General features: G+C 39.9%; 2 protein-coding genes and 1 long non-coding RNA gene across 3 annotated transcripts; 2 read left to right on the top strand and 1 right to left on the bottom strand.

Moving 5' to 3' along the window:
• Positions 1 to 2,338: 2,338 nt before the first annotated feature.
• LOC122043439 (subtilisin-like protease SBT4.3) lies at positions 2,339 to 5,897 on the bottom strand. The gene is made up of 11 exons (XM_042604043.1): positions 5,796 to 5,897; positions 5,590 to 5,681; positions 5,424 to 5,515; positions 4,972 to 5,209; positions 4,360 to 4,870; positions 4,024 to 4,106; positions 3,692 to 3,898; positions 3,548 to 3,559; positions 3,372 to 3,483; positions 3,017 to 3,230; positions 2,339 to 2,877 (listed from the first exon to the last, which is right to left on the bottom strand). The coding sequence occupies exons 1-11, from the start codon at positions 5,895 to 5,897 to the stop codon at positions 2,339 to 2,341; spliced, it is 2,202 nt and encodes a 733-aa protein (XP_042459977.1).
• Positions 5,898 to 30,913: 25,016 nt separating this feature from the next.
• On the top strand, positions 30,914 to 32,529 carry LOC122043429 (zinc finger BED domain-containing protein RICESLEEPER 2-like). Its single transcript, XM_042604032.1, has 2 exons — positions 30,914 to 31,528; positions 31,624 to 32,529. Exons 1-2 carry the CDS (start codon positions 30,914 to 30,916, stop codon positions 32,527 to 32,529), a joined length of 1,521 nt encoding a protein of 506 aa, XP_042459966.1.
• Positions 32,530 to 32,627: 98 nt separating this feature from the next.
• On the top strand, positions 32,628 to 33,080 carry LOC122009702. Its single transcript, XR_006119642.1, has 3 exons — positions 32,628 to 32,674; positions 32,741 to 32,844; positions 32,934 to 33,080. It is a non-coding gene; the product is annotated as an uncharacterized LOC122009702 (long non-coding RNA).
• Positions 33,081 to 72,089: the final 39,009 nt, after the last annotated feature.

Here is a 72,089-nt window from a genome sequence, read left to right as displayed (position 1 = left end):
ACGAATCTTGGATTCATTCCAGATTTTGGGGCGAGTCTTGGATTCGTCCCAGATTTAGGGACGAATCCAAGATTCGTCCCAGATTTAAAAAAATAAAAAAAATAATCGGAGGCACTAAATATGAACCTAGAGATGTTGGAATTTCATTAAACAAGTTTCTATGGGTTTCTAATTTTGTACAGATCGTAAATATGTCTTCATCCATAATTTTAACCTAATGTATTTAGTGTAGTGATTTTTTAACCCAAATTACGTCAAATTCAGGTTAAAAAATTACCACACTCAATATATTATTTTAAAATTAAGGATGAGGTATATTTATGATCAAGAGAAAATTAGAAACTCATAGACTCTTGTTTCATAAAATTCTGACATCTGTAGGTCTATATTTTAAGTTTTAGACACATATTCAAACATGCGTTGAGCGTTAACATAATTAATAGTAAACTATCTATGTTTCACTAAATATGAAAATAAAGATATCGAAATTTCATGAAAAGAATTTCTATGAGTTCCTAATTTTCTCCTAATCATAAAAATATCATAATCCATAATTTTAACATAATATATTGAGTGTGGTTATTTTTAACTTTAATTAGGTCATATTCGTGTTAAAAAAATCATCACACTCAATATATTAGGTTAAAATTCTGGACTATGATATTTTTATGATGAGGAGAAAAATACAAATATATAGAAACTTATTTTATGAAATTCTAAGATCTTTTGGTTTATATTTAGAGCCTCCGATTCATTTTTGTTTGCTTAATTATTTTTTTGATTTTGGGACGAATACTGGATTCGTCCCATATTTTGGGACAAATTCTTGAATTCATTCTAGATTTTGGGACGAATTCCTGTATCCATCCCAGATTTGGAGACGAATCCAGTATTCGTCTCAGATTTCAAAATTTTTTTTTAAAAAAAAGAATAATCAATCAGAAGCCTTAAATATCGACCTAGAGATGTCGGAATTTCATGAAACAAGTTTCTATGGATTTATCCTACACAAAGGCCACCCCTTTTTTTCTCTTGCTCACCGTCGTCGCTCTTCCCTGCATGTCTCCTCCACCTCTTATTCATCGTCATGGCCAACCACCATTTCTGGTCAGACACGCTGCCGACGACACCTCTTCCGACCAGACCTCGTCTAACTGTTGTCCCCTTTGGTTCTCTCGTCTTCCAATTTGACTTGCTGGTAGTCGCTATCTCAAAGCATTTGACACCGGTCTAGTGTAGATCCATCGATGTCGTATGCCTTTGATGTCAATTAGGCTCCCAAGGTCTTGAGCCTTCATTGTTGAGAATTTTTGTTGTACTCTGTCTTCGTAGTCGATCTGATTCCTCAGTCTTCGCGGTGGATTCGGTTCTTGGATCCCTAGCCGTTGTTGTATTTCGGCTTGTAAGCCATTGCCATGTTTCTGGAGCCCTATCTGCTGCTATGTTCTGGCCCTCTAGTCGTTCGTCCTTTGAGCTATTGCTGTGTTTCGTCCTACGAGACATTGTTATGCTTTGCCTCCAGCTCCACATCGCCTTCTCCAATTCCGTGTTAGCATCTTCGGTCCGCTCTTACGGGTCTAGTATACTTTTACATTTAATTTTTATGTACTTCATAACAATACTATTTATTTGCTTTAAATATTTCGTTGGAGATCTGACTTGAGAGTTGGAGTGGAAGACCGGGGCAACCTGGACTCCCTCTAACGTTTTGTCTATCTTTTCTGATTTTCTAGCAACTTTAAAGGCACTATTGATAGTAGACTTTCTAGCATATTTGGTCTCCTCTTCTTGGTTTTTTTAGGAGGTACAACGATTCAGTCAATATAGAAAGCAATTCATCATCCTCTTTCCCCTTGGGCTATGGTGACTTGGTTGTATTGTAGCCAACTCACCGATATTCTAGATAGAATCATTACCCATTATTAACTCGGGTTCAATATCAACCCGGGTCCTTTTAAGTCCGGGTAAAATGTAATTTTTAGAAGCTTGGCAGCCCGACCTCTCGACTTGTCTTCCCGAACTCCGACAACTTTTAGAAAGTTGAATGGCTGGGTGTCAAATGATATTTGGAAATGTGACGTATCCTAGCCCGTAGTACATTTCTTCTGATACATTAATAAATTTTACTTATAAAAAAATATTTATTATTTTTTTGGTATTATGTGAAATGTGAATTAAATGCATCATGAATATTTTACTTACGACGAGTATTATATAGAAGTTTGGAGATTGTTATTCAATCATGTGATGAATTAAGTAGAATGATAATAGAATTTTTTTCTCAGGTTCATTGACAAAATAGAATTGTAACATAATACATATTTTTCACATTGATAAATCAAGATGAGAAATCGGTGTAGACAACCATCACACTCCTCACTAGATGCTTCCCGTCCGACCAAATGACAGTCGCCGGCGCCGTCGAATTCCCTGGCAATGGCCCGCCAGAAACCGACACAGTGAACTGTCTCTTCTCATTCAACTCCGAAAACCTCAACTTACTAGGATTCACCACCACATTAAGTCTGCGATCAGCCCGGACCTCGGCCTTGTACTTGCTGGGTCGGGCGCTGCCGACGTTGGTCACTGTTCTCAAGAACTTGGCAGCGAAGGCTTTGCCGGACTGAACATGTAAGGCCATGGAAGGGTAATTGAGATCCCTCGCCGTTCCAGTACTGGTACTGGAAGAGCAGGAACTGGAGTCGCCGGTGACGATCCCGATCATGGTTTCGTTGTAGCCCGAGTCGCAGAGCATTTGCACGTAGTCACTGGCACCGGCGTTGTAGACAAGACCTGGGTCGACGGCGTTCACCGGGTTCAGTTGGCCGGCTCCATACGATAATTGGTCTTGGCCGGCAGAAGGATACATCGGTTTGGCTGTACATATAAATTAAATTAAACATGGACAAAATGAAAAAAATTCGCTGAAAAGAAAACAGAACAAATTAAGGTATGTTAAATATAATAAATAACATATCAATTTATATATATATATGCATATGACAATTAGAGAGACCTGTCGTCATGAGCGCAGACATGATGGCTGCCGGCGACCAGTTTTGGTGGAAAGACTTGACGTAGGCGGCGGCGCCGGTTACGTGCGGGCAAGCCATGGAAGTGCCCGAGATTATGTTGAAGTTGACGACCCTTGTGTCGTTGGGGAGGTTTGACACCGATGCAACCCGTGACCAGGCGGCCAAAATATCAATTCCTGGAGCACTTATGTCAGGCTGCATGCATGCAAACACAAATTAGTAGTACATTGCCAATTAAGTTGCGATTAATCCATCAAAAATGTGAAGGTAATATAACTGACTGTGATTAATGATGAATCATTAATTAATTAATTAATTAATTAATTAATTACTGACCTTCAAGATGTCAGGGGTGATTAAATTGGGGCCTCTCGATGAGAAGGAAGCGACCAAGGGAGCCTCGGAGTCGAAAACTGCTTCACTTTTTTGGATGTTAGCCACAGGATTTCTGGCCAAGATCATATATATACATGGATTATTATATAGTACAACAATAGTATATATACACGTACCTCGATATTGAACTATGGAAATACAAGCAAAGAAGTTAAGTGCATGCAATACTTCTCAACAAATTAGCTAGCTAGCTAGATGATATTAAAATAATACTAGCTAATAATTATATATTTCCTCAATTATATATAAACAGTACTCACTTTGTGTTGTTTATGTAGTTCAAAAGGTTGAGGCCATCCAATGAGCTGATTACAATGAATGGAATTGGGAATAAGAAGGAAATATTAAGTGAAGAGTCATCTATAGATATCAGTCCTTGAATGCCCTTAGTAAAAGTTTCGTAAGAGAGTAATTTGCAGAGAAGAATCTTTCCTTTCACCACATTTTTATCTGGCATACTGCAATCCCTGAAACACAGTAATTAAGCAATAGATAAGTTAATTTGGCAATTGATATATCCTAAGATCAAAATGGTCGCAACGTAACTATATACAAGAAGATAGAGAATATATATAGCATTGTATCTTCGTACCCTGGAGAAGTAGTTGCATTTCCCGGTAAGTAGATCAACGGGTGAAACCTATTTGTTGTCGCAAACGTATTGACAGAAGCTCCCTGCATTTTTTTTCCTTTCAAAAATTACTTAAAAATATATAATAATTCCTTATTTTCATTCTTTTTAGCAAAAAAAAGAGAGAAAGAGAGCATATAGTATAAATAAAAAAGGAATTAATGGAGTGCAACATTATCTAAAGTAATAAGTATAATACATAAATTATAAGACTAGCAAGTTTAATTTTTGCATATGGTCAAAATTAAATCACATTAATATTATCTTTAAATTGAAATGGACTAATTACTCACTCACCAAAGTGGACACGTGATCGCCGGTGACTACCTTGTCAATGATGTGCCTATCGATGCTGCTCGCCGCTGCCGACACCATCCACGGTGCCACGTTGCAGACTGTGCCATGTTTCGGCCCGTCGTTCCCAGCAACGGCCGATGTCAAAATCCCATTCGCCATAGCATGGAAGGAGCCAATAGCTATCGAGTCCTGGAAGTAATCCAGAGCCTTATAGCCGCTGATTGATAGAGAGATGATGTCGACACCGTCGGAGATGGCATCGTCAAACGCTGCCAAGATGTCATGATCGGTGCACCCCAACGCCCAGCACACCTTGTACACCGCTAGTCTCGCTGAAGGCACGGCCCCCCGGGCAGTGCCCTTGGCGAGGCCGTAGAGGCTGGCGTGGGAGACGCTTCGGCCGGTGGCGGTGGAAGCTGTGTGCGTCCCGTGACCATCGAAGTCGCGCGGCGATGGTTCTTCCACCGGGTAATCGCGGAAGCTATTGTAGTAGCGTGCCCCGATGATTTTACTTAATTCAATCAATCATATTTAATTAATTAATTAATTTATATTAGTCATAACTTTAAATCGAGTCGATGAAATATATAATTGTAAATTTTATATACATACTTGTTGCATGTCATATTTACGCAAGCGCCCTTCCATTTCTTCGGCGGAGGTCCCAATCCCTTATCATTGAAGGACTTGGATTCCGGCCATATTCCAGAATCGAGCATTCCGACGATGACATCACTTTCCAGTGGAGGATTTCTATTTACACTCTGTGGGAAGTTGAGGAAATCCCATGACCTCGTTGTGCGAAGCTTAAGGGTTCTACTATGAAACACCGAAACTATTCCTTCCCTTTCTGCAATTAATTAATTAATTAATTCATAATTTTAATTAATTTTAGATCATATTTTATAAATTAATATATACCAACAATTGAACAGGTACGAATTAATTAATTAATACGCGTTCAATTGTTGCCTTGTTGGTATATATTAATTTATAAAATATGATCTAAAATTAATTAAAATTATTCCCTCCTCCATTAGATATATAAATATAAATTAATATACCGCTCAACTTGTCGGCCTCATCAATCGAAAGTTTGGCAGCAAATCCGCTGAAACTCCTTTGGTAGCTATACACCAAAGACTCACTAGGCGAACTGCATTATCATAATTTATTTTAGTCTCAAAATTTGACAAAATATAATAAATAACATATCAATTTATTAATTACCAGTTCACGAGAATTTCTTTGAGCAAATTAAGATGGAGTTCATAAGTTGGGTACTGGGATGCGTGTTGAGCTCCCATATACACAATATAAACCTGTGGCATGCATGACATTTATGTATGGTGGTGGTACCATTGATCATTCAGTACAGATTAAAACAGTACGTGTTTACAAAGGAAATCTACAAACTATATATATATATTACGTACCCTTCTTTCTTCATTTGAATACGCAGCTGATGCAATGAGAAACACAAAAGATGTGAAAAATGTAAGAGAAATTAGATGCGAATATGGTAGCTGAGGAGTCATTACTCTTCCTTTGGATTTCTATGAAATTCTACGTATGATGCATGGAATTTTATAGTGGGTGCCAACTAATGGAAAGTTTAAGATCAATGGACAACATTACACGGTGTCACGGCTATAATAGAAATAATAGCGGTAAAATTGTAATGCCAAAAATAAATTTACAGGTAATTTTCTAAACAAATTTAATTTTAAATACTAAAATATTTTAAAATATAAATTAAATAAATAATTTTAATTGATAATGAAATTAATTACTTTATAGGCGAAATAAATTTTAGTTAATATTTTTAATTTTTTATTGATCAAAATGAATTTTACCGATTGGATTTTGTTAGTAATTTTAATAGCTATAGATGAATTTATAGGCCCAAATTTAAATGGTAATATATTCAATTTAATTGATAATTATATTAAACTTTAATTATTAATTTTTTAAAATATTAGTAAAAAATTTGATCAGTAATTATAATTATTTATTATTATAATTATACTAAGATAAATTTTAAATAATTTTTTATAAGTAAATGTGTTTAATTATTTATAATTATTTATTACTACAAAACACGGAAAGTATTCCTTCCCTTTCTGTAATTAATTAATTAATTGCAGAAAAACCAAAATACTGAAACTATTCCTTCCCTTTCTGTAATTAATTAATTAATTGCAGAATAATTAATTCGTACGTATTCAATTGTTGGTATATATTAATTTATAAAATATGATCTAAAATTAATTAAAATTATTCCCTCCTCCATTCGATATATAAATATAAATTAATATATCGCTCAACTTGCCAGCCTCATCAATCGAAAGTATTTAATATAAATCAATTGTTGGTATATATTAATTTATAAATTAATATAAATATATAAATATAAATTAATTACAACTATTTAATAATTATAATTATTTATTACTATGAAACACCGAAACAATTCCTTCTCTTTCTGTAATTAATTAAATAATTAATTCGTACGTGCTCAATTGTTGATATATATTAATTTATAAAATATGATCTAAAATTAATTCAAACTATTCCCTCCTCCATTCGATATATAAATATAAATTAATATACCGCTAATTTGTTGGCCTCATCAATCAAAAGTTTGGTAGTAAATCCACTGAAATTCCTTTGGTTGCTATACACCAAAGATTCACTAGGCGAACTGCATTATCATAATTTATTTTAGTCTCAAAATTTGACAAAATATAATAAATAACATAACAATTTATTAATTACCAGTTCACGAGAATTTATTTGAGCTCCCATATACACAATATAAACCTGCGGCATGCATGACATTTATGTATGATGATGGTATCATTGATCAATTAATTAAAACAGTACGTGTTTACCAAGGAAATCTACAAATTGTATATTTTTTTTCTTTTCTTTTGAATTACGTATCCTTCTTTCTTTATTTGAATAGGCAGCTGATGCAATGAGAAGCACAAAAGATGTGAAAATTGCAAGAGAACTTAGATGCGAATATGATAGCTGAGGAGTCATGGATTTCTATGAAATTCTAGCTGCATGGAATATTATAGTTGACGCCAATTAATGGAAAGATTAAGATCAATGGACAACATGTATTACACCGTGAGTTGTAGCGGTGTCACGGTTATCAGCACAGATCTCTTGGACTATTTTTTTTGGTTCAAGAGATATGTCATTCGTATTTATGATTGGATCGCGATCGTGATCCGGCCGCAAATGGTTGCGATCCCTTCCTAAGTTCATCGTCCCCACCAGGTTATAGTTTTTGTTCGGAGCGGACGGGCAGAAGCCTCTGGTGGTGGATAAGTGGTCAGGTTACTGGGCGTCGAGCGAGGGTGTCCTTCGGACGGCTTCCGGCCACCCGCTCCGAACAAAAACTATAACCTGATGAGGATGGTAAATTCAGGAAGCATGGAATTTTATAGTGGATGCCATCTGATCGAAAGCTAAGATCAATGACAACATGTATTACACGTAGTTGTAGCGATATCACGGCTATAATAGAAATAATTAGTGGTAAAATTGTAATGTCAAAAATAAATTTACAGGTACTTTTCTAAACAAATTTAATTTTAAATACTAAAATATTTTAAAATATAAATTAAATAAATAATTTTAATTGATAATGAAATTATTTACTTTATAGGCGAAATAAATTTTAGTTCATATTTTTAATTTTTTTATTGATCAAAATGAATTTTACTGATTGAATTTGGTTAGTAATTTTAATAGCTATAGATGAATTTATAGACCCAAATTTAAATGATAATATATTCAATTTAATTGATAATTATATTAAAATTTAAATAATATTTTTTTAAAAAATATTATTAAAAATATTTGATCAGTAATTATAATTATTTAATAATTATAAGGAAATCTACCAACTATATATATATATATATATATATATATATATATATATATATATATATATATATATATATATATGATAAGGTGCGTGATCGTGGGGTCGGATAGATGATGTGGTTGGAAGTCAAGCTCACAGGATGGTCCGAAGTCAAGCCCATGTGGTGGTCAATAGTCAGGCCTACGAATAGTCAAAAGGCCGCCTACGTGGCGGCCAAAAGTCTGGCCTATGTGACGGTCAAAGGTTCGGATTACAGGATAACCCAAAGGGGATATAAGCGGCATTTAGGGGTCAGACCTACATGATAAGTAAGAGTTCAGAAGGATACGAAACGCAGGTCAGGAATCACAGGTCGGGATATACGGCTCAAGACGTACAAGTCGGGATATACGGCTCAAGACATACAGGTCTGGATATACGAACCAGGGCGTGCAGATGGAAGAACACGGGTCGAAACATACAGGTCAAGAATCAGAGGTCGGGATATACGGCTCAAGAAGTATAGGTCGGGATATACGACTCAAGATATACAGGTCTGGATTTACGAACCAGGGCGTGCAGATGGAAGAACACGGGTCGAAACATATAGGTCAGAAATCACAGGTCGGGATATACGGCTCAAGACGTACAAGTCGGGATATACGAACCTAGACGTACACAGGTCAAGACATACATGTCAGAATATACGAATCGGAACGTACAGATTATAGGTCAGGACATACAGGTCGAGATATACGGATCCGGACGTATAAAGTAAGGTAGGCAGCTTCAAGCTCGCCGGGCAGGATACACAAGGCAGGATGTACAGGTTTGGATATACGAATCAGGGCGTTCAGATGGAGGAACACGGGTCGAAACATACAGGTCAGGAATCACAAGTCGGGATATACGGCTCAAGACATACAGGTCGGGATATACGGACCCAGATGTACACGGGTCAAGACATACAGGTCAGAATATACGAATCAGAACGTACAGATTAAGGAATACAGGTCAGGACGTACAGGTCGGGATATACGGACCCGAACATATAGAGTAAGGTAGGCAGCTTCAAGCTCGTTGGGCATGAGACACAGGGCAAGATGTACAGGTCAGGATATTCCAATTGGGATGCGAAGGTTAAGTGACCCAGATCTACAGAGTAAGGTAGACGACTTCAAGCTCATCGGGCAGGAGACACAGGGAAGGACATACAGATCAGGATATTCCAATTGGGATGCGCAGGTTAAGGGGCGGCTACAAGATGAGCGACTACAGGCTCACAGGACAGGGAGTACAGGGCGGGACGTGCAGGTCAATATATACGAATCAAGACGTATAGGTCGTGATATACAGACCAGTATGTATAGATCAGGAAGTATGGGATAGGATAAGCGGAATCGAACTAAGTCATACAGGTCGGGACAGACGGAATTGGACTTAGGCGTACAGGTCACGACTTATAAAGTAAGGTAGGTTAGGAGTTCACAGGACGAGACATGCAAGATAGGGCCGAATATGTAGGTCTGGATTTATGAAGTGCCAAATACAGGTTAGCTACAGGTCGGTGCCCATGCGGAAACGAACTAAGTTGTACAGGTCGGGACAGACAAAATTGGACTCAAGCTTATAGGTAGGCGTACTGGTCACGACTTACAAAGCAAGGCAGGTCAGGAGTTCAAAGGACAGGACACGCAGGACAGGGCCGGATATGCAGGTCTAGATTTACGAAGCGACAAATACAAGTTAGCTACAGGTCAGTGCCCACGCGGAAATGAACTAAGTCGTACAGGTCGAGACAGACGGAATTGGGCTCAAGCTTGCAAGTAGGCGTACTGGTCACAATTTACAAAGCAAGGCAGGTTAGGAGTTCATAGGACAGGACACACAGGACAGGGCTGGATATGCAGGTCTGAATTTACGAAGCGGTAAATACAGGTTAGCTACAGGTCGATGCCCACAGGTTGGGGTCGACAGGTACGAAGACCCAGCCTAGGGATAATGGACTTAGGAGGTCACGTACTACACGATAATCAAACAAGGGAATTGCAACCACCCGTTAAAGAATAATCACAACGTGTCAGGGAATATGCTAACGGTCTAGGGCTCATTGCCCCCGATTCCTCCTTCGACCTATAGGAGGATGCCCCGTATCAATCACTGTCAGACAAAGCCTGACACCCGACATTTCCTGATACTCGTCAGACTCCAGAAACACCCATAGTAGTATAAAAAGGGAGGCTTCGTCCTTACGCAGGTACGTTCACTCGTCATTTTGTTGGATCAAAAGCGCTAGAGGGGGGGGGTGAATAGAACTCGTGGCTATTTCGCGTTTCAGAGTCAGAAATCGTTCGAGAGTTAAACCAGCGGAAACAAAAAGACAATCACACAAGAACTCGAGGAGTTACTTGGTTCGGAGCCTGTGGCGACTCCTACTCCAAGGCCTGCGATCTTTGATCACTTCCAGTGGGCAACAACTATAAGCTCGTTAATTGTGTTTACAAGATGAAGTATAATGATTAAAAGAAGCGACTAAATTATACCAACGACAATAGGAAAAATTGAAGATTCGGAGCTTCGGGCCGTCAGTGTCAATTCGCAGCACTTCTAGGTCGTCTCGTTGGCAGTACGTTGAAGAAAGAAAGCTTAGAACTTGATTGTCTGAGTTCTGCCTTGAGACCTTCTTTTATACTGTGCTGAAGGCGCCTCCAAGCCTGTCTAAGGTGCCTCCAGGCCACCGAGTCGCACGTGTGGATTAACACAGAACTGGTCGCACCTTATCTGGTTTAAGGCGCCTTCAAGCCTCTTCAAGGCGCCTTTAAGCCTTGGTCCAAGGCACCTCCAGCTCCTCTGGATAGCTGGCTTCGGCTTGCACCCGAGGCACCTCCAAGCTCCATGGAGGCCCCTCGGATACTGTTCATCCGAGGCTTAACTTTGGTTTTTTGTACCTACAAGATGTGTTAGCTCCAAAACAATAACCTACCCTGCAAGACAAATATTAGCACACATAAAATATAGTAAAGATAGTAAATGACAGTCTCCGAACTGTCCAGGGCTGACTTCGAATTTCCGACTGGAAACCCTAGGTCGACCCAACGCCTATTGTTCCCTCTACGGGGAACACGTCCTCACCTACTCCACTCAGAAGAGTTACCTGATGCCAGAACGATCCTCCAGACCGACTGGACTTTTCCGCCTAGGGTTACCGCCCCTAGGACCTAGGGTTACCGCCCCCTAGGACCTAAGGTTACCCCCTTTAGGATTTTCACCACTTAGGGTTACCACCCCCTAGGACCTAAGGTTACCACCCCTTAGGATTTTCCTTCACCTAGGGTTACCACCCCTAGGGGTTTTCACCTACCTAATCGCAGTTAGGATTTTCCTGCAATCTCATTCAAGTGCATAAGATAACAACTAATCTTAACTTTGAATCCCTTTGCCATTATCAAAACTAAGGTTCGATCGTCGGATGCTTCCCGCACCAACACATTACACACTCGTCTTTTACTTTTCGTCTATTTACTGTGCTTCTGGGAAAAAAGTACCTAACTTGAGCATCGGAGGGCCTGACCCGGGGACTTTTTCCCTGGTTCTTGGTCTCTAACATATGAGCGGCTCGTCTGAGTGTGCGGAGGGTCCTTACCTCATCGTTTCCGTCATCCCCCCCCCCCCCCCCCCCCCCCATCATCCACTCGTGGAAGCCCTTCCTGCCGGTGCCAGATCGACCAGACTCCTTCGCAACTTTCCATCAACACCGACACCAGCACTGCCCGCCTCTGTCCGACTCAAATTCCGGACGGGTTCAAATTTGGCGCCGTCTGTGGGAACACAACTACCTGCTCCGGAACATGAAGATGGAGGATTCTGGGTGCATCAACGTTACCATGACAGCGGGAGAGTACAAAATCTTCAAAGAAGCTAAGAAGCGGGTGATTTCTGAAAAGCAACAGACTACCGCCTCTTGACCGAGAAAGTTGCAGGAGGTTTCCAAGGAGCCAGCTCACGCCTCTGACCGAGGCTCCAAGAGAAAGCAGCCTATGGAGTTTCCCCCTGCTTTCTACAGGGAGCATGGCCAGGGCTACTATCAACCGGACCCTGTAGGTTACAACCACAAGGAGCAACCGCAGGTCTCTGTGGCGGAAAGTTCTCTACCCAAAGACTCAAAAAGGGGGAAAGCTACCGTCCTCTGAGAAGAACGCTGGGTGGAGCCGGAAGAGAAAGTGCCCTTCTCCTCCAGAATACTGGAGGAAAAGTTACCGAAAGGATACAGGCCCCCAACTATTGGGGAATATGATGGCAGGAAGGATCCTGAAGATCACCTCCATAAATTTAGAAACGCAGCTCTGCTATATCAGTATAGAGATGCTGTTAAGTGTCGGGTGTTCTTGAACACTCTATCGGGCTCTACCCAGAAATGGTTCGATGGACTGCCGCACGGGTCTATCACCTGCTTCTCAGATTTTAAGACTGCATTCCTGCGCCACTTCGCCAACAGCAGGAGATATCAAAAGATCGACCACTTCTTGTTCACTCTCAAGAAAGGGTCCGTTGAGCCATTAAGAAGCTATATCAAGTGCTTCAATCAAGTGGCCCAGGACGTTCCCTCAGTCACTTCAGAAATACTTATGAGCGCCTTCTCCCATAGACTGACCGAGGGAGAATTCTTTAGAGACCTCATCAGAAATCCCGTAAGGAATTTTGATGAGATGTTGGAGAAGGCCGCCAATTATATCAATGTGAAAGAAGCGCAGGCAGCACGAAGGAAGGCAGATAAGCTGCCTCCCTCTACTAACAGACCGGAGAGAAGAACACCTCAACCGCCTGCTCAACCTCTCCCACACGGTTGGGAAGCCCGACCTGCCTTCCACCCTGACTAGGATGTCCGACTTGGCCCACGTATAGCTACAGTCCAGGCCTTAGGGACCGCGTTATTGTACTTACCACCGGTCGCACACACATGCTACCAGCGATTGCGTGCAATTTGCTCGAGACTCCCATCGTGTTGCTGAGCTGGGCCTGCCACCTCCCGAGCTGACCCCTCAGGTCCAAAGGATGATGGAGGAGAGACGCAACCTGGCGGGACAAGGGGGTAGGCCCCAATTAGATCAAGGAGGACCTAGTGTGCCGCAACAAGGACACACTGGGGAGCCAGGAGAAGCTCGGGAGGCCGAAAATAGGGGCAACGCGGCAATCCGAGACATTGGTATGATCTCTGGAGGACCCAATGACGGAGATTTAGGCAGGGCGCGCAAATCCCATGAGCGTTGGTTGGAGATCCATGCTGTAGGATGCAGCCGGGAGCAGGTTGTTGGCCCTGTTATTAGCTTTGGGCCCCAGGACTTGGAGGGACTGGAGCCGCCTCATGACGACACCCTCATCATCAAGGTTGTCATAGCCAACAGCCGGGTGGCTCGAGTCTTCGTTGACACTGGGAGCTCTGTCAACGTATTGTTCAGGTTTGCTTTTGAAGAGATGCAGATCGACGCCAGCGAGCTCCAGCCGGTGGCCACTTCTTTATATGGGTTTACTGGCAATGAAGTAAAACCCATGGGCCAGATCAAGTTGGCCATATCCCTAGGGAGTGAACCATTAGTAAGGACCAGGAGGAGCACCTTTATCATGGTGGACTCTCCCTCCTCTTACAATGTCATCCTGGGTCGACCAGCTCTGCATGAATTCAAGGCCGCTGTCTCCATCTTCCACCAGAAGATCAAGTTCCCTGTGGGAGAGCAGGTCGGGGAAGTTAGAGGGGAGCAGAGGGTTTCTCGGTGGTGCTATATTGACATGGTCAAAGTGGAGGCTCGCAAGGTGTAGAGGACTCAGGATAGGGCTGTTTACGTCATTCAGGAGGAGCCTTTGCCTATAGCAGAAGAGCCCATCCCCTGGGAGGAAGTCCAACTATATCCTAAGCGCCTTGAGAGTCTCACCCGTATAGCTAGTGATCTGCCGCCCGAGCTCAAAGAAGATCTGGTTCGGTGCATGGTGCGTAACAGAGATGTCTTCACTTGGTCCACTGAAGAATTACCAGAGGTCAAGCCTGAAGTAGCCGAGCACAAACTACACCTCTTGCATGACGCCCGACCCGTCAAGCAGAAGAAAAGGAATTTCTCAGCTGAGAAAAATAAAATTATCCGAGCTGAGGTAGACTAGCTCAGGAAAGCGGGCCACGTTAGGGAAGTATAATTCCCGTCCTGGCTTTCCAACGTGGTTCTGGTGGTGAAGCCCAACAACAAGTGGAGGATCTGCATAGACTTCCGGGATCTCAACCGTGCCAACCCTAAATATTGCTATCCTCTGCCTAGAATTGATTAACTAGTAGACTCAACTGCTAGCTGTGAAAGAATATACATGCTGGATGCTTATCAGGGGTACCATCAAATCCCCTTAGCCTTGGAAGATCACGAGAAGGTCAGTTTTATTACAGCCGATGGTACTTTCTGCTACATTGTCATGTCTTTTAGGCTCAGGAACGCTGGAGCTACTTACCAATGGATGATGGACAAAATCTTCCGGGAGCAAGCTGGGCGCAATGTGGAAGTCTATGTGGACGACATTCTTATTAAGTCCCCTTTAGCCGCAAATCTGATAGATGATGTGGAGGAGACCTGCGACACCCTTCGACAGTATGGATTGAAATTAAATCCCTTGAAGTTTTTATTTGGAGCCAAAGGAGGGAAGTTCTTGGGCGGGCTATCTTGTTACTGAGCAGGGAATTGAAGCCAACCTTGAGAAGATTCAAGCGCTTCGAGACATGAAGGCCCTCCAAAACTTGAAGGAGACTCAGAAATTGGTAGGCAGGATAACAGCCCTGTCTAGATTTATCTCCGATCGGCAGATAAGGCGGCACCCTTCTTTAAAGTACTCCGGAAAGCCGCTAAATTCCAGTGGGGCGAGGAGTGCACGCGGGCTTTTGAAGAGCTGAAGAAGTATTTGGAGACCCTGCCTTCCTTGTTCAATCCTATCATAGGAGAACCACTTTGGGTCTACCTATTAGCTACCCCTGAGGTCGTGGGGGCAGTCTTAGTGAAAGAACAAGATAATGTACAGCGGTCGGTATATTTTTTCAGTCATTTATTAAAGGGAGCTGAGTCTCAATACATAACTCTGGAAAAGTTGGTCTATGGACTAGTGCTCATGGCTTGGCGTCTAAGGCCCTATTTTCTGGTGCATCCCATCACGGTTTTGACCAACAGCACCATGGGCAAAGCTCTTACCAACGTTGAAGTTGCGGGCCAACTTATCAAGTGGGCGACAGAATTGAGAGAGTACAATATTGCCTATCAACCTCGTACGGCTATTAAGGCACAAGCCTTGGCTGATTTCCTGATCAAGATTCATCAAACGGACTCAAAAGAAACTTGGAAAGTATATGTGGATGGATCAACCACACGTCAGGGGAGTGGCGTTGGAGTTCTTCTGATATCTCCTCAAGAAGACATCTAGAAACTAGCTGTACGGTTAAACTTCAAAGCTACCAATAACGAGGTAGAGTATGAAGCTTTATTGGCAGGGCTGCAGGCAGCCCGACATGTGGGAGTTGCCCGAGTTATCATTTATTTAGACTCCCAATTAGTGACCCAGTAAATAATCGACAACTTTGAGATCAACAGTGACAAGCTGCAAATCTATCAGGAGGCTTATGAGAAAATGAAAGAAGAATTCAAGGAGGTCACGGTGAGCAAGATTCCCAGAGCAGAAAATGACCGAGTTGATGAGTTAGCCAAAATGGCCAGCTCTCTGACCACATGAGTACTGGATAGGTCAATAACACAAATCTTTCTCATAGCCCAGATAGACTTGCAGAATAACAGGGACGAGATTATTGATTGGAGAGCACCGATGATTAGCTATCTTCAACAAGGTACCTTGCCAACAGATCTGGAACAAGCACGACTGGTCAGGAGAAAGACCCATGCCTATACCATGATAGGAGATCAATTATATAAGCGGACATTCTCCAGGCCTTTACTCAAGTGCTTAAGTATAGAATAAGTGGATCAGGTGTAACGCCCGCCCTCCCTGCTACTCAAAGGGACGGGGCTACTTACTTACTTAACCATTCCAGGATACATACATATTCAAAAAAATTCTTTCTTATAACTTAAAGCAGCGGAAATGTCATAGAGTTATACTGGAATGTAACATAAATATAATGGTTCATGTCAAACATAACAAAACATTATAGCAGGTCTTATTCGTCCCAGCCGAGCCACTACCACACACACTTCCTTGCCTCTCCTGTAGCTCCCCTAGGTCATCCATCCCTTGCCTTTATCTGTGGTACAAGGAAGTAAGCTATGAGCACACGGGCTCAGTAAAATTCTTTCCTACTCACAAAAATCCGTATCTCAAGGATAATCATACAAGCATATCATCAATGAACAAATAACGTAATCATCTCTATGTGAGCATGGTTTCTTATCATAACATATTCTTATGAATCATGTTTCTAACATATCATAAACAAGGTAATCATATGAGGTGAACCATGGGAAGCATGACATATCATCAACATGGAAAGAAACATATCATATAAGAATGGGTGCATTATGTAAAATGCCTTTTTAAAACATATGCCATGTTGAGTGCAAAATGTCTTTATACATATCTTTTAATACTTGAACATAATATCATCATCATGAGGGCCCGGCTTGTACCACATACATACATAAATGCGCGCAATCCCTAGGACATGGTAGCTAGCCCGGAACCTACTAGGGATCTAGACCCGTTCATAGTCCGTCGGTCTAGGGGCGTACTAAGGAGCCCATCCCTTTTTACTAGACCCGTTCATAGTCCGTCGGTCTAGGGGCGCTTATGGAGCCCACCCTTGGTACAAGCCATACAAAGTAAAGTACATGTCATGCATATCATATCATCATAATTATCATATCATATCATCATAATGTCATGCTCTTGTCTTAACATAAAAAGTGCTCTTAATCCCAACTTAAGGGACGCAACTCCTTGCCATTTTCTTATCATATCATAAGGCATGCATTCTTGGCACATGGCCATCATATAAAACCATAATCATGCTTGGTTCATAAGCTTACATAGATGAGCATGCAACATATTGAAATCATACATGCTTGAGTACATAATCATCATAAGGATCATATCATGCATAATTCATAACATACATAAACAACATGCACTACAACAAAAACTGCAAACGACAACGGATAATATCCGTTGTCGTAGGGTAAAAAACCGTTGTAACTGAGGGCGTTGTAGAATGTATTACCCTACGACAATGGTTTTGAATCCGTTGTCTTTGTAGACATTTGACAACGATTTTTATCCGTTGTTGTTTACATGCTCAAAATTTGTTTATGAAGGATACGATAACGTTTTAAAACCGTTGTGGTAGATAATTTCGATAACAGAAATAAACCGTTGTGGTAGACTCTTTTTACAACAGATTAATTTTAAAACCATTATGGTAGATAATTTTAATATGTTTTACAACAGATAAAACTGTTGTCTTTTATCACTTTTTATTAAAAAAAAATCCGTTGTGGTTATGTACATTTTACAATATTTCTAATCGTTGTCTTTAATTTTCATGTTGTAACATGATAATAACAAACAACCAATCTTTATTTAATATAAACAAACCACCAATATAAAACTAAATATTTACTACAGTCAATCCATGAAAATGTTATCTTCAAATTTCAAAAATTAACTACACACATCAAAATGAGAAAATAATAGCTGTGTAATCGAAATCCAAAATATGTCAGCTAAAATCCTCTTCCCAACTGAATCTTTAAAGCCTTTTCCAGCAACTTATTGGCTGCATCTTCACGTGACCGAGTATACAAATTTCCCTTGGCAATCAAATCTGCAGAATTAAGCTATAGGAGCTGATAAAAATACACAAATTATAAAGACATTAAAAGATAAAATATACATGTAAGTGAATAAGAATTATCTTAACCCGCTGAAACACATACGGATTGATGATACAATTAAGCTTTGCACTACTGTTGTCTTATTTGTGTAGCATGTTATTGGAAACTAGCAACTTGTATAGAAGGAAATGAAATTGCATAACATTCACAACTATTTGGCAATTTGCAACGATCTCAATCATATAAATCATATGGTTCTTCATTAAGTTCAATTTAGCCCAGTGGCATATTCAAATCAAAGCATAATACTTTAAGGTTGGCAATGCCATAAAACTTATCCAACAAACACTGAAAGGTCAATGCAAAGTGCTAACATAACACATTTTAACACTAAGTAGAACTAATAAGATATTTTCACCCAGAACGCTAGTTATGCACTATATGTCAAATAAAAAGATAGAAGAGAACGCTTGTGTAATGGGGAAAAAAACTTCAGTTGCCCAAGTAGAAAACAATTGGATAACATGTAACAATTAATGGAGCAAGCCAATGAAGCATCAGAGAGAATAGAAGAGTTACTCATGACGTGCTTTGAAAAGTTACAAGGATTCCAACGATTGGAGCTTCACCAGACAAGAAATTTGTTGATAAATTCCTACAGTTGTTAAAAAAATCATAGTCAAACAGTTAACTCTGCAACAACAAATTGCCTAGCCACCAATAATCACATGAAGACTCACAGAAATCATAATGGGTTCAGAGAGCCAATAGATGGAGGAATTGCGCCCCTGAGCAAATTGCTTGACAAGTCCCTACATTTTTTTACATCAAGCTCAAGAAAACGGATTAAAGAAACAACTATATAACAAAAGAAAACAAGGGGATGTAAAAACTACAAGATGGTAAGGTGCACAAATTCTCCAATCTTGGGTGGAATGTTCCCTTGAAGGTAATTAACTCTCAGATACCTTGAAAAATAAGTAATGTGACAACTTCATGCAACAATATATAGTAAATTATCATTGGCAATAACTATAATCAATAAAAAAATATATGAATAGAAGAAAACGCATACAATGCTGTTAGCTCATTGCAGTTCTTTATGGAATAGGATCGTGCAAGATCAACAATCTATTCAAGTGAACATTATAAAAGTATCCATCATTGTGCTTTAAACAAGGTTAAAGACATGCTCAAACTTAGCTCAATCATTATGATCTCTTATCACAATCATGCGAACAATGCACCGTTGTCCATTGTTAGACAGATATGTTCAACAAGTGAAATAACTATTAAAATGTCGTAAAGTTCACCAAAGCCTCTGTGGTGCCGCAAGATCTACTAGCCTAAAATCCATTATAAGTTGGAAATCATTATAAATGCTTAATCAAGGAGATGTTGTAATACCTCAGAAGCATCATCATGAAATGCTTCATCCACATTTGCAGGAGATAACAATTTTTTTCTTTCATTCAATATTATTTTCTCGCTTTCCTTGTTAGCGTCCATTAGAGCTACTTCTAGAAGAGCTCTTGCATCTGGATCAAGTTCACTGATGAACTTTAAAGGAGAAGGCCAAACAAGAGGTTCTGCTACTGATGGGTTTAGCAAAGCTGCACAAGCTCCATGATTGTGCTTTATAGCTACATAATAAGGTATTCGCCTGTGGAATATGGATCAACATATGTTTAATAACAGTGAAACAAAGACAAAACATCCATGAACACAGAAATTTTAATTAGTTTGTTAGTAGATAAGTAGAAAATTAAGAGAGAGAGACTCCTTAAATTGACTCTCCTGATGTATGAAAAAATTTGATTCATTATAATTCATCTCAACTAACAAAAGACAGCCAAAATATAAAAAGGCTAAATGCTGCCTAAAAAATTCCTAAAAAGAGATTTCATGGTTGTTGGAAGATAATCACCAAAAGGCCAACTAACAAAGAATCAACACTGTCTGTTTGTTCAAGATTTCAATTGTAAAGCTAGCAGTTCCAATTTCTCCAAGAGTATAGGCAATTTGAAAAGATGAAATATGCCCACCCAGATGAATCCCTCTGGAGTCGATCGACTCCCCATGCAAGCAATGTACGAACACAATCCAAACTTCCTCCGCGAGCTGCCAAATGTAGAGGAGCGCTCCCAGAATGACTGAAAAATATGGATTTCGATCTCAAAACAGAAAATTGACACATAAACATAATGGCAAATGATCGAGTATATAAATCAGTCAAAATACCCATATTCCCTAGTGGAAGAAGAAACAAGAGCCTCATGGTCTAAGAGTACACGGACACACTCAGTCCATCTTCGCCGTGCTGCAAGATGTAGAGGCGTCTCTCCCCTTTCATCCCCAACATTTACAAACCGGGCAAATCCCCTAATAACAGTATACCAAAAGGAAAATTGCAGAGCTAAGTAATTAAAACAAGGCCAAGGACCATCAATCAAAATGAATCAAGGGACTTGAAAAAAACCGCACCAAGAATCAACAACCACAGTGGATTGGGAAATCCACTGCTGTTGTTGATTCTTGGTGCGGTTTTTTTCAACCTCCCAGAAACATAATCCCAATCGAAGTAGGATCGGGCTCCAAAACCACAAAGCTCACATAAGCACTAAGAGCTTGAGGCAACGATATCATTGCAGGGGTGGGATGGGAGTGAGCACGGGTAGTAAGGTTCGGAAGCCCTTTCCCAAATAAGAGAGCACCTAAATCCAACAAAAAGGGAGCCAAGCAAACAATAAAACCTCACAGGCATCACCTTTATCAGGGGAATCGATCCCGACGTAGCAGCCTGAACCGAAAAGGGTTTCGATTCAGCCAGAATCTCTCCATGGACAGTTCGGCCGAGGAGTTCGCCACCCAAACCCGGACAGAGCTAGGGGAAGAGACACAGCGGCGCCGATCCGAGCCTCGGAAGCGAAAGTCCACCAGAGAAGAGGGGGGCGAGGGTTTGTGTAAGCAACGGACGAGGAGCTTCTACGGTGTGGAGAAAGAAGGCGAAGTGGCTACCGGGGCCACGGAGAAGTGGGAAAGTCTCCGTTGAAGTGACCGGTGAAGAATCGCAGAGGAAGAGCGATAGCTTCTTGCCTTCATCGCGAGCAGGAGAGCAACGAAACGGATCGCTCCATTTGGTGTCATGCCGTGCCGTGAAGAGATAGTCGAGGAGAGGAAAGAAAAATGGCTTAGGGTTTGGGAACGCTGAGGGGAAAACACGGCGCGAAAAGATTTTTGCAGAGTGGGAAAGCAAAACTGCGAGCGGAAATGACGAAAGGAATAAAGCCAAAGACAATGGTTTTATCAAAACTGTTGTCGTAGCCCCTAAAAAAGCGCTTAAAGACAACGATTTTAGAAAACCGTTGTAAAAAGTGTTGTTGATTCAAAAAGAAATCATTCAATGACAACAGTTTTCCCAAAACCGTTGTCTTTTATATTTAATGGGGAGTTCAAAGACAACGGTTTTGGCAAAAACCGTTGTCTTTGAGCAAATACGCAACGCTTTCTCTTAAAACCGTTGTCGTAGGGGTGTTGTCTTTTAACATTTTTGTTGTAGTGATGTTACTGATCTTATCATAAAGCATGCATACTTAAACATAAACATATCATAAGGAGCATTCATGGCTTGCTAAGTTTAAGTTTAGAACTTTCTTGAATCTTAAGTTATAATCATGGCCGAAAGTTCATAAAAGAAAAGCCACATACAACATGAATACTTAGCAAATCTCATAACATATCATAAGGAGTCTATGAACACACTAAATTAGGTTTTGAGTTTCATGAACCCTAACATCTTATCATGGCCGAAACATCATGTAACAAGAAGTAAACTTCTAAGCAACACATGAACATAAATACTTAGCCAAATTGCTAACATATCATAAGGAAGTCTATGAGCATGTTAGATTAGGTTTTGAGCTTTGTGGAACCCCAATTTCTTATTATGGCCGAAACTTCATAAGCCAAGGATATACACTTCTAAACAACATGTAGCATGAACACCTAGCTAATTCCATCATATATCATAAAGAAGTCTATAAGCACACTAAATTAGGTTTGGAGCTTCATGAACCTTAAGGGTTCATCATGGCCGAAACTCCATCATGTAGAAAATGCACTTCTAAGCAACATATAAGTACAAGTTTCTATCCCATTTTATAACATATCATCAAGAAACCTATGGGCATACTAACTTAGGTTTTAGGCTTCATGAACCATAAAAATTATCATAGCCAAAGCATCATGCAACAAGAAGTAGACTTCTAATAAATCTCTTAACATGAATACTTAGCCAATTTGATAACATATCACAAGGAAGCCTATGAACATGTTAAATTAGGTTTAGAGCTTTATGAAACCCTAAATCACTATCTTGGCCGAAACTTCACAACTAGGAAATAGGCTTATGAACAACATGTAACACAAATCCTTTTTAGTTAATTTCATAACATATCACATGGAGGTCTATGATCATACTAAATTAGGTTTTTGAGTTTCATAACCCCTAATGTTTCCATCATGGCTGAAACTTCTTCAAGCAAACAAACATAGCTTCTAACAACATATGAACATGAATCTCTAACAAATTTCATAACATATCATAAATAAATCTATGAGCAAGTTAGATTAGGTTTTAAGCCTCATGAACCCTATATTTCTATCATGGTCGAACCCTTCTTCAAGCAAGAACAAAATCTCTAGATAACATATGAACATGAATCTCTAGCAACTTTCATAACACATCATAACTAAATCTAAGAGCAAGTTAGATTAGGTTTTAAGCCTCATGAACCCCATATTTTTTATTATGGCCGAACCCTTCTTCAAGCAAAGAACAAAATCTCTAGATAACATATGAACATGAATCTCTAGCAACTTTCATAACACATCATAAATAAATCTAAGATCAAGTTAGATTAGGTTTTAAGCCTCATGAACCCCATATTTCTATCATGGCCGAACCCTTCTTCAAGCAAGAACAAAATCTCTAGATAACATATGGACATGGATTTCTAGCAACTTTCATAACACATCATAAATAAATCTAAGAGCAAGTTAAATTAGGTTTTAAGCCTCATGAACCCTATATTTCTATCATGGCCGAGACTTATAAAAAGGAGAGAAAGTCAATAAACATCTCAATAAGAAGATCAAGCTTAACATCACACACATAATTTCCTTTCTAACTAAAATCATATCATAACCTATCAAGTTCGGAAGCATGGTTTCTTCTCTTCTTTTATTTCAAATTCTAAGAGTTCGAGTCTTTCGAGGAAACCGTAAGCAACTTGTACCACAGGTGAGGGAATACTTACATCCTTATTCACTTAAGGAAAGAGGGATCTTGCTTGTGGAGCCTTCCTAGAGAGGGGTCTTCTTTGTTTTTGGTTTTCGGCAAGGAGATATTGGGAGGGGTCTTGGTCACGGTGAGGAGGAGGAGGGAGGAGGAAGAGGAGCAAATGAGTTTTCCTCTTTAATTTTCCCTTTTATTCATCATGAGAGGAGGAAGGGAAAATGTATTTTTCCTTCTCCTTTCTTTTACTTCTCTTTAATGAAAAGAGGAAGTAAGAATCCTCTTTTCTTTTGAGAGGGAGAAGGCAACTCTCACTTCTCCTTCTCAATGAAAAAGAATATCTTTTCTTACCCTTAACTATATTGTCACTTCTTCCTTTAACAATAATTTCTCTTGGTCTATTGGTTAACACATGCATATATCTAGTAAGAGATCCAAGGTTCAAGCCTTGGGCATCTCTCTTTTTGGTTCTATTTTTATTTTTATTATTTTTTTTTTTTGCAAATTCCACATAAGGCCTATTTTTATTCATGATAAAAATATCTAAAATCTTGCTAGGTACCTTAGGGGGTGTTACATCAGGTATTACGAGAAATGCATTTGGGGTGTTGTGGCAGTCATGCCGGAGGCCTAACACTAGCTCAGAAGGTGTTGTTGGCTGGATACTTCTGGCCCACTCTACAGAGGGATTCTCAGCAGCTGGTAAACACTTGCCTGTCCTGCCAGAAATATCAAAATCTGACACATCTACCCACCTCAACGCTGAAGACCTCTATAGTTTCTTGCCCATTCGATCAGTGGGGTATGGACATTGTCGGACCCTTTCCTATGACATCTGGTCAAAGGCGATTCCTATTGGTGACCATGCACTACTTTTCCAAATGGGTGGAAGTTGAAACTCTGGCCAAGATTAGCGAGAGAGCGGTTATTCAATTTTTATAAAAGAACATTCTATGCCGATTTGGCATACCCCATAAGCTGGTATCAGATAATGGAAGGCAGTTTCAAGGTCTGAAGATCTAGGCCTGGTGTCAAGGGTTCAAAATTACTCAGGCCTTCACCTATGTAGCGTATCCATAAAGTAATGGGTAGACAGAGGTTATTAATCGAAAAATTGTGCAGGGACTTGAGATTAAGCCAGATCATGTTGGAGGAGACTGGGTTGAAGAATTGCAAAGTATTCTATGGACCTATCGTACAACACCCCGGGAAAGCACAGGGCTTACTTCGTTTCACCTGGTTTACGTGTTGGGTTCTTCAGGCCGCGAAAACCACTTTTTCGCATCGCGGAAACCCCGAAACCCCCACCAACGGATCCGTGCGAAGAATAAAATTTTGAAAGACTACGAGTACGAGTTTACAAACTCTAGATCTACATTAGAGTATGATTTTTACCCTTGATGCATGCCTTTCGCGAATCCCGCTCGTTCAAGGTGCCAGATCTCAAGATTGTCAAAGTAGACAACCCTCTAGAAGTATCCACACGAACAAATCGATGGAGGGAGAACCTTAGAGTGTGCTAGTACTCCAAGAAGGTCTCGGCAATGGAGAGGAGAGGGAGAGAAGAATTGGAGCAAGGAAGAAGATGAGAGTTACAATAGGCTTGAATGAAATTCACCTCATCAAAACCCCCATAAGTGGCCGACCACAACAAAGCTTGTAACCCCCTTCTCATTTAATGTGGAGATCACATTAAATAGGAGATTTGTAACCTCCATGAGGTGGCACACACATGTGCTAGCCTTGATGATGTGACATATCATCATTGGCCACTTAATGCCAAGTCACAAATGATGTGGCATAAAGTCAAGTGAAACTTGACTCTTCCTCTTCCTCTTCCTCTTAAGTCAAGTCAAACTTGACTTAATCTCTCTTATGGTTGATCTAATCCAACCATTTAATTCAAGCCAATTTAATATAATGAATCTAATTCATTTAATTAAATTGATTCAATGAGTCATAATCTAAATTAGACTCATTGAATACATGAATCAACTTGAGTCCAACTCAATTAGCCCAATTAGGATTACTCTTAATCCAATTTGATTCATCAAATGAATCTAATCCTCTTGGTTCATCATATGAACCTAATCTCCATCTAATTGTCCTTAGTGTGTGACCCTATAGGTTCTTGTAACGTTGGCAATGCCCCTAAACCCATTTAGGAGCATAAGTAATGAGCGGTATCTAGCAACACATCATTACTACCCAAGTTACAAGAATGTTGAGATCCAACATCACCTTGTGACTACTAATTGTAACTCCTCACAATATATGACAAGTGTCCTTCTATCCTAGACATCTAGATTGATCAATATAAGGCATAGACCGTGTCATCCTCTGACCAATCTAAATCTTGAACTCCAAGTAGACTCACTAAATCAAATGAGCTCAATATCTCATATTGACTCATTTGTACATGGCCATGCACTTTGTGGTCTCACTCTATCAAGAATATCGATGTCTCTCCCGTCATATAGGAGGAATAGATCCCATCTACATCCCTCACATCCCTCTGCATAATTCGTTACATACCCAGTAATCGCCTTTATAGTCCACCCAGTTACGGGTGACATTTGACGAAACCAAAGTACATAACTCCTTATGTAGGGATCTATGGTGACTTCAGGTGCAAGGACTAGTAATCATACTAATAGCCACATGAGAAAGTATATGACACTCATATAACAATCCATGATATTTCTCATGGCGGGTCATTCAGTATACATTCTCCAATGCATACCCATGTGTCATCTTGATATCTCTATATCCATGACTTGTGAGATCAAGTCATCGAGTTGACCTACATGCTAGTCTTATTGCATTAACATTATCCTTGAATGTTAATACTCGACTAGGAATGATTAAGAGTAGTGTTCCCTATATCATCTCACTATCGATTCAACCAATCGAATCATATAGGTAAGAACCTTCTACTCAGGGGCGTTATTATACTTAGTTTATTTGCCACCAATACAAGTAAGCATAATAACTAAAAACCAATGCCTTTATATATAAGAATATGATACAATAAGTCCATAATAAAATCATCAAATGATTGGCTCTAGGGCTCTAACTAACAATCTCCAACTAGCACTAGTGCCAATCAGTGTAGGTTCTAAGCCCCAATAACCTAGTGTGACCATCATGCTTTCTCTGTGCCAAAGCCTTGGTCAAGGGATCTGCGATGTTAGCCTCTATGGGTACTCTGCAAATTTTCACATCTCCTCTGTCGATAATCTCTCGAATGAGATGGAAGTGCGTAGTATGTGTTTGGTCCGCTGGTGTGAGCGAGGTTCCTTCGCCTGTGCTATAGCTCCATTGTTGTCACAATAGAGCTCAATAGGGTCAGCAATGCTAGGAACCACCCCAAGTTCAATGATGAACTTGCAGATCCAAACTGCCTCCTTTGCTGCCGCTAATGCAGCAATGTACTCAGCCTCTGTTGTAGAATCAGCAACTGTGTCCTGCTTCGAACTCTTCCAGCTCACAGCACCACCATTAATGCAAAACACGAACCCCGACTGCGATCGATAATCATCCTGGTCGGTCTGGAAGCTAGCATCACTGTAACCCTTTACAGCTAGCTCGTCATCGCCTCCATATATCAAGAAATATTCTTTAGTCCTTCTTAAGTACTTAAGAATATTCTTGACCACTATCCAGTGACTTTCACCTAGATCTGACTGGTATCTGCTCATCATGCTCAAAGCATACGAGACATCAGGTCGAGTACATAGCATGGTGTACATGATAAATCCTATGGCTGAGGCATAAGGGATCTGATCCATGCGGTCTCTCTCCTCTCTAAAAGAGGGACCTTGAGTCTTCAAAAGACTCACGCCATGTGACATCGGCAGAAATCCCATCTTGGAGTTCTGCATGGCAAACCGAAGGAGTACGTTGTCAATATATGTACTTTGACTTAGGCCAAGCAATCTCTTAGATCTATCTCTATAGATCTGTATGCCAAGAATACGAGATGCTTCACCTAAGTCCTTCATTGAGAAACAACTCCCTAGCCTTGTCTTGACAGACTGAAGCAAAGGAATGTCTTTCCCAATGAGTAGTATGTCATTCACATATAATATGAGGAAGATAACTATATCCCCTACAACCTTCTTGTAGACACAAGGTTCATCTTCATTCTTGATAAAACCAAACTATTTGATTACATCATTGAATCGAAGATTCCAGCTCCGAAAAGCTTGCTTTAGTCCATAAATGGACCTATGCAACTTGCATACTCTGCTAGTATGCTGTGGATCTACAAACCCCTTAGGTTGTGTCATGTACACATCCTCGAGCAGGTTTCTATTTAGAAACGCAGTTTTGACATCCAACTGCCATATCTCATAGTCATGGTATGTTGCAATAGCAAGCATGATCCGAATGGACTTAAACATCTCTACTAGAGAAAAGGTTTCATCATAGTCAATACCATGAATTTTCTTGAAACCTTTAGCTACAAAGCGACCCTTATAGATAAGTCCATCCATGTCAGTCTTTCTCTTAAAGACCCACTTACACCCAATGGGTTTTACCCCTTCAGGTGGATCAACCAAAGTCCATACTTGGTTGGTGTACATGGATTCCATTTCGGATCTCATGACCTCTAGCCATTTCTTAGAATCTGGTCTTATCACAGCTTCCTGATAGGTGGTAGGCTCATCCTCTATGAGTACAACGTCATCATGGTCAAACAAGAGAAATGAGTATCTCTCAGGCTGACGACGTACCCTATCAGACCTACGAAGAGGTATGTTTACTTGAACTGGTTGTTGTTCCTCAACTCCTTATGGAACAACATCATCCACAACACTTTGTGGTTCCAGTTCAACTTCCATCGATGCTTCAGTGCTATGGTCCGCATCTTGAACTTCTTCAAGATCGAACGTACTCCCACTAGTCTTTCTAGAAACAAAGTCCCTTTCTAGAAAGACCCCAGTCTTTGCCACAACTACCTTGTGCTGACTGGGAATGTAGAAGTAATATCCCTTAGTTTTCTTGGGATATCCAATAAAGTAGCACTTGTCGGATTTGGGTCCTAATTTGTCTGAGACTTGACATCTAACGTAAGGCTCACAACCCCAAATCCTCATAAAAGACACCTGGGCATCTCTCCTAGTCCATATCCTATATGGTGTCTTTATCACGACCTTGGATGGAACTCGGTTGAGTATAAAAGTTGCCGTGTCTAGAGCATAGCCCCAAAGATATGTAGGAAGATCTGTGTGACTCATCATAGACCGTACCATATCTGATAGGGTATGATTCCTTCTTTCGGATACACTATTCCACTGTGGTGTTCCAGGAGGAGTGAGTTGAGATAGAATCCCACACTCAGCTAGATAGTCACGAAACTCATGGCTAAGGTACTCACCACCTCGATCTGATCGAAGTATCTTAATACTCTTGCCAAGCTGATTTTGTACTTCATTCTTGAATTCTTTGAACTTTTCAAAGGATTCAGACTTATGTGTCATCAAGTACACATAACCATATCTACTGAAGTCATCAGTAAATGTGATGAAGTACCTATAACCGCCTCTAGCAGCGACATTGAAAGGGACACATACATCACTATGTATAAGTTCTAACAAATCAGTCGCTCTTTCGTTGTGCCCACTAAAGGGAGTCTTGGTCATGACTCACACGTCTCATAAGATTCAAAATCAAATGAGTCCAGCAAACCATCCTTATGGAGCTAGGATAAGCGCTTGTCATTTATATGGCCTAAGCGACAGTGCTAGAGATAGGTTTGGTTAGGGCTGCAAATGAGTCAAGCCGCTCGTGAGCCGCTAGTGAGCTGCTCGGTCAAAGCTGGGCTCGAGCTTGATTTTGACCGAGCTCGAGCCGAGCTCGAGCCGGCTCGTTTAATATTCGAGCCGAGTTCGAGCTGCTATAATACTGGCTTGATGGCTTGTCGAGCTTTTTCGAGCCAAGCTATATGTATAATATATGATTTTATTTATTCATGTAAATATTAATAAGTTTGGTGTCAATGTGTCATTACGTAATTAATGGTAAATACTGGGTAAAATTGTAAATTTTAAAAATTTATTTTTAAAATCTAAATTCAATTCCTAAATTCTAATTCTAAGTTCGCTCAGCCCTAATTTCTCTCAACTCGCAAGTCACAACGCTCAACCCTCACCCTTCGCCGCCGCCATCTCAACCCTCACCCTTCGCCATTGCCATCTCAACCCTCGCCACGATGCCACCTACTCAGCAGTCACCATCGTTCCTACTCAGGAGTCGCCGCACCTGCCTACTCAGGAGTCGCTGTCGTGCCTACTCAGAGTCTCAGCTGCACCCAACAAACCTCTCGCGTGCGTTTATTTTTTGGTGAGTTTTCAAAAAACACTATGTTCTGTGCATTTCTTGCTTCTTCTTGTTTCTTATGCCATAAATGCACAAACTTGGTTGTTCAAAAGATTCACAGCCCCAATTTAAAAAACTAGGGTTGTAATAGTGGCTTCAAAGTGGCATCATTTATATCATAAGCTTTTGGCATGGTGATGTGGTAGACAAAGCTGTCATCATCAGGCAACTCGCCGTGCTCGCCAGCAATGTAGGTACAGTTAGGAAGCGTGCCATTCACAAGACTGAAAAAACTATAGGGCGGCGATGACATCCCATATAAATATACACTATTCCTCAATATCACACTGACATGTTTGATGAATTTCACACTAACATGCTTGATGAATTTCTCATTGACATGCTTGATTAATTCAGAACCACTAGTGCAGTCTCCAATTATGTTATGCCGACTAATCCTCTTAGTTTTGTAGAATGGCAAATTTTTATCCTTAAATGATATATATCCCTCATGATCACTTACCTTCCGAAAGAGTCTAATTGGTTGTCCAGACTCCAGAAATGCAATTTGTTCCGATAGTCCAGAAATGCAATTTGTTCTCCTTAAAGTTTAATTGGTTGTTATTTTTTTTTTAAATTCTAACAAATTCTATGCACTATAAATTACAAAAAAACATATTGGCGTGAATCCTGCCTTTGTTTGTAGATTATCTTTCTCTTCTTATTTGTTTGAGTTTTTTATAATTTATTTGGCAATTTTTCATCTCTTGATCAGTTATGTCTATGGAAGAGTCATCTATTCCACTTACCATAAATAGTATCATAGCTGAAAGTAATGAGGTTAATCTTGAGATCAACAAGCAAATTGACACAGCTGGTCAAGAAACACAAGAAAATGCTGAAGAAAAAGAGGAAGAGGGGTTCCAAACAAAGAAAAGAAAAAAAATTTCAGAAGTATGGAATGATTTTGATACAGTGGATGGATCAAAGAAAGCAAAATGTAAACATTGTCAATCTCTTTTTACATTGGGTAAATCAGGGGCCACATCAAGTCTTTTGAGACATAGATTAAATTGTGTGAAGAGAAAAATTAATTTGCGTGCAGCTGAACAACAAACAAAGTTGAGTTTTTTGCCCATTGATTCAGCTTCACCATCCATTCTTACTTTGCATTCTGGAAAATTTGACATGGAACAAATGAGGGAGGCAGCTGCTCATTGGATCATGATGCATGAACACCCATTCACCATTCTTGATGAAGACGGGTTCAATTTAATGATGAGGCGTGGAATGCCGGAATGGCAAAAAATTAGCAGGACAACATGCAGAGCAGATTGTATGAAAATTTATGAGATTGAGAAAAAGAGGTTGAAGAAAAGTCTTGAGTGTGTTGATAAAATAAGTTTAATAACAGATTGTTGGAAGTCAAAGACTCAAAAGATTGAATACATGGTTGTCACTGGGCATTGGATTGATTCTTGTTGGAATTTACAAAAGAGAGTTTTAAGTTTCATTAACATTCCACCACCAAGGGGAGGTCTTCAAATTTCCGATGCCATTTTCAAGTGTATGAAAGAGTGGGGCATTGAAAATAAGGTTTTCACTATTACAGTTGATAATGCTTCAAGTAACGATTTGGCTATTCGATATATGAAAGATACCATTCAAAGGTCAAGAACATTGACATGTGAAGGAAATTTATTTCATGTTCGTTGTTGTGCACATATCTTGAACTTGTGTGTTCAAGATGAATTGAGGGAGATTGAATGTATTATTGGTAATATAAGGGAAAGTGTAGAATATGTAAATCGTTCAGAGGCAAGACGTGTGCAATTTGCAGAGTGTGTGCAACAATTACAGTTGAAGAATAAAAAATTGATTTGTGATTGCAAAACCAGGTGGAACTCGATTTTGAGATGTTAAGTTGTGCACTCAAGTTCAAAGAAGCTTTTAAGATGTTCAAAGAACGTGATCCCTTTTATGGTTGCTGCCCTCAAGAAGAAGAATGGGATAAAGCTCAAAAGATTTGCTCACTGTTGGAGGCTTTTTGGATAGCCACACATATTATTTCAGGTAGCGAATATCCTACTTCAAATTTATTTCTTCAAGAAGTTCAAAAAATAAAGTCAGCATTGGATATTTATGCACAATATGAAGATTTGTTTCTTAAGCAATTATCTAGTAAAATGAAAGAAAAATTTGACAAATATTGGGGTGATTGTAATTTATCGATGGCTATAGCTGCTGTGTTAGATCCAACCAAAAAAATGCTTGCAGTTGAATTTTGTTTTCCTAAGCTTTATTCTGAATTGGATGCCTCTAAGCATATCTTAAAAGTTAAGGAGATAATTAATTCTCTTTATGAGGAGTATGTTGTTGAAGAAACTAATAAAGGAGCGCCTCATTTACTTGAGTCTGAGAGTTTTGGTTCTTCAAGTGCTAGAAGAAGTCAACAAAATTCTGTGTATAATTGGGATGATTTTGATGAATATTGTGCAAAAGTTGAAACTTCAGAGACTAAGAGATCTGAATTGGTAGATTATCTTGAAAAGGGTCGTCTAAAGAAGAATGAGATTCCTAAAATTTTTTCATGTTTAGAATGGTGGAGGATGAATAGAATACAGTATCCAATATTGTCAAAGATAGCAGCTGATATTTTAGCTATTCCAGTGAGCTCAATGGCTTCAGAAGCAACATTTAGTGCAGGGACAAGAGTTATTGATTCTTATCATTCATCTCTCTCTCCAGACACGGTGAGACTCTACTGTGTGGGGGTGATTGGCTTCGACATATACATGGACTAAAAAAGAAGACTAAAGTAAGTTATATTTCATTATTAGCTTTCTAAGTTACATTCTAATGAATTTAATCGCTTATTTATCTAATTTTTACTTTTTCAGAAAGCTAAAACTTATCAAGAAATTTTTCTTCCAGTATCTACCTCTTAAAGTAAGATTTCAGTTCTTTGTTTATCATGTTGTTTCCGATGTAATTATTGTGGTATGATTGTTGCAGAAATTTGATATGGAATTTTGGAAACACATGTTAAACAAAGAAGAAGATATGGAAATTGCTGCAGAATTTTGATATGGAAACACATATGTTAAACACATGTTAAAGTAAGTAAGATTTTAGTTCTTTGTTTAACATTTGTTTCCAGTGTAAGATTTCAATTAAGCTTAATACCACTTCGTATTATTAAATGCAGGTTGCAGTATAGGTGGTATGATTGAGAATTTGATATGGAGAAGAAGATATTGATTGCTGCAGAAATTTAATGTTTTGAGTAGTTTGGGTGGTTTGAATTTGGAATATTATGTTTTTGGATTTGGTTAATTTTGTTGGGAATTTGAGATGAAGTTTGATATTTTGGCAACAAGAATAGTGTTTTATCATATAATTGCATTTTTTATTTATGTTTTTTTTATTATATATTTGTGTTGTGACTTGTGAATTTGTGATGTTCAACGGTTCAAGTAGTTTTTTTCTTTTATGAATAATTGGTGTTTTCATGTTTAGTTTTAGTCTTTTAGAGAGGAATTTGGTCATTTTTTATTTAAAGTTGTTATTGTTTGATACTTTGATTTATAGAAAAATTGGCTTAGGTTATGAATATTTTAGTTTTTAAATTCTGACAATTTTGAAATTCTATGGATTGTTTTAGAAAACTGATGATCTGCAATTCTGCATTCTACATTGTAGAATTAAAAATGGCTTAGGTTATGACTTTGGCTCGAGCTTGAAAGCTGGAATTTAATTCGAGCTTTTCGAGTCGAGCTCGAGCTCGAGCCGAGCTAACTTAAATCGAGTCGAGCCGAGCTCAAGCCAAGACTGGCTCGAGCTTGACTCGGCTCATTTATAGCACTAGGTTTGGTTCATGTCATTCGACTTGAACCTCTTGGTATTTATGTTATAGATAGGACTTTCAAGGTCTAGAATGTAGAGTCCGTTTATCAGAGGTGCACTACAATAGAACATATCTTTTAAATAAACAGAACAACATTTGTCCTTTATTGTAAAAGAGAAACCTTTCTTGTCCAAACAAGAAACTGAAATTATGTTCTTAGTTAAAGCAGGCACATAACAACAATCATCCAACTCTAGTACAAGCCCAGAGGGCAGAGATAGAAAATAAGTCTTTACAACAACAGCAGCAACCCGTGCTCCATTGCCTACGCGTAGGTCCACCTCGCCCTTTGCAAATGCCCTGCTATTTCTCAGCGCCTGCACATTAGTACAAATGTGAGAAGCACATCCGGTATCTAATACCCATGATGAAGAAATAGATAGATTGACTTTTATAACATATATACCTGAAGTGGAAGTCTCACTTCGCTTCTTCTTAAGATCTTCCAGGTACACCTTACAGTTCCTCTTCCAGTGCCCGGTCTGACCATAGTGGAAGCAGGTAGCATCCTTGGTGACCCCTCCTTTAGGATTTAGTGCCTTGGCTTTGTCCTTGGCTTGAGACTTTCCTTTGCCTTTGGGCTTGCCCTTGCCCTTGTGTTTCTGAACCATCAGAATAGAGTGGGGCTTAGCCTTCTTAAGGTTCAGCTCAGCAGTTCTTAACATGCTAAGTAGTTCGGGCAGTGGCTTGTCAATTTCGTTCATATTGTAGTTTAGAACGAACTGACTATAGCTATCCGGTAAGGATTGCAAGATCAAGTCAGTGGCCAGCTCTTGGCCAAACAGGAATCCCAACCTCTATAGGTTTTCTATGTACCCAATCATTTTGAGTACATATGGGCCTACGGGAGCCCCATCTGACATCTTGCACCGAAATAGTGCCCTTGAGATCTCAAATCTCTCGTGCCTCACTTGTCCTTGATACAGTTGACGAAGATGTTTAACCATATCGTAAGCGCCCATCAACTCGTGTTGCTTTTGAAGCTCAGAGTTCATGGTCGCGAGCATTAGACAGGACACATCTAATGCGTCATCTTGATGCTTCTTATAAGCATCTTTGTCAGCTTGCGTGGCACTGGTAGGAGGAGCCTCCGGAATGGGCTGCTCCAGAACGTACAATTTACGTTCTTGGGTGAGAACTATTCTCAAGTTCCTGTACCAGTCCAGGAAATTTGCTCCGTTGAGCTTGTCCTTCTCAAGAACAGAACGCAGGGAGAAAGAGTTCGTATTCGACGTCATGGTTTTCTACAATAGAAAAATACAGAAAATAAATATCATATTCTTTTAAATCATTTAATTAGGCCTTTAGCTAAATGATACTCCCACTGAATTCTATAATTCATGTGGGACAAGATCCACATCATACTACGCCTTGAGTTAGCTTTGGCTAAATCGCCCAAGACTTAGTATGATCGGTAGGTAATAATTTACCAATTACATATCTATGCAACTCTTGTTTATAAGATCATTATCCGCAGTTATATTAAAACTTGAGTTAGCTTTGGCTAATACGCCCAAGAATTAATATAAATGTGATTTATGTCCTATCTTTCCAACCGTTGGAAGAATGCCTATAGTTGTACTCGATCCAACCGAGTTAACTAGGAATACTTAATCTAATTGAGTTTGTACTCGCCCATGCATTGATAAGCAGGACCAAGATTATCCCTCCGTACCCTACTAAGATAATATGTGTTGCTCTGCTTTGGCAGATTCAACAACACATGTGATCGAGGTAGTGATAGGTATCACGACACGGTAGGCATTTGAGTTGACGCGATTGAGATCTAATCTAATGATAGGGTACATCTTGTATATGATTTAGATCTAATCTAATCGTTAGGTACTAATTAATTACTAATTATGCATCACATACACACAAGCAATTAATTAAATTATTTGTGATTAGTCATGACCCTACTACGATCTTCTCAAGCCAATGAGAAGATCGGATGGTCAACCTAAGGTCAACAGCTTCTCAAGCTCCTCCCTTTGACCACCTTGTGTTGCTCGCGCCCTCCTCGTAACTCCGTCTCGAGTGGACCTTCCACCGCTCCAATTTTGTACATTACAATTTTGAAACTCGAGTTACATTCGAGTCTAAACTAATTTACAACAAGAATAAATGGAGAAAGGCACAACGCGCAGGTCGTGTATCAAGTATACAACACACACAACACAAATGACGACATGCAGGCCGTAATATGAATTACAATACATTTCCAATCAAATTGGGTCTTTTTGGGCCATGACTATCACAAAATAATACATAATTCTAAATTATGTATTTTCTATAATTTTTCTACAATTTTTACAAGTAAAAATTCCTGGCGGTTCCGTTTAGTAGGTTTTCGGGCGCAATCGCGAAACGAATCCCCTTGCGGGGCCAGGGGCAGCGCCCGTACTTGCGATCTAACCATTGCGAGGGTTCCTTAGCGATCCAACAGTGCCTTAGCCTGCTATCCCAAAAAGATTTGGGGCGAAACCTTGCCGTTTCGGGAAAAACTTCTCGGTAGTCGAAGCCTACAAGTGTCGAAACACTTGTGCTTCGCTTCTACGAGAAAAATACTTATAAAAACCATAAAATTACAGAAAGTTACAGAACCTATATTTTTCATAAAAATCAAATTAAACTCGTACTCTCTTCGCACGTGGCTCTGATACCACTGTTGGGTTCTTTAGGCCGCAAAAACCGCTTTTTCGCGTCGCGGAAACCCCGAAACCCCCCGCCACCGGATCCGTGCGAAGAATAAAATTTCGAAAGACTATGAGTATGAGTTTACAAACTCAAGATCTACATTAGAGTACGAGTTTTACCCTTGATGTGTGCCTTTCGCGAATCCCGCTCGTCCAAGGTGCCAGATCTCAAGATTGTCAAAGTAGACAACCCTCTAGAAGTATCCACACGAACAAATCGATGGAGGGAGAACCTTAGAGTATGCTACCACTCCATGAAGGTCTCGGCAATGGAGAGGAGAGGGAGAGAAGAATTGGAGCAAGGAAGAAGATGAGAGTTACAATAGGCTTGAATGAAATTCACCTCATCAAAACCCCCATAAGTGGCCGGCCACAACAAAACTTGTAACCCCCTTCTCATTTAATGTGGAGGCCACATTAAATAAGAGATTTGTAACCTCCATGAGGTGGCACACACATGTGTTAGCCTTGATGATGTGGCATATCATCATTGGCCACTTAATTCCAAGTCACAAATGATGTGGCATAAAGTCAAGTCAAACTTGACTCTTCCTCTTCCTCTCAAGTCAAGTCAAACTTGACTTAATCTCTCTCATGGTTGATCTAATCCAACCATTTAATTCAAGCCAATTTAACATAATGAATCTAATTCATTTAATTAAATTGATTCAATGAGTTATAATCTAAATTAGACTTATTGAACACATGAATCAACTTGAGTCTAACTCAATTAGCCCAATTAGGATTACTCTTAATCTAATTTGATTCATCAAATGAATATAATCCTCTTGGTTCATCATATGAACATAATCTCCATCTAATTGTCCTTAGTGTGTGACCCTATAGGTTCTTGTAACGTTGGCAATGCCCCTAAACCCATTTAGGAGCATAAGTAATGAGCGGTATCTAGCAACACATCATTACTACCCAAGTTACAAGAATGTTGAGATTCAACATCACCTTGTGACTACTAATTGTAACTCCTCACAATATATGACAAGTGTCCTTCTATCCTAGACATCTAGATTAATTACTGTGAGGCATAGACCATGTCATCCTCTGATCAATCTAAATCTTGAACTCCAAGTAGACTCATTAAATCAAATGTGCTCAATATCTCATATTGACTCATTTGGGCATGGCCATGCACTTTGTGGTCTCACTCTATCAAGAATATCAATGTCTCTCCCGTCATATAGGAGGGATAGATCCCATCTACATCACTCACATCCCTCTGTATAATTCGTTACATACCCAGTAATCGCCTTTATAGTCCACCTAGTTACGGGTGATGTTTGACGAATCCAAAGTACATAACTCCTTATGTAGGGATCTATGGTGACTTCAGGTGCAAGGACTAGTAATCATACTAATAGCCACATGAGAAAGTATATGACACTCATATAACGATCCATGATACTTTCTCATGGCGGGTCATTCAGTATACATTCTCCAATGCATACCCATGTGTCATCTTGATATCTCTATATCCATGACTTGTGAGATCAAGTCATCGAGTTGACCTACATGCTAGTCTTATTACATTAACATTGTCCCTGAATGTTAATACTCGACTAGGAATGATTAAGAGTAGTGTTCCCTATATCATCTCACTATCGATTCAACCAATCGAATGATATAGGTAAGAACCTTCTACTCAGGGACGTTATTATACTTAGTTTATTTGGCACCAATACAAGTATGCATAATAACTAAAAACCAAATGCCTTTATATATAAGAATATGATACAACAAGTCCATAATACAATCATCAAATGATTGGCTCTAGGGCTCTAACTAACACTACGGCAGTGAGGCAGTGGTACCTGTGGAGGTCGGGGTGCCTTCAACTAGGAGAATGCTATACGACGAGGAGAACGCCGAGCAATGAATGGCAGAGCTGGACCTCATTAGCGAAACTCGCGAACAAACAGAAGCCTGGCTAGTTTCCTATCGACAGAGGATGAGGAAGAATTATGATAAGAAGGTGGTTCCTTGCTTCTTCGGAGAAGGGGACCTGGTCTGGAAGCGATCAAAACCCGTGAGAGACGTAGCCAAGCTAGCACCTCAATGAGATGGATCATATAAGGTTATTAAAAATTGGCATCAGAAGCGTACTATTTGCAAGACAACCGGGGCAGGAATCTAGACCGGCCCTAGACCGCTAATTATCTTCGGCCTTACCATACCCAAGTGTAATTTGAGATAGGATAGATCAGGTCAGGAATATTTACCCAGTCGGTCAGTAAAATTGCTTGTCTGGTCGGGATTGTTACATCCTCTTTGTAAGTCATCAAACTTATTTGGGACCCAAACTCAGGCAACGGATAACAAGGAGTGAGATAGAACAGGAAGCAAAATATTGCATTCAACATCAAATAGTTCAGTTTACATAGTGTACATATGCAAATCACTTGAAGGCAGAGAAAACTTCGTCAGGCATTTCGTCCAAAATGTGATGATGGTCCAAAAAGTCTTCGGGAGGAGCGGATTTGAGATATCCTTGCTCGTATAGTTGCCGCAAGGCCCCTGCAGTGCCAGAAGCTATAGAGACCACAAAGCAGTCCCCGACCTGGACGCCGAACTCTCGAGAATGAAGGTAGGCCTCTCGGCTCTGCCTGCGACGTTCGTCTTCCCCTGCCTTATATATTTCCAGAGCTGAGGTAACTCCAGAAAGACCAGAATGGGCTTGGGACAGTTCGACTCTCAGGGCGAGCAATTTGGTGGCCTGGGATTCCATGGTCCTGCTCTGCTCTTGCAGGAGGGCCTCCTTAGATCTCAACTCTTGAGTTAGCTGATCCACAGCTTGCTTATGAAGACCCTCGGCCTGAATTTTTTCTTCACGAAGGGCTTGGAGCTCTTGGTCGGCTGCTCGTAGAGATTGGCGATGTTGAGCGTTGGCCCTCTTCAAGGTCTCTATTTCAGCTCTTTGGGCGCGGCTGGCCGTTGCGGGATCATTCAGTTGTAATTCTAGCTCAGCTACCCTATTCGATAACACCTTATTATGGTGATAATTAAGATGAAGCGTTTGATTCATCACTAGAGATTCAGCATGAGTCTGAGCTAAAAAAGTAAAGCGTTTAAGAAGAATGGAAGAAGTTTGGTCGTATAAATGGGTGAAGCTCACCTGGACATACAACTCCGAGAACCTATCCATCCGATCAGGTACAGACAAGCCCTCTATTTGCTGAACGCTTTCATTCCAACAAGTAGCCAGTTGACCTCTCAGAGTAAGGCAACTGGTGGGAGCGTCCTGTTGTCGCATTAGCCCTGACTCAGAAGGCTTGGTGGAATAATACTGGTGATAGTGTTGGGTTCTTCGGGTCGCGAAAACCGCTTTTCGCGTCGCGGAAACCCCGAATCGCCCAAGCCACGGATCTCGTGCAAGGTAAAACCGAACGAAAATACGAGTACGAGTTTGAAAACTTTAATCTACAGTAGATCTACATAAGGATAAACCATTTATACCTTTGATGCGATGCCCTTCGCGTTCCCGCTCGTCCAAATGATGCCAGATCTCAAGACCGTCAAGCGCCGGTCCTCTAGAAGTATCCACACGGACACACTAGATGGAGATGACCAAAAACCAAGGTGTGCTAGCACCTATGTGGTTCGCCCAAGGAAGGAGGAGAGGGAGAGCTTGAAAGGGAGAAGGAGGAAGAGGCACACAAGTGAATGAAAAATGAATTTCTTCACCCAAAAACCAAGTGGCCGGCCACTTTTCAAAATTCACATTAATTGCATTAATTGCAATTAATATGAAACCATAAAATCACATTAATTGCATTAATTGCAATTAATATGAAACCATTAAGAGAGTGGCTTTGTCACTTCCATGAGGTGGCACCCATGATGATGTGGAACATCATTATTGGTCCACCTAATGCCAACTCACCAATGAGGTGGCAAAAGGTCAAGTCAAAATTGACCTTTGGTCTTCCTTCTCAAGTCAAGTCAAACTTGACTCAATCTCTACCATGGTGGATCTAATCCAACCATTTGATCCGAGCCAACTTAATATAATGAATCTAATTCATTAAATTAAATTGATTCAATGAGTCAAAATCTAAATTAGACTCATTTAACACATGAATCAACTTGAGTCGAACTCAAGTTTGCCCAATTAGGATTACTCTTAATCCAATTTGATTCATCAAATGAATCTAATCCTCTTGGTTCATCATATGAACCTAATCTCCACCTAATTGTCCTAAGTGTGTGACCCTATAGGTTCTTGTAACGTTGGCAATGCCCTAAACCCATTTAGGAGCATAAGTAATGAGCGGTATCTAGCAACACATCATTACTACCCAAGTTACAAGAATGTCGAGATCCGACATCACCTTGTGACTACCAATTGTGACTACTCACAAAATAATGACAAGTGTCCTTCTATCCTAGACATCTAGATTGATCAATGTGAGGCATAGACCGTGTCATCCTCTAATCAATCTAAATCTTGAACTCCAAGTAGACTCACTCGATCAAATGAGCTCAACATCTAATGTTGACTCATTTGGGCATGGTCATGCACTTAGTGGTCTCACTCTATCAAGAATACCGATGTCGCTCCCGTCATATGGGAGGGATAGATCCCATCTACATCACTCACATCCCTCTACATAATTCGTTATATACCCAGTAATCGCCTTTATAGTCCACCCAGTTACGGGTGACGTTTGACGAAACCAAAGTACATAACTCCTTATGTAGGGATCCATGGTGACTTCAGGTCTAAGGACTAATAGTCATACTAATAGCCACATGAGAAAGTATATGACACTCATATAACGATCCATGATAATTTCTCATGGCGGGTCATTCAATATACATTCTCTAATGCATACCCATGTGTCAGCTTGATATCTCTATATCCATGACTTGTGAGATCAAGTCATCGAGCTGACCTACATGCTAGTCTTATTGTATTAACATTGTCCTTGAATGCTAATACTCGACTAGGAATGATTTAGAGTAGTGTTCCCTATATCATCTCACTATCGATTCAACTAATCGATTGATATAGGTATGAACCTTCTACTCAAGGACGCTATTATACTTAGTCTATTTGGCACTAATATAAATAAGTATAATAACCAAACAAATGCCTTTATTAATATACAAGAATATGATATACATGAGTCCATACAATCATCAAATGATTGGCTCTAGGGCTCTAACTAACAATCTCCCACTAGCACTAGTGCCAATCAGTATAGGCTCTAAGGCCTAAAGACCTAGTGTGACCATCATGCTTCCTCTGTGCCAAAGCCTTGGTCAAGGGATCTGCGATGTTAGCCTCTGTAGGTACTCTGCAAATCTTCACATCTCCTCTATCGATAATCTCTCGAATGAGATGGAAGCGCCGTAGTATGTGCTTGGTCCACTGGTGTGAGCTCCTTCGCCAGTGCTATAGCTCCATTGTTGTCACAATAGAGCTCAACTGGTCGATGTTAGAACCACCCCAAGTTCGATGATGAACTTGGGATCCAAAGCGCCTCCTTTCGCCTCGATGCAACAATATACTCGTTGTAGAATCAGCTACTGTATCCTGCTTTGAACTCTTCCAGCTGACAGCACCACCATTAATGCAAAATACGAACCCTGATTGCGATCGGTAATCATCCTGATCGGTCTGAAAGCTGGCATCACTGTAACCCTTTACAGTTAGCTCATCATTGCCTCCATATATCAAGAAATATTCTTTAGTCCTTCGTAAGTACTTAAGAATATTCTTGACCGCTATCCAGTGACTTTCACCTGGATCTGACTGGTATCTGCTCGTCATGCTCAAAGCATACGAGACATCAGGTCGAGTACACAGCATGGCGTACATGATCGATCCTATGGCTGAGGTATAAGGGATCTGATCCATGCGGTCTCTCTCCTCTCTAGAAGAGGGACCTTGAGTCTTCGAAAGACTCACGCCATGTGACATCGGCAGAAATCCCTTCTTGGAGTTCTGCATGGCAAACCGAAGAAGTACCTTGTCAATATATGTACTCTGACTTAGGCCAAGCAATCTCTTAGATATATCTCTATAGATATGTATCCCAAGAATGCGAGATGCCTCGCCTAAGTCCTTCATTGAGAAGCAACTCCCTAGCCATGTCTTGACAGACTGAAGCATAGGGATGTCCTTCCCAATGAGTAGTATGTCATCCACATACAGTATGAGGAAGACAACTATGTCCCCTACAACCTTCTTGTAGACACAAGGCTCATCTTCGTTCTTGATGAAACCAAACTGTTTGATCGCATCATCGAATCGAAGATTCCAGCTCCGAGAAGCTTGCTTTAGTCCATAAATGGACCTATGCAGCTTGCATACTCTACTAGTATGCTGTGGATCTACAAAACCCTCAGGTTGTGTCATGTACACATCTTCGAGTAGGTTTCTATTCAGAAACGCGGTTTTGACATCCATCTGCCATATCTCATAGTCATGGTAGGCTGCAATAGCAAGCATGATCCGAATGGACTTAAACATCGCCACTGGAGAAAAGGTTTCATCATAGTCAATACCATGAATCTGCTTGAAACCTTTAGCTACCAAGCGACCCTTATAGATAAGTCCATCCATGTCAGTCTTTCTCTTAAAGACCCACTTGCACCCAATGGGTTTTACCCCTTCAGGTGGATCAACCAAAGTCCATACTTGGTTGGTGTACATGGATTCTATCTCGGATCTCATGGCTTCTAGCCATTTCTTGGAATCTGGTCTCATCACAGCTTCTTGATAGGTGGTAGGCTCATCCTCTATGAGCACAATGTCATCATGGTCAGACAAGAGAAATGAGTATCTCTCAGGCTGACGACGTACCCTATCAGACCTGCGAAGAGGTATGTCTACTTGAACTGGTTGTTGTTCCTCAACTCCTTGTGGAACAACATCATCCACAACACTTTGTGGTTCCAGTTCAATTTCCATCGAGGCATCAGTGCTATTGTTCGCATCTTGAACTTCTTCAAGATCGAACATGCTCCCACTAGTCTTTCTAGAAACAAAATCCCTTTCTAGAAAGACCCCAGTCTTTGCCACAACTACCTTGTGCTGACTGGGAATGTAGAAGTAATATCCCTTAGTTTCCTTGGGATATCCGATGAAATAGCACTTGTCGGATTTGGGTCCTAACTTGTCTGAGACTTGACGTCTAACGTAAGCCTCACAACCCTAAATCCTCATGAAAGACACCTGGGCATCTCTCCCAGTCCATATCCTATATGGTGTCTTTATCACGGCCTTGGATGGAACTCGGTTGAGAATGAAAGCTGCCGTGTCTAGAGCATATCCCCATAGATATGTCGGAAGATCTGTGTGACTCATCATAGATCGTACCATATCTAATAGGGTACGATTTCTCCTTTCGGATACACCATTCCACTGTGGTGTTCCAGGAGGAGTGAGTTGAGATAAAATCCTATACTCAGCTAAGTAGTCACGAAACTCATGGCTTAAGTATTCTCCACCTCGATCGGATCGAAGTATTTTAATACTCTTGCCAAGATGGTTCTGTACTTCATTCTTGAATTCTTTGAACTTTTCAAAGGATTCAGATTTATGTGTCATCAGGTACACATAACCGTATCTACTGAAGTCATCAGTAAATGTGATGAAGTATCTATAACCGCCTCTAGCAGCGACATTGAAATGGCCACATACATCACTATGTATGAGTCCTAACAAATCAGTCGCTCTCTCGCCGTGCCCACTAAAGGGAGTCTTGGTCATCTTGCCTCGTAGGCATGACTCGCATATCTCATATGATTCAAAATCAAATGAGTCCAGCAAACCATCCTTATGGAGCTGGGATAAGCGCTTGTCATTTATATGACCTAAGCGACAGTGCCAGAGGTAAGTTTGGTTCAAGTCATTCGACTTGATCCTCTTGGTATTTATGTTATAGACAGGGCTCTCTAGGTCTAGAATGTAGAGTCCGTTTATCAGAGGTGCACTACAATAGAACATATCGTTTAAAAAGACGGAACAACATTTGTTCTTTATTATAAACGAGTATCCTCTCTTGTCCAAACAAGAAACTGATATTATGTTCTTTGTCAAGGAAGGCACATAACAACAATCGTCTAATTCTAGTACTAGCCCAGAGGGCAGAGATAGATGATAAGTTCCTACAGCAATAGCAGCGACTCGTGCTCCATTGCCTACTCGTAGGTCTATCTCGCCCTTTGTCAATGCTCTGCTATTTCTCAGTGCTTGTACACTAGTACAAATGTGCGAAGCACATCCGGTATCTAATACCCACGACGAAGAAATAGAGAGGTTGACTTCTATAACATTTATACCTGAAGTAGAAATCTTATTTCTCTTCTTGTTAAGATCTTCCAGGTATCCTGTGAAGTTCCTCTTCCAGTGCCCTGCTTGTCCTTGATATAGTTGACAAAGATGTGCAACCATATCGTAAGCACCCATTAACTCATGTTGCTTCTGAAGCTCACAGTTCATGGTCGCGAGCATTAGACATGACACATCTAATGCGTCATCTTGATGCTTCTTGTAAGCATCTTTGTCAGCTCGCGGGGCATTTGCAGGAGGAGCCTCCGGAATGGGATGCTCCAGAACGTACAGTTTACGTTCCTGAGTGAGAACTATTCTCAGGTTCCTGTACCAGTCCAGGAAATTTGCTCCGTTGAGCTTGTCCTTCTTAAGGACAGATCGCAGGGAGAAAATGTTTGTATTCGACGTCATGGCAATTCTACAACAAAAATAAATGCAGAAATAAATATCATATTCTTTTAAAATCATTTAATTAGGCCTTTAATTAAACGATGCTCCCACTGAATTCTATAATTCTTGTGGGACAAGATCCACATCATACTAACCCTTGAGTTAGCTTTGGCTAATATGCCCAAGGCTTAGTATGATCGGTAGGTAACGATTACCAATTACATCTCTATGCAACTCTTGTTTATAGAATCAATATCCGCATTTATATTAAAACTCGAGTTAGCTTTGGCTAATTCGCCCGAGAGTTAATATAGATGTGATATTGACCTATCTTTCCAACTATTGGAAGAATGCCTATAGTCGACTCGATCCAACCGAGTAACTATGAATACTCAATCTAATTGAGTTTGTATTCACCCATGTGTTGATAGACGGGACCAAGATTGTCCCTCCGTACCCTACCAAGATAATATGTATTGCTCTTCTTTGGCAGATTCAACAATACATGTGATCGAGGTAGTGATAGGTATCACGGCACGGTTTAGGCATTTTAGAGTTGGTTCGATCTAGATCTAATCTAATCGAGAAGAATGCATCTTGTGCACGACTTAGATCTAATCTAATCGCAAGGGTGCATCATGTGCACGACTTAGATCTAATCTAATCGTTAAGGTACTAATTAATTAATTAATTATTAAACATACATCAGATACATAATAATTAATTAATTAATCTATTTATGATTTAGTCATGGCCCTACTATGATCTTCTCAAGCCAATGAGAAGATCGAATGGTCAACCTAGGGTCAACAGCTTCTCCAAGCTCCTCCCTTTGACCACCTTGTGTTGCTCGTGCCCGCCTCGGTACTCCGTCTCGTGTGGACCCTCCACCGCTCCAATTTATACATTACAATTTGAAACTCGAGTTACATTCGAGTCTAAATCTAATTTACAACCAGAATATAAGAGAGAGGCACGACTCGCAGGTCGCAAAAATAAAATAAAATTACAAGCACACACATCACATAACGGCACGCAGGCCGTATTATGAATTACAACACATTATCCAATCAAATTGGGCTTTGGGCCATGACTATCACAAATTAATATATAATTCAAAATTATATATTTTTCATAATTTTCTATAATTTTAAAATTATTTTTTACAATTTTACGAATAAAATTTCCCGGCGGTCCCGTTTAGCGGTTTCGGGCGCAATCGCGGAACGGATCCCCTTGCGGGGCCCAGGGGCATCGCCCCTACCCGCGATCTAACCATCGCGAGAGTTCCTTTGCGATCCAACAGCGCCTAAACCCGCTGTCCCAAAACGATTTGGGTCGAGACATTGCCGTTTCGGAAAAATCTTCCCGGCGGGTTCGTTTTTAGCGATTTCGGGTGCGATCGCGGAGCAAATCCCCTTGCGGGGTTAGGGGCAGTACCCCTACCCACGATCTAACCATCGTGAGTTGCTCCTTTGAGATCTAATGGCACCCAAGCCCGCTTTCCCAAATGGATTTGGGGCAAAACGAAGCCGGTTTTGAAAGATCTTTCCGGTAGCCGAAGCCTACAAGTGCCGAGACACTTGTGCTTCGCTTCTATGGAAAAATTACCCATAAAATCATATAAAAACTAATTTTTACAGAAAATCACAGAATGTTTTATTTTTCATAAAAATAAAAACAAACTCGTACAAGCCTTGCACGTGGCTCTGATACCACTGTTGGGTTCTTCGGGCCGCGAAAACCGCTTTTTGCGTCGCGGAAACCCTGAATCGCCCAAGCCACGGATCTCTTGCAAGGTAAAACCGAACGAAAATACGAGTACGAGTTTGAAAACTTTAATCTACAGTAGATCTACATAAGGATAAACCATTTATACCTTTGATGCGATGCCCTTCGCGTTCCCGCTCGTCCAAATGATGCCGGATCTCAAGACCGTCAAGCGCCGGTCCTCTAGAAGTATCCACACGGACACACTAGATGGAGATGACCAAAAACCAAGGTGTGCTAGCACCTATGTGGTTTGGCCAAGGGAGGAGAGGGAGAGGGAGAGCTTGAAAGGGAGAAGGAGGAAGAGGCACACAAGTGAATGAAAAATGAATTTCTTCACCCAAAAACCAAGTGGCCGACCACTTTTCAAAATTCACATTAATTGCATTAATTGCAATTAATATGAAACCATAAAATCACATTAATTGCATTAATTGCAATTAATATGAAACCATTAAGAGAGTGGCTTTGTCACTTCCATGAGGTGGCACCCATGATGATGTGGAACATCATTATTGGTCCACCTAATGCCAACTCACCAATGAGGTGGCAAAAGGTCAAGTCAAAATTGACCTTTGGTCTTCCTTCTCAAGTCAAGTCAAACTTGACTCAATCTCTACCATGATGGATCTAATCCAACCATTTGATCCGAGCCAACTTAATATAATGAATCTAATTCATTAAATTAAATTGATTCAATGAGTCAAAATCTAAATTAGACTCATTTAACACATGAATCAACTTGAGTCGAACTCAAGTTAGCCCAATTAGGATTACTCTTAATCCAATTTGATTCATCAAATGAATCTAATCCTCTTGGTTCATCATATGAACCTAATCTCCACCTAATTGTCCTAAGTGTGTGACCTATAGGTTCTTGTAACGTTGGCAATGCCCTAAACCCATTTAGGAGCATAAGTAATGAGCGGTATCTAGCAACACATCATTACTACCCAAGTTACAAGAATGTCGAGATCCGACATCACCTTGTGACTACCAATTGTGACTACTCACAAAATAATGACAAGTGTCCTTCTATCCTAGACATCTAGATTGATCAATGTGAGGCATAGACCGTGTCATCCTCTAATCAATCTAAATCTTGAACTCCAAGTAGACTCACTCGATCAAATGAGCTCAACATCTAATGTTGACTCATTTGGGCATGGCCATGCACTTAGTGGTCTCACTCTATCAAGAATATCGATGTCGCTCCGTCATATGGGAGGATAGATCCCATCTACATCACTCACATTCCTCTACATAATTCGTTATATACCCAGTAATCGCCTTTATAGTCCACCCAGTTACGGGTGACGTTTGACGAAACTAAAGTACATAACTCCTTATGTAGGGATCCATGGTGACTTCAGGTCTAAGGACTAATAGTCATACTAATAGCCACATGAGAAAGTATATGACACTCATATAACGATCCATGATACTTTCTCATGGCGGGTCATTCAATATACATTCTCTAATGCATACCCATGTGTCAGCTTGATATCTCTATATCCATGACTTGTGAGATCAAGTCATCGAGCTGACCTACATGCTAGTCTTATTGTATTAACATTGTCCCTGAATGCTAATACTTGACTAGGAATGATTTAGAGTAGTGTTCCCTATATCATCTCACTATCGATTCAACTAATCGATTGATATAGGTATGAACCTTCTACTCAAGGACGCTATTATACTTAGTCTATTTGGCACTAATATAAATAAGTATAATAACCAAACAAATGCCTTTATTAATATACAAGAATATGATATACATGAGTCCATACAATCATCAAATGATTGGCTCTAGGGCTCTAACTAACAGATAGGAGGGGCCTGGCGGCTGTGGAGATGATGTCATTGTTAGAGTGTATACTAAAAGCCTAGCTTTTGTATAAACATTTATTTAGAAATAAAAAATCACAATGGTCAAATACCTACATTTATATGCTAAGTGTAGTTGTTCAATTAATTTATATTGTAGATAATATGGTGTGTGGTGTCACACACAGAAGATCATGTTATCAATTTTTTATAAATTATAAAGAGTTGCTCACGACTAAGTTGGAAAGGAACAAAACATTGGAATAGTCGTAGTGTAATTAGGTATTAGTTTATCTTAACTAATAAATTACATTAGTACACTCTAAGTGTATTGAGTATGACCATTTAAGGTAAGTTCTTTTTACTGACTTAATAAAAGAACGAGACCTTAGTTATTATGGAAGTGTGTACTCTTAATTCTAATATAATAACAAGCACATATATTTAGTATTTATTTCTTTGATTTGTCAAAGGGTGAGATTTAGCTCCATAAATCAATAGGCCCGATAAGTTGAGAAATGATATTACTTATAGTGCGTTTGTTGATTATAGAAGAAAACTGTGTCCTAGTTATCCAGGTTGATAATGTCCCCAAGAGGAGCTCATAAGGATTGCCATGTTAAACTTTGCAGGTGGACTTAGTCCGACATGACAATAAGGTTGAGTGGTACTACTCTTGGACTAAGAAATTAATTAAAGTGAGTTATCAGTAACTCATTTAATTAGTGGACATTCAACATCTTAAACACAGGGAGAATAACACACTCATAATAAGAAGGAGCTCAAAACGTAATTTGGGATTGGTGCGGTAGTTCAATAATAATTCTTTAGTGGTATGAATTATTATTGATAAAATTAAGTTGGGTGTTCAGGGCGAACACGGGAAGCTTAATTTCATTAGGAGACCAAAACCAATTCATCCTCTCGGTCCCTATCATAGCTTCTTAATTATAGAGAATTATGCCCACCTATACCCACCTTCCTACCTATCCTAATGGGGTCGGCCAAGCTAGGGTCGACCAAGACCAATAGGATGAGCCAAGTATATGGCCGACTAATGCTTGGAGCCCAAGCATAAGTGGCCGACTCTAATCAATTTAAAAGGATTTTAAATTTTAAAATTTTTCTTATGTGGATTCCATGGTTTTAAAAGAGAGTTTAAAATTTAAATCTTTCCTAGATTTCTACAAAAAATTAAGAAAAAATATGATATCTTTCCTTATTTGTAGATTGTAAGGAAGATTTTAATTTTGATAAAACTTTTTTTTGTAACCATGTTCATGATTTAAAAAGAGAGTTTTAAAATTAAATATTTCCTTTTATAAGTTTCTACAAAAGATTAAAAAAAGATTTAATATCTTTCCTTATTTGTAGATTGAAAGGAGATTTTAATTTTAAAGATAACTTTCCTTTTTGGAAATCATCCACATGTTTAAAAGAAAGATTTTAATTTATAAAATTTCCTTTTATAACCAACCATGAAAGGATAAATTATTAGAAAAATTTTAATTTTAAAATTTCCAGAAACAAATAAGAAAGTTTTAATTTTGTGTTTAAAACTTTCCTTATTTGGAGCATTGGTGTGTGGTCGGCCATATCATGGTTAAAAGGAAAATTTAATTAATTTTTCCATAATAACCAAAGGCAAGGAATATAAGAGAATTTTAATAACAATTAAATTTCCTTATTTGCCAAGACCAAGGAATATAAAAGAGGGGGTAGAGGTGCCTTCACCTTACAACATCTTTTCTATTGTTCTTCCTCTTTTCCTTGGCGTATGGTCGGCCCTATTCCCTCCTCTTCTCTTCTTCTTTAGTGGTCGGATCATCTTTTTCTTTGAGCTCTTGTTGGTGGTCGGTTCTAGCTAGGAGAAGAAGGAGAGAAAGGAGACTTTGCTCTAGCATCCCTTGGAGCTTGGTGGTGGTAGCCGAACCTCTACATCTCTTGGAGACTTGGTAGCGGCCGAAACTAGCTTGGAGAAGAAGGAGCTTGGGTGGTTCTCATCTCGGTAGATTGTTGCCCACACAACGTCCGAGATAAGAAGAGAAATACGATAGAAGATCAAGAGGTCATTTCATACAAAGAAAGGTATAACTAGTAATTATTTTCCGCATTATGCTAGTTTTTATTTGTATAAATTCCAAACACAAGAGACATATGATTCTAGATTTTCGGATTAGAAATTCGAGTTCGTGTTTTTTTTTGTTTTTTCGAATTTGTGATTCGATTGTTCTTTTTGGTGAAACCAATGTTATTTTAGGAAATTAAATATTTAATTTCGTTAAGAGGCTTTGTCAAGGCAGTGGTGGATGCTCCCATACCCAAGAAGGCCATGTGCCTCGCTATGTTTAACTTAGGAGCTGATTTCCGAAATAGATATTTAATTGAATTTTTAACATAGGTTGATTTGGATCAATAGTGTTAAGTTCCGCTTGCGATCCAAGTCTAAACCATTAAGAACAGATAAGTTAAATTTGAAATCAATAATGTTAAGTTCCGTTTGCGATTCCAAATTTAATTTCTAAAAGAACACAATATGTTATTAGGAAAGGTTCGACACTTATATAAAATTTTTGTACAGTGGAACCGGTACGATCTTCCTAGGACTAACCAACAACCGTCGGTTTAGGAGGTTGAGGGGCTGAGTGAGGTGGCCCCGGTCATAATTCATCAGGTAGGGGAGTAGCGGAGGGACTTGCCATATCGCCTGGTACTCTTGAAGGAGCATCAACAGGCACAAAGGAAGAAGCAGGTCGGGAGAAAGTTGGAGCTTGATCCTGTGAGCAAGTGGACGGGGGATCTGCGGTCGACCCAGGACTGTTGGTGGGTACAGAGGTGTCTTGGACCTATCGGGATGGAGGTGAAGTGGAGCACCTGACGACCGGTTCAGCGGATAGACCAGCAGCACTTCATTCTGGGTCAATACGCCTCTGGCGAAACCTGTGAACCAAGGGCTGGTTATCCGAGTCCGAGTCTTCAGGGGAAGGTCGAGATCGCCGAGCTGAGGGAGGGGCAACAGTTCTGGTAGGATCAACAATAAGACATGTCTGCCAGGCTGCCCAGGAAGCTGCTCGGAAGGAAGGACTGGAGGCGGCGGCGGCGGCGGTGGTATGCCCACTGACCCTGAAGGGGGTCGGTCGGATGGAAGGTTCTGGAACTGTATGAGGGGCAGACCGAGGAGTTGGTTGAGGAGCTGACCGGGGAATGGCAGTGGTAGTCGTTTCCAGTCGAGCAGGGGTAGAATGCGTGAGAGGCCTCCTGTCCAGTATGATTCAGCTCCTGCACATTATTTCTTGCTCACTAAGGGGGAGAGGCTGGACTTCGGATACGCGGAGCAGGGTGATGGCTATACAGGAAAATCAGAGTTGCAGTGTCAACATCAAATGGCGGAGTGAAGTAATTCAAGGACAGGCGAGACTCACCCAAGGATCGAGGCAGCTCAGCAGAAGAGATGTGGCTTAGCCTGAAGAAGGACAACACATCCTCGGATAGCAGTCTTGTCAAATCCAGTCGCCACCACCTTAGTTGAGCCAAAGCATCTATGAAGAGGGGGTCATTACTGAAATCCCCCACATAAGGCATTACAGGAAGGATTCACTACCAGCGAGTAGGCCACTCCACAGCAGAAGGAAACTTAAGGAAAAAGTACTTATCCTTCCAAGCAGGGTTAGAGGAGGGAATAGGACAAAAGAAGGTAGTCCGAGTACGGGCCTGGAAGCGAAATAAACCCTCACTGTGCTGGCGAGGGGTGAAGAAATAGTGGAACAGGTGAGCAGACTAGGATATGGCGCAAACTTCACACAAAATCACGAAGCCGCACAGAATCTTTATGGAGTTGGGAGTCAGTTGGCCTAGAGAAATGCGGAAGTAGCGGCTTACGTCGAAGAACAAAGGATGAATGGGGAACCGAAGCCCCGCAACGAATTGCTCCTTGTAAAAGGTGACGTAGCCTTCTGGAGGAGAGGAGGACTGGTGCAGTATGTTGGGAATGATGATGTGCATGCCATTGGAGATTTCATAGGTGAAGCGTAGATCATCCAGATCCACGCCAACAAAAGTAGAGATCCTAGAGGGGTAAACGATGTTAGGAAAGGCCATAGGAAAGACTTAAGAGGAAACCGAGAGCAAGAAGACGAGAAAAAAATACACAAGGAAGTGAGGAGTTGGAGAGAGGAAAGAGTGATAATAGAGGAAGCAGGCAACAAAAGTTACATGGGGTAGCAGCGACGACCTATTTATAGCCGATATTCACGAGGGCAAAACGGTCAAACCACCATCCAACAGTTCAATAAAAGCAGCTTAGAATATTCGCGCAAAAGGGAGCCGCACGATCATCACAGAAAATGAAGCGAGAAAATAGGGGCGGGAAACAATAAAAGGTGCGAAGCACGAGGGTCATCATGAGTTACCTCGGGAAAGAACATTCAGGAGCCAGCTCGGGACACTAAGTGAGCAAGGGCCCAGGGTATGGGTACTAGTCAGAACGTCATCGAAATCAAAGCAGACCCTAGGTCAGGGACGAACAGATCCCAGGTCGGGGAGCAAGCAGGTACCGAGGTCGGGAAACTAGAAACAGAATTCTCAAGATAGAGATAATGACTGAGAGATTTCTTAAGCTTAAGTAATTATGGATAGCGGCAGATAGAGGGATTTCCTAGAATAGATTCTAGGTCGGGGAGCAAGCAGGTCCGAGGTCGGGAAACAAGAAATAGAATTCTCAAGATAGAGATAACGGCCGAGAGATTTCTTAAGCCTAAGTAATGGCAAATAGCGGCAGGCCGGGGGATTTCCTAAAGTTAAAACACTTCAAACAAAAGCAGATGCCAAATGTATATACAGATCTTACATCATGGCTGGGGGCCTGAAGGAGTTACATCACTGGGGGGGGGGGGGTACAGGGAGAGTCAGGAATTCATCATCGGTCATAAAGGACAGGAAGGCTTCGTCAGGGAGTTCTCGCAACAGGCGGTCTCTATCCAGAAAATCAGCTGAAGGGACGAAGCGGAGAAGACCGTGTTCAAATAGCTGGCGCACAACACCCACGCCACCATAGGAGAGCATCAGGTCAACTAAGTCCCCTATCTTCTTTCGAAATAAGGGGGGCTTAACGTAGGAAATTCTATAAGCTCTGAGGCGCTCGTCTTCGCCTGAACGGTACTCCACCAGCTCTTCCTTTACTTTATCTACAACTGCCAGAGCCAGTGCATTCTCTTGCTTAAGGGTAGAAGCTTCCACCTGGGCTCTGAGAAGATCCGCCTGGAGAGATTTAATGGTGGCCTGATCCTGATCCCTCTACGCCTTGAGAGTTTTTTCCCGGCCTACACTTGCAGCCAGGTCTGCTCGGGCAACCTCCAGGTCTTTTTGCAAAGCTTTATGAGACTCCTGGAGTGCCTTCAGGTCTGCGGAGAGAGTCGCCAACTTTGACTCCTTCTCCTCCAGCTCGGTCACCAGTTGGCGACGATGCTGCCCCTCTGAATTCAGCTTGGGGTTGCTGGTCTTAAGGGCTACTCGTAGCTCTTTTATCTTCTCGGACGACTCCTGAGCCAGACCCTAAGCAGTTTGAGAAGAACCCTCGACTGTGTGCAAATAGGAATCCAGAGAGTCAAGCAGGTCGCGGGGAGTCAGCGACAACTCCAACTCTTGGATTCTAGCCTTTAGTGACTCATTTTTTCGCAATAGGTCAATGGAAAATTGGGTCAAGCTCAGGCCACTGGACCATGCCTGCCTGATAAAGAGAAGAGGGTTAGAAATAATGTCCAAGTTAGGATGAAAAAGGGAAAACTCACCGATATAATGTGTTGGGAAACCAGATCCAGGCTTTCCCATTGAGAGCCTCCCCAGAACTTCTCATTGGCTGATCGCCAAAAGGTGGCCAGGGCACCGTGCAACTGAATTTTGCCGCGGACGGGAGTATCACCTGTTGGTGCGGGAAGCATCCGACGATCGAACCTGAGTTTTGATAATGGCAAAGGATTCAAAGTTAAGGTGTGTTGTGAACTGACGTGTTTGATTGAGTGTTTCAGGTAAGTCCTAACTATAGGTTAGGCAAGGTAAAAATCCTAGGGGGTGGTTACCCTAGGTCATAGGGAGTGGTAACCCTATGCGGAAAGTCTTGGTGGGTCGAGTGCTTCAGGTAAAAATCCTAGGGGGTGGTAACCCTAGGTGGAAAATCCTGGTGTCGCGAACCAGGTAGAAGACTGGACGGGTCGGGAAGCGGGCGTCCAGCAGAAAGTCCGGAGGCATCGAACACCGAGCAAAAGTCCAGTCGATCCGGAGCATCGCACTGGCAAAAGGTAAAATCTCCTGAGTGGAGTAGGTGAGGACGCGTTCCCCGTAGAGGGAACAGTAGGCGTCGGGTCGACCTAGGGTTTCCGGTCGGAAACCCGAAGTCAGACCCGGATAGTCCGGTGACTGTCAAATTTATTTCTATATATTATCCTTTGTGTTCTAACTCTGTCTTGCAGGAAACTAACACTTTTGTGCAGGGTTAGAACTAACCAGGATCGATCGACCGAACCTCCAAGCTACCAGATCAGATCTCCAGAAGTTGGACCGGGCTCAACCAGGGATCGGTTGACCGAACCTCGGGATCGGTCGACCGAACCTGGGATAGGTGTCGACTAGATCAAGCCGAGGTGTGCGGGTCAGAGGAGACTGATCGGTCGACCGGACCCTAGATCGGTCGACCGAACACAGGGATAGAGTTTGACCAGATCGAAGCAGAGCGACAGATCGACGGATCAGATGCGGTGGAGATCATCTGATCGGTCGACTGAATGTGAGGAACGGTCGACCGATCTGCTTCGGGTCAAAGCTGATCCCGAGACTTGGGGATCTAGATCAGACCTTACAGAGCTATAAAAGGAGGCCTCGAGGTGCAACTCAACATTGAATTCCGAACAGAAGTTCTGTGCTCTTGTGTGCTCCGTACGCTTCAACAACGTCCTGCTGCTACAACGAACCGAAGCTCCAAGGCTCTTCCATTTTCCTGTTCATTGGTATAACTTTCTTATTTGTACTTAATTGTAATTTCTTCTAGTTTGTAATAATTCCGGATTTATAGTTGTTGCCCACCGAAAGTGGTCAAGGACCGCGGGCCTTCAAGTAGGAGTCGCTATAGGCTCCGAACGAAGTAAAACACCTGCGTCTCTGTGTGTTTGCTTTTATTTTCCGCTACGTTTCTACTCTGTGTTTTAAATCGATAAAATAGCCACGAACGCTATTCACCCCCCTCTAGCGCTTTCGATCCATCAATTGGTATCAGAGCGGGGTCGTTTTGAATCGGTGCAACCACCATTCAAAATAATTTTTTCGTGGTATTTTCAGATTTTTCGGAGTTAATTAGAATTTGGCTTATAGCTATATTCTAATTCATTTCTCGAATCGATTTTTGCTCGAGGTTGGTGCAACACCACCCGAGTTTGGGTTCTATTTTTTTTCATACCACACTACTTGTAACGCCCGCCCTCCCTGCTACCCTAAGGGACGGGGCTACGATACTCTACGTATAAATTTTTCTTTTTAAAACAGCGGAAGACTTAAAATAATTTTCATAGTTTTAATAAAACTTTTCTTTTAAATTTCTTTTGAACTATACTATCACATGACATCAAAATCATAACATCAAATCCAGTGGAACCATAATGTCAAGCCACACATGTTTAGGTATCACAAGTCATAAAATACCAATGCATAGTTCTTTAAAGAAACTTTAAGCAGGTTCTTATTTATTTGGTTGCCTAGTCACTGCCACACACATCTTCGTTGCCCCTCCTGCTGCTCCTCTAACTCATCCAGCTTTTTCCTTTATCTGTGGTACAAGGAAAGTAAGCTATGAGCACTCATGGCTCAGTAAGTTCCTTTCCTACTCACTAAAACCAACAATCAGCACATAATCAAGAATGCATCAACAAGTCATAATCTCAACTAATCATGGCATAATATAGCATTCTATTCAAGCATATCATGCATCATAATATAATCACAACTAGTCATAGCATATCAAGCATCACCATGGCCGAAACATATACATAGTGCATTGCATAAAACATAGCTAGACATGGCATAACAAACAAGTATCATGGTATATCAAAGCATGGCCGAAACATGTATATCAAAGCATCATAACTATGGCCAAACATGTACATCAAGGCATCATCATATCCATGGCCGAAATCTATATATCAAGCATCAACAAATCCATGGCCGAAACATGTCTATAAGGTATAGCATGAACATAACATAATCATACCTTATCATGGCATATCATAATCAAGAGCATAACATGAAACATAGCATAATCATAAGGTGTATGCAATATGATTTTGGAAAACATGTATCCGAAAAACATGTGTATGTCTCATGATCTTTAAAACCATTTTCTTTTACATATATACTTGAAAATAATCTCAACATAAGGGGGATCCCGGCTATGTACCACTTACATATTGCGCGCAACCTTGTAGGTCCAAGGTAGCAAGTCTTGAACCCTACGAGGCAAACATACTAGGCCCTTAGTCCTAGGGGCACTTAGGAGCCCATCCCTAACGAGGTCCTTAGTCCCCGGGGCGCTTATGGAGCCCACCCTTGGTACAAGCCACTCACATACAAAGTAAAGTACATGTCATACATATCATGTATCATAAAAGCATGCATCACTTAGGCACACATCATATCATAAAAGCATGCATCACTTAGGCACACATCATATCATAAAAGTATGCATCACTTAGGCATACATCATATCATAAAGGTATGCATCACTTAGGCATACATCATGTCATAAAGGTATGCATCACTTCGGCATACATCATATCATAAAGGTATGCATCACTTAGGCATACATCATGTCATAACAATATGCATCACTTAGGCATAGATCATAAAAACATGCATATCTTAAGCATAAAGCATATCATCAAGCATGCATGATTTAACCACATAGCATATCATGAAAGCATGCATATTTTAAGCACTAAACATAGCATCAAAGCATGCATAATTTAACCACATATCATAACATAAGCATGCATATTTTAAGCACAAAGCATATCATATCATAAAAGCATGCATATCATATCATAAGTCATAAATCACAAGCATACATATTAAGCATAAGGGGGTATCTTGTGATTATCCTATCATAGGAAACATGGTATCATATTTATCTTGGTTTTAAGCTTCCTAAACCCTTGTGGCCGAAACCCTTTAGAGCTCAATTTAGGTTAAACACAACATCCAAGCATGTGGCACCTAAATTATCATCATAACATTTTCATAGGAAGCATTATAAACATGATTAACTTAGTTTCTAAGTTCCTCAAGTCCCTAATTTCATATGGCCGAAACCTTAAGGTGTGAAACAAGGTTCCATATGACATAAAAGCATGGACAATTTAAATCATATTTATAACATTTTTACCAAGGAACAAGGTAAACACATTTGACACATTTGAATTAGTTCCTAAGTTCTTTAAGCCCTTCACATATGTCATGGCCGAAATTTAACAAGTTCTCATTAGGGATACAAACAAGCATACAAGCATGTGAACTTGGACTAACATTATGTATAAATTCATACAAGGCATCATCCAATAGTTATGGCCGAAACATACCCTAGCATCATTTTAGGTCATAAACAACATATAGCAATTGAACCTTGGCTTTCTACTTATCATAATTCATGTAGGGTGACATGAGCATATTTAATTTAAGTCCTAGGGTTTCTAGGGCATCTAAACCTTCATGGACGAGACTCACAATGGTCCATTTAGATCATGGAAAAATTATACAAGTATGTGACAAAATCAATACATGATCCTATTTCCATAAGAAGTACTTTTAACACATTTGGTTTCGTTTCTAAGGCCTCTAGGTCTTTTAAACCCTACTTGGCCGAAACTCACAGAATATAAACTTGCTTCAAATAGCCTAAAAGCATGAGAATTTATACAAGTTTCATAGCATGTATAAAGACAAGCATAATGAGTATACATATGAATTGTGTCTTAGGCTTTCTAGGTTTCTTTTTCTCTTTTTCTTTTATTTTTTTTTTCTCATGGCCGAAACCTACCATTCTTTAGCTAGGTTTTTAAGTGGCCTAAAGCATGAAAAACCTAAGTAAGTTTCATGGCAAAAGTTACTAAGAAACATATATACAAATTGGTTCATGAATAAGCTAGGACCCCTTGTGGTCATACATGTTATATGTCATGCCACTAATTTTTCTACACCCTAATTAAGCATGAGGGTATTGAACAACTTTCATATCTAAACAGCACAGAGGTCTTGAGCATATTAAAATTTTGTTTAAGCTTTTCTAAGCTATCCATCTCATCATGGCCGAAAAACCCTAAGAAGGAGTTCATGAAATTCTAACAATATTCAAGCATACAAATCCTTTAAGATCTTTGTATTCTATCACATGAGCATGGTTATTTAAATTTAAAGGTCTTCCTAACCCTAAACCCTTTCTTGGCCGAAACATATGAGTGGTTTTCTTTTAGTTTCAAATATCTTCTAAGGAAGAAAAACTAATACATAATCCTTAATATTTCATAGGGAGAACCTTGTACTAGTTGGGTAAAACAATAAATTTCCCTAGTCTCTTAAGAATATTTTTGGCTGAAATTCTAGGGTTCAGTACTCCTCTGATCAAGCATCATATAGGTATAAAAGCATGAAGAAGAACCCCTTTACATAGCATAGAAGAATCTATCATGTAGTGAAGACTAGTTTAAACACCATTAGATTTTGAAAGCTCTTCTTGGCCGAATTTTCTCAAACTTGTTTCTAGGTTTTAAAATCCTCATAAAATCCGAAAAGCACATAAAAGCCTTGTACCACAGGTGAGGGGAAGCTTACATCCTTTTCGCTTGTGGATCTAAGGTATGGTGAAGAAGAAGTAGCCTCTTCTTCTAGTTCCTTTCCCTTGATTCCTTTGCTAAGTCCTCCTTGTATCTTAGGCTTTCTTAGGGAAAAATTTGGCTTTGGGGCTGAAGATGGAGGAGAGGGGACTGTGGTGTTCTCGGTGAGGGAGAGGATGAATGAGAGAAAATGAGAGAAAAATAGTTTTCTCTTTTCTTGCTCCCTTTTATGTTAAGGGGGAAGAGGTAGCAAACTTAGTTTTTGCTTTCCTTCTCCCTTAGCCCTTTTTTTCTATTTTATTTTTATTTTTATTTGTTTATTTATCCTCATCATTCATGGTGAAATAAGGGGGAATGAATCCCCTTAATTAACCTCTTTTATTTTCGGCAAAATCAAAGAGGAAGAGGGAGAGGAAGGGAGGAAGGCAAGTTGCCTTTCTCTTGCTCTTTACTTGTTTCCTTTTGGCTAGCTTTTACTCTCATCTTTATCATAAGTTTCCCTCCTTTGCTATCAACATATTATTCCTATCCCAACTAGTTATTACCCATTAATTCTATGAAATATAATATAAGAGGTTCAAGGTTCAATCCTTGACCTCTCCCTATTTTTATTTCTTTTATTTCCTTTTTGGTTCAACTCACTTCCTATTATTTTTCTAAGGCAAAATCCCACATTCATATATTTATCTTACAAGCTTAGTGGGTATTACAGTACCCCGTACCTCATAAAAAGTTCGTCCTCGAACTTTAAAATAATTCCGGGTACTTTTGTTTCATATCATCCTCGCGTTCCCAGGTGGCTTCTTCAAATCATTGATTCCGCCACAAGACTTTTACTAAGGGTATTTCTTTGTTCCTTAACCTCTTGATTTCTCGGTCCAGAATCTGGATGGGTTTACTTTCGTAACTTAAGTCCTCCTGAACCTGTACCGACTGCGGCTCAATTACTTGATCTGTGCTGGGAATACACTTCTTGAGCATCGATACATGGAACACATTGTGAATGGCTGCCATGTCTGGAGGTAGTTCTAGTCTATATGCGACTTGGCCCACTCTTTCTAAAATCCGGTACGGTCCTACGTATCGGGGGCTTAACTTGCTCTTCTTTCCGAACCTCATTATCCCTTTCATGGGGGATACTTTAAGGAATACTAAGTCTCCGATGTTGAATTCTAGCGGCCTGCGCCGTTTATCGGCATAATTCTTCTGCCGACTCTAAGCAGTTTCTATTCGTTGACGGATCTTTTGTATAGCTCGGGTGGTGTCATCAATAAGTTCCGTTCGGAACCCCATTTCCTTCTTTTCACCACTTTCATACCAGCATATAGGAGATCTACACTTCCTCCCATATAAAGCTTCGTAAGGTGCCATTCCAATAGTAGCTTGGTAGCTATTATTGTAGGTGAATTCTGCCAGGTATAAATATCGGCACCAGCTCCCCTTGAAATCCAGGGCACAAGCTCTTAACATATCTTCCAATATTTGATTTACTCTTTCAGTCTGCCCATCAGTTTGTGGGTGGAAGGCTGTGCTAAACAACAACTTCGTGCCGAGGGCCTTCTGAACGCACTCCCAAAAGTGCGAGATAAAACGTCCGTCTCTATCAGAAATAATGGTCTTAGGGATACCATGTAATCTGACGATTTCCTTAACATATATCTGAGCTAGTTGTTCAATTGAATAAGTCATCTTGATCGCCAAAAAGTGTGCAGACTTCGTCAGTCTGTCCACGATCACCCATATAGCATCATACCCGTTTGTCGTCTTGGGTAGACCTGAAATGAAATCCATGGAGATTTCTTCCCATTTCTATTCTGGAATTTGGACATGTTGTAATAATCCGCCGGGTCTCTGGTGTTCAGCTTTTACCCTTTGGCACGTCAGACAAGTACTGACGTACTGAGCCACTTCTCTTTTCATACCGGACCACCAAAATTTCTTTTTCAGGTCCTGGTACATCTTAGTGGAACCCGAGTGCATTGCATAAGGCGTTGTATGGGCTTCTTCCAGTATCTTCTTTCGCAACTATGGATCCTCTGGAATACATAATCGATCCCTGAGGTATAATATTCCATCGTCTGCGATACAGAACCCGTCATTCTTTCCTTCTGCGGTCTCTTGTTTAATTCTTTGAAGGCTCGGGTCTCTGGTTTGCTTCTCTAACATGTTCTCGAATAACATTGGTGTTATGGTGAGGGTAGAGAGTCGTCCGGACATGGTTTCAACTAATGGATATGAAACATGTTTCAGTTTCTCGATGGATTCCCTTATTAGTTCGCTTTCAGCATTGAATAAAAATTCTAGCATACTGACTAAAATTAGATATCTGACCTGTGACGATAGTAGAGGCGTTCGCCACGTCATCCTGAGCGAGAGAGTAGACTCTGGCATTGGTCATAGTGGGAGGGGCTTCTAATCTTCCTTAGCTGATTGAAGTCCCTTCTATGGCAGCTTGCATCTGGTGAAGCTGTGCGGGGGCACTCCTGTTCTGGAAGTTCTGCGAAGGTAGTGCCTGAGACTGAGTAGGGCAATTTCTCGCCAAATGACCTTCCCCTCCGCAGTTGTAACACTTTTTGGTGCTCAGAAGACATACTCCAGAATGCATCTTCCCATATGTGGCACACTGAGGGCACTTAGTCTGCTTATTGGCCGGACCACCTTTTGTTTTATTCCATTGTTTCCTCTTTCCACTTGAGTTTCCTTTCCAGTCAGTTCTGGTACTGTGCGATTTTTGTCCTCCGGTCAGTGCTTGGTTCTTGCCCTTATTCATTGCTTCCTGATAGTGCTCGGTAATCAGGGCGCTGCTGACTAGTTCCTCTACAGTCTGCGGTCTATTAACTCCGCCGGCTACGTTCAGAGCTATCTCGGGTCGGAGCATCTTTAACATTAACCGGACCCTTTCTTTTTTGGTTCGGACCAGTTCTGGGCACAGTCGGGCTAGGCGGTTGAACCTCTTAACGGCTTCGTTAACTGACAGATCACCTTGCCGGAATTCAGTGAACTCATCATAGTGCTTGTTGGTCACTCGCATATGGAAGAATTCCTCTAAGAACTCTGTCTCAAAATCTGTCCACTGCATTTGGTTGATTTGTCTTTTCACCTTTACTCTGTCCCACCACATCCGGGCATCTCCGGTAAGACAGAACGACGCGCATTTGACCTTCTCGTGTTCAGGCCAATCCAATAATTCCATTATGTTCTCCACGGTTTTGAGCCAGGCTTGCGCATCCCATGGTTCACAGTTTCTCGAGAATGCTTCCGGCTTAAGCCTTTGCCACTGAATCAGATAGGCCTCTTGTCGGACCATCGGAGTAGGGGCTGCCGGGGGCACTGGTGCAGCTGTAGGTACAACAGGTAGTGGATTCACTGGTGGAGTGACTGGGTTGCCTTGCTGACCCATCAAGGTAGTGATCAGCTGCTGTTGCTCTGCGATCTGATGCTGGAGGTCTGCGACTACCTGTGTCAGGTTCCTACGGTTCGGGCATTGCGTGTCCTAACCATGTTTATCTAAATACGGACAAACAGACTAGTGTAAGTGGTTATCGTTTTTAGCCAATCTAACCTATTGTTTTGTTTCTATCTATTTGTTCTGGTATTATTCCTAACCTACCAATATGTAATCCTAATCTAAATTATAACTAAAAGCATAGAATAAAGCATCAAACATAAGCAAGTAAAACATGAACTAAAGCATAAACAACATAAGGAAAAATAATAAGGAATATAATGACAAACAATGTAACAAAAAGAAATAAAGCATAAACAATGTAGTAAAGAAATAAAACATAGGCAATATAACAAGAAAGAAAATAAAGCATAAGCATATGACAAGAAAAATCAAACATAAGGATATAACAAGAAAATTAAACATAAGCATATAACAAGTAAATTCAGCATAAACATTCTTACTTGGAGCGGCAGGTAGGAGGCTTGATGTGTGTGTAGTGAGCTGGCAATAAACTTGGCTCTGATACCAACCTGTAACGCCTGCCCTCCCTGCTACCCTAAGGGACGGGGCTACGATACTCTACGTATAAATTTTTCTTTTTAAAACAGCGGAAGACTTAAAATAATTTTCATAGTTTTAATAAAACTTTTCTTTTAAATTTCTTTTGAACTATACTATCACATGGCATCAAAATCATAACATCAAATCCAGTGGAACCATAATATCAAGCCACACATGTTTAGGTATCACAAGTCATAAAATACCAATGCATAGTTCTTTAAAGAAACTTTAAGCAGGTTCTTATTTATTTGGTTGCCTAGCCACTGCCACACACATCTTCGTTGCCCCTCCTGCTGCTCCTCTAACTCATCCAGCTTTGTCCTTTATCTGTGGTACAAGGAAAGTAAGCTATGAGCACTCATGGCTCAGTAAGTTCCTTTCCTACTCACTAAAACCAACAATCAGCACATAATCAAGAATGCATCAACAAGTCATAATCTCAACTAATCATGGCATAACATAGCATTCTATTCAAGCATATCATGCATCATAATATAATCACAACTAGTCATAGCATATCAAGCATCACCATGGCCGAAACATATACATAGTGCATTGCATAAAACATAGCTAGACATGGCATAACAAACAAGTATCATGGTATATCAAAGCATGGCCGAAACATGTATATCAAAGCATCATACTATGGCCGAAACATGTACATCAAGGCATCATCATATCCATGGCCGAAATCTATATATATCAAGCATCAACAAATCCATGGCCGAAATCTATATATCAAGCATCAACAAATCCATGGCCGAAACATGTCTATAAGGTATAGCATGAACATAACATAATCATACCTTATCATGGCATATCATAATCAAGAACATAACATGAAACATAGCATAATCATAAGGTGTATGCAATATGATTTTGGAAAACATGTATCCGAAAAACATGTGTATGTCTCATGATCTTTAAAACCATTTTCTTTTACATATATACTTGAAAATAATCTCAACATAAGGGGGATCCCGGCTATGTACCACTTACATATTGCGCGCAACCTTGTAGGTCCAAGGTAGCAAGTCTTGAACCCTACGAGGCAAACATACTAGGCCCTTAGTCCTAGGGGCACTTAGGAGCTCATCCCTAACGAGGTCCTTAGTCCCCGGGGCGCTTATGGAGCCCACCCTTGGTACAAGCCACTCACATACAAAGTAAAGTACATGTCATACATATCATGTATCATAAAAGCATGCATCACTTAGGCACACATCATATCATAAAAGTATGCATCACTTAGGCATACATCATATCATAAAGGTATGCATCACTTAGGCATACATCATGTCATAAAGGTATGCATCACTTCGGCATACATCATATCATAAAGGTATGCATCACTTAGGCATACATCATGTCATAACAATATGCATCACTTAGGCATAGATCATAAAAACATGCATATCTTAAGCATAAAGCATATCATCAAGCATGCATGATTTAACCACATAGCATATCATGAAAGCATGCATATTTTAAGCACTAAACATAGCATCAAAGCATGCATAATTTAACCACATATCATAACATAAGCATGCATATTTTAAGCACAAAGCATATCATATCATAAAAGCATGCATATCATATCATAAGTCATAAATCACAAGCATACATATTAAGCATAAGGGGGTATCTTGTGATTATCCTATCATAGGAAACATGGTATCATATTTATCTTAGTTTTAAGCTTCCTAAACCCTTGTGGCCGAAACCCTTTAGAGCTCAATTTAGGTTAAACACAACATCCAAGCATGTGGCACCTAAATTATCATCATAACATTTTCATAGGAAGCATTATAAACATGATTAACTTAGTTTCTAAGTTCCTCAAGTCCCTAATTTCATATGGCCGAAACCTTAAGGTGTGAAACAAGGTTCCATATGACATAAAAGCATGGACAACTTTAAATCATATTTATAACATTTTTACCAAGGAACAAGGTAAACACATTTGACACATTTGAATTAGTTCCTAAGTTCTTTAAGCCCTTCACATATGTCATGGCCGAAATTTAACAAGTTCTCATTAGGGCTACAAACAAGCATACAAGCATGTGAACTTGGACTAACATTATGTATAAATTCATACAAGGCATCATCCAATAGTTATGGCCGAAACATACCCTAGCATCATTTTAGGTCATAAACAACATATAGCAATTGAATCTTGGCTTTCTACTTATCATAATTCATGTAGGGTGACATGAGCATATTTAATTTAAGTCCTAGGGTTTCTAGGGCATCTAAACCTTCATAGCCGAGACTCACAATGGTCCATTTAGATCATGGAAAAATTATACAAGTATGTGACAAAATCAATACATGATCCTATTTCCATAAGAAGTACTTTTAACACATTTGGTTTCGTTTCTAAGGCCTCTAGGTCTTTTAAACCCTACTTGGCCGAAACTCACAGAATATAAACTTGCTTCAAATATCCTAAAAGCATGAGAATTTATACAAGTTTCATAGCATGTATAAAGACAAGCATAATGAGTATACATATGAATTGTGTCTTAGGCTTTCTAGGTTTCTTTTTCTCTTTTTCTTTTATTTTTTTTTTTCTCATGGCCGAAACCTACCATTCTTTAGCTAGGTTTTTAAGTGGCCTAAAGCATGAAAAACCTAAGTAAGTTTCATGGCAAAAGTTACTAAGAAACATATATACAAATTGGTTCATGAATAAGCTAGGACCCCTTGTGGTCATACATGTTATATGTCATGCCACTAATTTTTCTACACCCTAATTAAGCATGAGGGTATTGAACAACTTTCATATCTAAACAGCACAGAGGTCTTGAGCATATTAAAATTTTGTTTAAGCTTTTCTAAGCTATCCATCTCATCATGGCCGAAAAACCCTAAGAAGGAGTTCATGAAATTCTAACAATATTCAAGCATACAAATCCTTTAAGATCTTTGTATTCTATCACATGAGCATGGTTATTTAAATTTAAAGGTCTTCCTAACCCTAAACCCTTTCTTGGCCGAAACATATGAGTGGTTTTCTTTTAGTTTCAAATATCTTCTAAGGAAGAAAAACTAATACATAATCCATAATATTTCATAGGGAGAACCTTGTACTAGTTGGGTAAAACAATAAATTTCCCTAGTCTCTTAAGAATATTTTTTTGGCTGAAATTCTAGGGTTCAGTACTCCTCTGATCAAGCATCATATAGGTATAAAAGCATGAAGAAGAACCCCTTTACATAGCATAGAAGAATCTATCATGTAGTGAAGACTAGTTTAAACACCATTAGATTTTGAAAGCTCTTCTTGGCCGAATTTTCTCAAACTTGTTTCTAGGTTTTAAAATCCTCATAAAATCCGAAAAGCACATAAAAGCCTTGTACCACAGGTGAGGGGAAGCTTACATCCTTTTTCGCTTGTGGATCTAAGGTATGGTGAAGAAGAAGTAGCCTCTTCTTCTAGTTCCTTTCCCTTGATTCCTTTGCTAAGTCCTCCTTGTATCTTAGGCTTTCTTAGGGAAAAATTTGGCTTTGGGGCTGAAGATGGAGGAGAGGGGACTGTGGTGTTCTCAGTGAGGGAGAGGATGAATGAGAGAAAATGAGAGAAAAATAGTTTTCTCTTTTCTTGCTCCCTTTTATGTTAAGGGGGAAGAGGTAGCAAACTTAGTTTTTGCTTTCCTTCTCCCTTAGCCCTTTTTTTCTATTTTATTTTTATTTTTATTTGTTTATTTATCCTCATCATTCATGGTGAAATAAGGGGGAATGAATCCCCTTAATTAACCTCTTTTATTTTCGGCAAAATCAAAGAGGAAGAGGGAGAGGAAGGGAGGAAGGCAAGTTGCCTTTCTCTTGCTCTTTACTTGTTTCCTTTTGGCTAGCTTTTACTCTCATCTTTATCATAAGTTTCCCTCCTTTGCTATCAACATATTATTCCTATCCCAACTGGTTATTACCCATTAATTCTATGAAATATAATATAAGAGGTTCAAGGTTCAATCCTTGACCTCTCCATATTTTTATTTCTTTTTATTTCCTTTTTGGTTCAACTCACTTCCTATTATTTTTCTAAGGCAAAATCCCACATTCATATATTTATCTTACAAGCTTAGTGGGTATTACACTACTAATCCAGGACCAAGTCCTGGAATTTTTCTTGTTGTTTATTTTTTTTAGTTGATCTAAAATGGCCCTTCAAGAAGGCTACAATACATCCCGCCCCTCGCTATTCACCGGAGACGATTTCGGGTACTGGAAGGGTCAGATGGAGGCATATCTCCAGACTCATTTTGAAGTCTGGATGATTGTCAAAACCGGACTCCAACTACCAACTGATAGCGCCGGCAAACCACTACCATATGAGGATTGGGATGCATCTCTGATTAAGAAGGTGGAAGCTAATGCCAAGGCGACCTGCACCCTCCAGTGTGGTCTATCAAAAGAAGTACTCAACCGCGTTGACCCTTTCAATAGTGCCAAGGAGCTGTGGGAGAAGCTCATTGAACTTCATGAAGGGACGTCCGACACCAAAGTAAGTAAAAGAGACTTAATTTTTAATAAATTATTTAATATCAAACTGCAGGAAGGTGAGACAGCTGCCCAACTCCATGCTCGGATTCAAGATCTGCTCAACGATCTTCATGCGATTGGACAGAAGGTAGATAACCGGGACATCATAAGGTACTCTTTAAACGTTTTTCCTAGGAACACCTTGTGGGCATCCACGATAGATGCCTACAAGGTTTCTAAGGACTTATCTACCATTAAGTTAGATGAACTTTTTACAGAATTCGAACTTCACGAACAGACTAATGCACGCCTGACCGAGAAAGGGTTGGCTTTGGTTGCAGGAACAGGGAGAATGCGCGAATCAAAGATAAAGCGCAGAACCGAACCTGAGTCAGAAGAAGAACCAGATTCGGAAGACGACGATGAACTTACAACCGAAACTGTCAACTTGGTAAAGAAACCCTACAAAAAGAAGGGCTTCAACAAAAAGGATGTCAGAAAGGCCATCCAGTCCAAAGAAGCCCAACCAAGCTCGAAGGTCAAATTCGAAGTGACCTGCTACGGGTGCAATCAGAAAGGGTATATCAAGGCAAACTGCCCGAACCAGAAAGATCCAAAGAAACCAAAGAGAAAGAAGACATTGAAGGCAACATGGGACGAGTCTTCTTCCGAGGAATCCGACGACGAAGAACAAGAGCAAACGAATTTTCTCGCGTTGACAGCCCGGTGTTGGTCGCTACTTGGAAAACCTAATGGTTTCATTGTACAAAAATTTTGTACAAAGGTCTGAACCTTTTCCTAGCTACCATGTGTTCTTTTAAATTAAACTTGGATCGCCTGCAGAACATAACACGTTTGATCCAAAGTTTAATCTATTTGTTCTTTTAGGTTTAGACTTGGATCTCCTGCGGAACTTAACACGTTTGATCCAAATCACCAAGGTTATTAATTTCATTAAATATTAGTTTCCAAAATTGGCTTCCAGGACTACATAGCGAAGCACATGACCTTCTTGGATATGGGAACAACCACCACCGCCTAGATAAAGCCTTTTAAGGAAAGTTAATATTTAATTTCCTTAAATAACTTTAGGTCAACCGAAAAGAACAATCAAATCACAAGGAAAAGAAAAACATAAGAACACTACATCGAAAACAAATTCGAAATACTAGAATCGTATGCCTCTTATATTTGGTATTATTTCCAAAAATAACTAGTATGATGCGGAAAGGAAAAATACTAGTTATACCTTTTAGAAAGACCTCTTGATCTTATATCATATTCCTCTTCTAACCTCGGACGTTGTGTGGGCAACGATCTTCCAAGATGAGGACCACCTAGCACCTTCTTCTTCTTCCTTCAAGTTTCGGCCAAGCACCAAAATCCAAGGATGAAGAACTTTTTCAACCAACTAAGCTCCAAGGGATGCAAGCTTTCTCTCCTTCTTCTTCTTCTTCTTCTTCTCCAAGTAGTATCCGGCCACAACAAAAGCTCCAAGCAAGGAAGAGTTTCGGCCACCACAAAGAGGAAGAGAGGGAGAGAGGATGGCCGGCCACAACACCAAGGAAAAAGAGGGAGAAAATAATAAGAGTTATGTCTCATGAAGGCACCCCAACCCCCTCTTTTATATTCCTTAGTTTTGGAAAATAAGGAAATTTAATTACAATAAAATTTCCTTAATTTTCCTTGACATGAATTAATTAAGAAAAATTAAATAAAATTTCCTAATCAATTGAATCATGGCCGGCCACCTCATGGAGAGCAAACAAGATAATTTTCAATCAACAATTAAAAATTCCTTATTTGTCTTCGGAAATTTTAAAATAAAAATTTTCCTTTAAAATCCCTTCATGGTTGATAAACAGAAATTTCTATAATTTTAATTTTTCAACATGTGAATAATTTACAAAGAGAAAAAATAAAATATCTTTCCAATCTACAAATAAGGAAAGAGATCTAATCTCTTTCTTTAATCTTTTGTAGATCCTTTTAAAAGAGATATTTTAATTTTAATTCTCTCCAATAAATTATATCTTTCACATAAGGAAAATAAAAAATTAAAATTCTTTTTAATTTAATGGGGGTCGGCCACCTAAGCTTGGGTTCAAGCTAGGGCCGACCACCCATGAATCAAGGCTTGGCCGGCCCTAGCTTGAACCACAAGCTAGCTTGGCCGGCCCCCTTACCATGGGTATGAAGGTGGGTATAGGTGGGTATAATACTCTATAAATAAGAGGCTACGATAGGGACCGAAAGGAGGAATTTGTTTTGGTCTCCCGATAAAATTAAGCATCCCGTGTTCGCCCCGAACACACAACTTAATTTTATCAATAATAATTCATTCCACTAGAGAACTATTATTGAACTACCGCACCAATCCCAAATTACATTTTTGGGCTCTTTCTTATTATGAGTGTGTTAGTCTCCCTGTGTTTAAGATATCGAATGTCCACTAATTAAGTGAGTTACTGACAACTCATTTAATTAATATCTTAGTCCAAGAGTAGTACCACTCAACCTTATCATCATGTCGGACTAAGTCCACCTGCAGGGTTTAACATGACAATCCTTATGAGTTCCTCTTGGGGACATTATCAACCTAGTATCTCTAGGACACAGTTTCCTTCTATAATCAACAACACACACTATAAGTGATATCATTTCCCAACTTATCGGGCTTATTGATTCATCGAACTAAATCTCACCCATTGATAAATTAAAGAAATAAATATCAAATATATGTGCTTGTTATTATATTAGGATTAAGAGCACATACTTCCATAATAACTGAGGTCTATGTTCCTTTATAAAGTCAGTATAAAAGAAACGACCTCAAATGGTCCTACTCAATACACTCTAAGTGTACTAGTGTAATTATATAGTTAAGATAAACTAATTCCTAATTATAATACGACCTTCCAATGGTTTGTTCCTTTCCATTTTGGTCGTGAGCTACTGTTTATAATTTATAAGGTACTGATAACATCATCTTCTGTATGTGACACCACATACTATGTTATCTACAATATAAATTAATTGAACAACTACAAACAAATGTAGATAATTTGACCAAATGTGATTCTTTATTTAAAACAAATGTTTACAAAAGCTTAGACTTTCAGTATACACTCCAACACCCGGGACTACACCAACGGATCCAGAAGCGAGGACGAATCGGAAGCCGAGTCCGAGAGAAGCCACGGATCCGCATCCGTTTCTGAAAGGCCAAACCCCTCTGTAAGTAAAAATCGTTTATATAGCTTAATTAATTATTTAATGCATAAAGTAGCTAAGTCCAAAATTCGAATCAAGTCGCTTCTGAAGGAGCTAACACTCCTTAAAGAAATGACCAATAACGAATCTTTGACTGATCCAGTTCAGGCTGGAACCTCAACTCAAGTTCAAAAACTTGAAGAAGAGAATTCCAACCTGAAAAGTCAAGTCAAGGATTTGAAGACAACCTTAGAACGATTTTCCTTGGGATCCAAGAATCTTGACTTGATTTTTGGGACACAAAGGGCAATCTACAATAGAACTGGACTAGGATACAAATCGAAAAAGAAGTATAAGCCATATTTATCCCTCATACAAAGAACAAATAGAAAAATGGTCCAAGCATGGGTTGCCAAGTCCAACCTGATTAATCAAGTTATACTCGGACAATATTGGATTCCCAAGGATCAAATACATTATCTCGATAGACCATATCGAGGCTATGATCCAGGGGAGCTAAAACGATTAAAATTCAAAATTCAAAACTAAATTAAAAATTCGAAATTAAAATTAAAATTTAAAATTAATTAAAATTTGAAATTAAAACTAAATAAAAAATTCGAAATTAAAATTAAATTTAAAATTCGAAATTAAAATTAAATTAAAAATTCGAAATTAAAATTAAAATTTAAAACTCAATTTAAAAATTCAAAATTAAAATTTAAAATTAAATTCGAAATTAAAATTAAAATTAAAAATTCAATTAAAAATTCGAAATTAAAATAAAAAATTAAATTAAATTCGAAATTAAAATTAAAATAAAAAATTAAATTAAAAAATTAGAAATTAGAAATTAAAATTAAATTAAAAATTCGAAATTAAAAACTCAATTTAAAAATTCGA

Source organism: Zingiber officinale, chromosome 1B (assembly GCF_018446385.1).
Source record: "Zingiber officinale cultivar Zhangliang chromosome 1B, Zo_v1.1, whole genome shotgun sequence".
NCBI classification, from domain to species: Eukaryota; Viridiplantae; Streptophyta; class Magnoliopsida; order Zingiberales; family Zingiberaceae; genus Zingiber; species Zingiber officinale.
Note: the sequence above shows the minus strand (reverse complement) of the source record. Positions and strands in the feature narration are given on the sequence as shown.

What these genes read in the sequence shown, in the direction of transcription:
- LOC122043439 (XM_042604043.1), bottom strand. Translation starts at nt 5,897, where the DNA reads ATGACTCCTCAGCTACCATATTCGCATCTAATTTCTCTTACATTTTTC. An exon ending in GCGATCACGTGTCCACTTTG is followed by an intron (nt 4,107 to 4,359) that starts GTGAGTGAGTAA and finishes AAAAAAATGCAG; the next exon opens with GGAGCTTCTGTCAATACGTT. An exon ending in AATGCAACTACTTCTCCAGG is followed by an intron (nt 3,899 to 4,023) that starts GTACGAAGATAC and finishes ACTGTGTTTCAG; the next exon opens with GGATTGCAGTATGCCAGATA.
- LOC122043429 (XM_042604032.1), top strand. Translation starts at nt 30,914, where the DNA reads ATGGAACAAATGAGGGAGGCAGCTGCTCATTGGATCATGATGCATGAA. An exon ending in TAAGGGAAAGTGTAGAATAT is followed by an intron (nt 31,529 to 31,623) that starts GTAAATCGTTCA and finishes TTGCAAAACCAG; the next exon opens with GTGGAACTCGATTTTGAGAT.